Source organism: Rhinoderma darwinii, chromosome 1 (genome assembly GCF_050947455.1).
Source record: "Rhinoderma darwinii isolate aRhiDar2 chromosome 1, aRhiDar2.hap1, whole genome shotgun sequence".
Lineage (NCBI taxonomy): Eukaryota > Metazoa > Chordata > Amphibia > Anura > Rhinodermatidae > Rhinoderma > Rhinoderma darwinii.
Window position 1 is genome coordinate 611,951,904 of NC_134687.1, and position 72,089 is coordinate 612,023,992.

The following is a 72,089-nucleotide window of genomic DNA, read 5'->3' on the forward strand; positions in this document are numbered from 1 at the left end:
TTATAAATTAAAATAAATAAATTATATATATATATATATATGAAAAAAATTCTTCAATAAATCATTCTAAGAAAAATGTAAAAAAAAACTAAAATAGATTTGTTTAAAAAAATTAAAAAAAAGTCACTGATGAGCACAATGTTCTCTCCATGTCAGAAGCAGCTAAAGCAGATCTAGACTACGAGAACCCCGCAAAGAGACGATTCTTAACCCCATGTTACAGGAAGATAAGGTGCATCTGGTTGTGGGAGGGTAGTGCTATACCCGAACACAGGCCGTGGACGAGAGTGGCGCGGTTTCTGGGAGAAAGGAAAAAAAAGACAAACCTGTTTTTGTTATCCTGGACAACCACTTTAACTGGTTGCCGACACAGGACGAGTATGCTCGTCCTGAGCAGCGAGCACTTCGCGCATTAGGACGAGCATACTCGTCCTGTGTGACAGCGTCCCTGCGCGCGACAGAGCGGGGCAACGGCTGTAATACACAGCCACAGCCCCGCTCTGACAACTGAGAGAAAAGAAACATCTTCTCTCCGCTGTTAACCCTTTGAACGCCGCGATGACAGCTGATCGCGGCGTTCAAGGAGTGGGGACTGCACATTGATCGCGTCACAGAAAATAACTGTGACGCGATCAAAGCCAACAACTCATATGGCCAGACAGCCCAGGGTCCATTAAAGGACCCCAGGGCTGTCTGAACATATTTCGTGTTGTTAGGGCATACTGAGGTATGCCCTAACAACTGCCTGTGTACGATCAGTAACAGGCTAATGTACTGGCATATAGATCTATGCCAGTACATTACAGTTACAAAATAAAAATCTAAATGATAAATCCCTTTATGGGATTAAAAAAAAAGTTAAATGAATGTAAAAAAAAAAATAATGGTAAATAAATAAAAAGTAAATAAAATACACAGAAATACAAATTTTTTATAATAAATCAACTTTTTAAAATATAAGTCCCAAAACATGAAATAATATAGACATATTTGGTATCGCCACGACCGTAACAACCTGTACAACAAATGTATAACATTATTTATGATGATCGGTGTATGGTGTAACAAAAATAAATATTAAAACTGCTGCACAACTGCTTTTTTTCTGCATTTGAATCTAATTAAAAATTTATAGAAATTACACGATAATGTATTTGTACCAAAAAATGGTACCTACATAAAGTACAACTCGTCCCGCAAAAAACAAAGTCTCATACAACTACGTCGTACAAAAAATAAAAGCGTTATGAGCGTCGGGATGCAAAGAGGGAAATGTAAAAAAAATTGCTCTGTCCTCGAGGCCAAAATTGGCCGTGTCCTTAAGGGGTTAAGGCGAAGGCTACAGGTCAACTTATGCCGTAACGCAGGTCGCAGGACCAACGATCGAGGTGCCTCCCCGCGTACATTGCAGTTAATGAAAGTGAACATGGCCACGTTGTGACCCGCAGGTTGCTGCGACAGACGCCAGAAATTCAAACCTGCTCGTGGCGGCAACCTGCAGGCCGCAACGACACCGCGATCTTTGGTCGTGCAACCTGTGCCAGAGGAGTGTCCTTTCGGTTTCCGCTGGGCCGGCATGCCTTGTTTTTCAGCGTAGCGTGAGGTTTTCTACAACGGGAGCCTAGTGGTGCAGTACCTGTATACAGTGGTATATATCCCAGGGGCTCCTGTCGGAGGTATAATTTGGGAAAGCTTCCTAACTGGGTGTACAGAGCCTCCGCTGGCGTTACTTACCGTTACACTGTTTACATTCTGGAACTTGACATAGCGGAGCTGTGCGATGCCGTCCTCCTTAATATCATCCGCCATCAGCTCAATAGCTTGGGTGGGTTCGCTCCTCATCGCTTCATCGAAATCCATAGAGCGGGGGAGGTTTATGAAGATTTTGACAAACTTTGGACCTTGACCTACAGAGAGAAACAAGTTTATTTTAACCATGTCAGTACTCTGGGTGTTTTACCTCAGAACTGATGGCAAATTTACATTCTCTATTTATCACAATTGGGTTCTAAGTCGCCTGTGTTTGAAAATTTGGTGACACTTTTAAAAAAATGTTGCATTTTTAAAATTGTTGAGATAGGTGTAAAACACTCATAATAAATGGGGCACCTTTCACGACACCTCTTAGTCACGTCATGTACTCCATTAGCATGGCGTCATCCAGGACATCATTCTGGCACAGATTGTAGATAGATAGGTTAGGATTAATGTTACAGCCCCCACCCTATGTACATAGCCATGCATGTACGTTTAGTCTCAATTTACTACAATAAGCTCCCCCTAGTGGTGACTGCAGTCACACACACCTGAACTAGGTCTGCCAAGAAAAGCAGCAATAACCTATAGATCTATAAAGCGATCATGTGATTCGTCATGTGATCACCAGACGTCCGGAAGCCGCGTTGGTGACACAGCGCGCTGTACATAGAAGAGTTGTTTCTACGATCAGAAAAATTTATTAAACTCCTCCAAAAGGGGTTTCTATTAAATAAAAGCTCAATCCCTGCCTAAGTTCTGCAACGTTCTAATATACGGTTTCATTTCTTCACCTTTTTCAAGACCTCTGTTTCCTGTCAGTAAATGTGCTGAGGATGTGTTACAATTATATCCAGTCTGTTATCTGAACTTAATACACGAGTAGCACAAATGTCTCTCCTGTGCCCATTATATCGCTACATTGTTTCAGTGTAAATCAAATGTATCAACCTGGAGGCACAAGATGGTTTCTATTCTCTGACAGCAGGCAGATAGGTTGAAAGTGGTAAGTAATGAACTTTTCTAATTCAAGGTTCTCTTATGTATTAGGAAATAAGGTAATGTTACACCAGTATAAACATATCACGACAGGAACAAGTATATACGACAGAGAAGAACAGTCTCATGGCCCCACAACTCAGGACCGGGGACACACACACACATATATATATATACACACACACAGAAAAAAATAAAACACTATACATAATTGGTATCGCTGCATTCCGTACTATCATATGTTTACCCCACATAGTAAAACGCCTTAAAAAAATTAAAAACCACTGCCAGAATAGCTGGTCCTTAAAGTCTATGTACACCTACGGAAATATTATTCTTTTTTATTTCTTTATTAAATCAATATGTTATTTGTTTCTAAGCAATTTTTGAATGGACTTATTTCAAAAAATGTTTTTACTGTTTACGATACAGCTTCTATTTATCCTGTATACAAAGGAACAGTATCCAGCGCTCTCAGCCGATTGTCAGGTCAGCTGCACTGACGGCTCAGTTAAGAGCGGGTCCTATAAGGATCCGGACTAAATGGTCAATGTAGAGTGTAAGCTCTTATGTGTAGGGTCATCTCTCCTGAGGAGTGTAAGCTCCTATGGGCAGGGACCTCTCTCCTGTAGAGTGTAAGCTCTTATGTGTAGAGTCATCTCTCCTGTAGAGTGTAAGCTCCTATGGGCAGGGACCTCTCTCCTGTAGAGTGTAAGCTGCTATGGGCAGGGTCCTCTCTCCTGTAGAGTGTAAGCTCCTATGGGCAGGGACCTCTCTCCTGTAGAGTGTAAGCTGCTATGGGCAGGGACCTCTCTCCTGTAGAGTGTAAGCTGCTATGGGCAGGGACCTCTCTCCTGTAGAGTGTAAGCTGCTATGGGCAGGGACCTCTCTCCTGTAGAGTGTAAGCTGCTATGGGCAGGGTCCTCTCTCCTGTAGAGTGTAAGCTGCTATGGGCAGGGACCTCTCTCCTGTAGAGTGTAAGCTGCTATGGGCAGGGACCTCTCTCCTGTAGAGTGTAAGCTGCTATGGGCAGGGACCTCTCTCCTGTAGAGTGTAAGCTGCTATGGGCAGGGACCTCTCTCCTACAACTGCTTCCCCAGTTGTAAAATGCTGCAGAATATGTCGGCACTATGTTATGGATTTTGCCCTCTAGTGGTCAATCACAATAATGCGATTGTAAAGCCTTTAGAAAGAAATATTGCTCTAAGTTAATATTCATTTAAGAATAAAACAGAGGACAAAGAGTAAAACCACCAAGGTTAATCACAACTGGGTAAAATACATAAAAACAAGGTACAAATGGAAATAATCAGAATACTTCAGAGTTTACTTCCACTTCGCTTTAACAAAGGAACACAAGGTCTAAGTGCAGTCAGCGTGAGGACGCCAGTATGGCGGTGCTTGGGTAACGAGGGTAGTGATGCGGGAGGAGCAGGCTGGGGAATAGTGAAGAGTTTTCCCCTTTGGTTATGTAATTAAAATGTTAAAGGAATTTGAAAGTAAATGCCATGGTCTGATGAAAGGAAAAAGCACTCACATCTTCAGCGGAATTAATGTGCGCCAAGGGACCGCTACTTGGCCTTTTGTTTACAAATTGGCATTAGAGAAACAAGTAAAGTGGCATCTAAATACAGCATAGGAAGTCTGGGACTTCGGGCGGGCAGAGGTTGTTGAACAGGTTTGTCCCAGGCTTTAGTTATAATTATTTCTATTGAAGCCTAAATAGTAGGAGAGGTTAGCTACTTCCCTCCTCGATGTCAAATAGGAGAAGTTAGCTACTCCATCACGGAGGGTCACAGCAACTAGAAAGCGCATAATGATTTAGGATCACAGGAAAGTTCATGATTTAGTATCACGAGATCACGCTGTGACGGGACTTCCTCCCACAGGTTCTTCATGGAAGACTGAACAGACATCGCCTCCAGCCGCTGCATATTCGGATAAACGTCCTGGCACGGCTGGAGGCGATGTCTGTTGACTCTTCCATGAAGGACCTGTAGGAGGAAGTCCCGTCACAGCGTGATCTCGCGAGATCACGCTGTGCAGTGAAACAAGCTGGGCTGCAATGAAGAGAAGTGTATGACGCTGATTGGTCACTGATTGGTCAGCCTCATACACTTCTCTCCACAACGCACACTTGGTAAAAAGTAAAAACACACCCAGTTGGTCATTAAGAAACTAATTAGAATAAATCTAAAATTGCTCATAACTTGCTCAAAAATGATCGTTTTTCAAAATAAAAACCACTGCTGTTATCTACATTACAGCGCCGATCACATTATGTAGGAGACAGGGCACTTATAATCTGGTGACAGAGCCTCTTTAAGTCACGTTTCCAAATGAAGATAAGAGAGTAGGATAATTTGTGTGTCCTTTAAGTGGTCACTGTAAAATAGACTTCCCTTGGAAAGTGTGTGAGAGCCGGTGGTCTTACTGGGGCAGCAGCAGATTATACAAGGTTAATATGGCAGAGATCAAAGTCTATATACTGCATGTCACTCACCATTATCAGGACCCTGGAGCTTCATGGAGTACAACTTCACAGGCTGGTTGAAAGCGACAGTGATCAGGAGCTGAGAAGACATAGAAGGGCAGAGAAATAAGACCACATTGAAAATGGTTTCATTTTTTTTCCCTAACAAGTATGGAAAGTATATATATATATATGAGGCCCTTTGCACATCACCATTAGGATATTCCCACTCCTGTATGCAAGAAGGATCGGAATAAGGGAGAGGGGAAATATTCCAAAATAAAAAAACTTACAAGCGGATATCCCAATATTGATATACAAGGGCCCAAGGATACCTCAGACAAATAGGAATCAGGGGGGTCCCAGGTGGTGGCGCTTGGAGCTTTTATTCGGGCCGAATGCAGACGTGAGCCCCCTCAGGCAATACAAACCGCAGAGGTTTGTATTGATGCTTTCCTGTCCCATACACTTGTCCCAGCAGAAAGTCCTGATAGGTGCCAAGGAAAACATGTGGGCCCTCTCAGAGCTTCTGACTGGCTAAGAGGGTTTTGTATAAACATCTATGTAAAAAAATACGGCGAGGCGGCTCACCTGTTCATCGCAGTCTGACTCCAGGTATGTTGGGTCTTTCCGTAAACAGTTTTCAAACCCGTGGTCATCGCTTTCATTAAGACATTCACATCCAGCTTTACTTATAAACGGCATCAAATCCATCTACAAGTGGAGCGAGAACAAGGACAATACTACAAGTTATTATCAGAGAAATAGATTAAAAAATGGCCAGATTGGACAAGGGAAGAAACACTTGGAATCAGTAAAGGTCATAATTCTGTTTTATGGCATCTGACAGCTACGCATGAGAAAACAGCAAGGCCCGTTCCTGCTGAACCTCCCATATTATGCAGATTCATCACACAGAGGGATCTATTTCCAGCATCTTTTTTCCTTTAATGTTGATGATTATGGTAACCGTTAATGAAAACCAAAATTTAGTGTCTCAGAGAATTAGAATATTATATAAGCCCAATATCAAAAATGAGTTTTAATACCAAAATGTTGTCCTACTGAAAAGTCTGTCCAGTATATGCCCTCAATACTTGGTCGGGGCTCCTTTTGCATGAATTACTGCATCAATGCGGCGTGGCATGGAGGTGATCAGCCTGTGGCACTGCTGAGGTGTTATCAATGTGGCGTGGCATGGAGGTGATCAGCCTGTGGCACTGCTGAGGTGTTATCAATGCGGCGTGGCATGGAGGCGATCAGCCTGTGGCACTGCTGAGGTGTTATCAATGTGGCGTGGCATGGAGGCGATCAGCCTGTGGCACTGCTGAGGTGTTATCAATGTGGCGTGGCATGGAGGCGATCAGCCTGTGGCACTGCTGTGGTGTTATCAATGCGGCATGGCATGGAGGCGATCAGCCTGTGGCACTGCTGAGGTGTTATCAATGCGGCGTGGCATGGAGGCGATCAGCCTGTGGCACTGCTGAGGTGTAATCAATGCGGCGTGGCATGGAGGCGATCAGCCTGTGGCACTGATGAGGTGTTATGGAAGCCCAGGTTGCTTTGATATCGGCCTTCAGCTCGTCTGCATTGTTGGGTCTGGTGTCTCATCTTCCTCTTGATAATACCCTATAGATTCTCCATGGGGTTTAGGTCAGGCGAGTTTGCTGGCCAATCAGGCGCAGTGACACTGTGGTTATTACACCAGGTATTGGTAGTTTTGGCAGTCTGGTGCCAAGTCCCGCTGGAAAATGAAATCAGCATCACCATAAAACTTGTCAGCAGAGGGAAGCATGAAGAGCTGGGAAATGTCCTGCTAGACGGCTTCCATAACACCTCAGCAGTGCCACAGGCTGATCGCCTCCATGCCACGCCGCATTGATAACACCTCAGCAGTGCCACAGGCTGACCGCCTCCATGCCACATCGCATTGATGCAGTAATTCATGCAGTCAGAGCCCTGACCAAGTATTGAGGGCAGATACTGGACATACATTTCAGTAGGACAACATTTTGGTATTAAAAATAATTTTTGATATTGGGCTTCTATAATATTCTAATTTTCTGAGACACTAAATTTTGGGTTTTCATTAACTGTTCCCATAATCCTCAACATTAAAAGAAAAAAATGCTGGAAATAGATCCCTCTGTGTGTAATGAATATATAGAATGTATGAGAGACACTTTTTGAATTGAATTACTGAAATAAATGAACTTTTTGATGATATTCTAATTCATAGAGAAGGACCAGTATAGCTGCACTACAACCAGAGGGAGTTGGGTGTGATCATCCAGTATCGGAGATACCACCCATTCTGTTTGTTTAACCCTTAGATGCCACAGGGAGTGTGAACGAAGGGAGGAGGCTCCATTTGTCAACCCATGAGCTTCCTTCGCAATGCAATCAATGGGATGCTATGGGAGCCGAGGGCCTAACAAAATCCCTAAAAGTCCATACCTTAGTCAGAGCCTTATATATGTGCCTGTCAGGTATAAAATTAAAGTTAAGTTTAGGAATTTATTTATTTTCTTACACATCGCCACTCTCCCCAAAAAATATTGTTCAACTTTGATTTGATCAGTATTAAGAGTATTTGGAGCTGCCGTCAGTCCAGCTGACTGACGGATTGGGCTTACAGTGGCGCTTGTCTAGACTGGATACAATTTTAACAAACTCTCAGCTGTGATAAGCATTAGGTCAGGACAGCTGGTCAGCTTCAAGAAAGTTACCATTCACTGGCAGCAAGCAGAACATTTTAGAAATTTTCCATATTTCATAAACTTTACTTTTAGTATATATTCAAAGAACTTAGAATTTATTTTATTGGCGATTTGCTTGTTTCATAAAAGTGAGCATCTCATCCTCCCGATACGTACGTAGCCTTTAGGAATATCTGTGTCCTCGTTGTTCCCCGGATCATTTTCTAAGTGCTGTTTGATCTTCTCTTCTAGGCCGGCCGGGTCGGCACCTTGGTACTGGTCAATTTTCACTTTATTTCGAAAGAATAAAAACGTGGGTGTTGCGGATATATTATTGGCTGCAGCTGTACCCTAAAACGGAAACGCAACAAGCAAAAGTAAAAATACCATACCAACCAAAAATCATGTTAGGGTGCTTTCGTTTTTACAAAAAAACATCGTTTTTTTAGCAACAAATGCCACATCCGGCAGTTAGCTGAAAGTCAATGGGGAAATATTAAAATGCATTACAAAGCGTGTTATATTTGGTACAGTGTTTTCTTTTCTGCGCTTTTGGTGCCATTTTTCGTAAATCGCAGCATGATGTTAGTTTAGCGTTTTTCTCCCATAGACTTCCATTGTTTGTTTGTTTTTGGGACTATATTTCTATGAGATGCAGCTTCTCACTGCCTTCTGTGTAAAAACTGACATTGAGAAACCCATCACTAGCACGAGGCAGAGGAGACAGGCTGATGCTGCATCATATAGGAATACATTGAAAGCCGCTCTCCAAACAATGCCATCCTGCATAAATACAGCAGCCAGTCAGAACAAGCAGAGCTGCAGTATAAAGCATAAGAGAGGGGAATACCCGGAGTCTGAACCACTGATGAGATAGGGGGTATATTTCATATCCTGCACAAAGGACTGTGAGTGATCAGGGCAGCAGTTAAATTAAACGGGTTATCTAGTTTAGAAAACCCATTTTCATATACCCTATAAGAGAATTTGGGATTAAAGTGGCTCTGTTACCAGTTTAATCTCTATCGCCTACCTAATCTAATAAACACTTTGATGCAGATAACTCCTATTTTTTGTTTTGTTTGAAAAACTTTTATTTGACAAAGTTTTGATCAATTTTAGATTTATGCAAATTTTTTCTAAATGCCCAACTGGGTGTTTTTTTTCTTCGTTTCACCAAGTGGGCGTTGTAAAGAAAAGTGTATGACGCTGTCCAATCATCGTCATACACTTCTCTTCATTCATGCCCAGCTTTATTCACAGCAAAGCGTGATCTTGCAAGATCACGCTGGGACGTCACTTCCTCCCGCAGCTCCTTCACTAGAGCGATGGGAGAACGACCAGACATCGCCTCCAGCTATGCCAGGACTGCTGCTGAGGAGGAGGATAATCGTCCTGGCACGGCGTGATCTTGCGATTCTAGCGGAGATTACGCTGTGATGTGAATAAAGCTGGGCATGAAGAGAAATGTATGACGATGATTGGTCCGCATCATACACTTTCCAACGCCCACTTGGTGAAACGAAAAAAAAACCGCCCAGTTGGTCATTTAGAAAAAATGTTAAATGTTTTTCCAAAAAAAAAACAATAAAACAGTTATCTACATTAACGCGTTTATTAGATTAGGTAGGAGATAGAGATTAAACTGGTGACAGAGCGGCTTTAATGGGGGGGGGGGGTTCTCTGCTCAGGATCCTAGTTTCTTGGCGAGAGTGGTTACAAGAGTGTCTCTCTCTCTGGAGGACCTGTCCTGTATGACACAGACAACACATTGATATGAATGGACACTGTGTAATGCTTCATTTCCCCTGCGGCGGCGCTGCATGGAAATTGAACACTAAGGCCCCATGCACACGACCGTGTTTGGTCCGCATGTCGGCCACATGTCCCAGCCGAAAACACTGCAGGGAGCCGGGCTCCTAGCATCATAGTTATGTACGACGCTAGGAGTCCCTGCCTGTCCGCAGAACTACTGTCCCGTACTGAAAACATGATTACCGTACGGGACAGTTGTCCCGCAGCGAGGCAGTCACACCTGGATAAGTATAATGCTAGGAGCCCGGCTCCCTGCAGTGCGTTCGGTCCGGGACATGTGGACCGTATATCACGGAACGAACACGCTCGTGTTCATGGGGCCTTCCTGCCAGAATACAGTTGATCACTGGGGGTCCCAGCAGTGAGAACCTTCGTGATCAGCTAATTGTCAAAGGACCCTTCTAACTAGTTAGGATTTCTGAAGTGGAAAACCCCTTGAAGTAAGACTATAGCAGGCCACATAGGGACCATGACACAAATAGTCAGTGGGCAGATTACTTACTTGGCACTGATGTACATCGACTTCCAGAAAGAAGGCTTGTGGATACTTATTACTCAGCGATGTGAACACCGGCGCTATCCTCACACATGGGGCGCACCTGCAAAACAGCAACCGCGATAAATAGAGAGGCAAAAGAGAGGCTATCACTGCGGGGATGGAGTACGAGGACACGGAGGACTGGTGACCGGATCAACCCAATCTGCTTAATAGAGATTAGACTAAAGCAGGCCATCTTATTACTAAGCCCAGATGAGCAGCGCTGATTCATAGACCTACGGTAGATGGGGATTGTAGCACGTCATATATAGGGCATCATACGCACCTACATAAAACAGAAGGATGCAACCTCTTGTGAGACTACAACTCCCAGAATGCACTTCTAGCAGTCTGTAGGGGCATAGATTCATTAGTCCTATATTAAAAGGGGCTGTCACATGAAGACAACCCCTGTCTATACACCCTATTATGCCAAATGGAAATCATGGATGGCTAGGATATGCAATCATTTAAAGTACGGTGGGGACCCCCACCGATCCTGAGGATGAAGGAGCTGCAGCGCGGAGTGTTCCCTTTAAGTTTGCCCTGAACAGCGGTGTTCGCAGGCACATCAGCACGGCCCATTTACCAACCACTGAAGCCCCCACTGATCCTGCACAAATTCCCTAAAGGCACTGTACAGGTGACAAGGACACATCTGTCGACAGGCTTGTAGACTGTTGCCAATGACAACCAAGAAAACTGAATACAGCTCTGGAAACACTATAGACTGAGCGTGTATGTTTGTGTTCATGCCCCCTAGTGTCAGTCACTTGGAATACAAATTATTTTTATTTTTTTTTTAAAAACAAGATCTCTGCCTCTTGTCAGTGAATGGGAACATTCTTGTTTACATACAAAGGCTGAAAAACCTGAATAGGCCTAATATTTTTCACAGCTGAGCATTGTATCCAATATAGACAATCTTGTGAGCTAAACAGGCTGGACTCCCGACTAAGGGACTGTTCACATCAGCATCAGGTTCAGTTGATGGGTTCTGTCAGACCTTTACGTCGGAGGCACCCATCAACGGAACCCCGTGGTGAATCAGTGGTAATGCAAACGGAAGCAATGGCCTTTCCATTGATGGTTTCCTCCGACGGAAAGCTTCAAGGGCCCCCATGAACGGAACCGGACACTGATGTGAACAGGCCCTAATACATTTTACCTGAACTAACACATTGTATCAAAATATCGGGACAGGAGAGAGATTTGCGCAGTCAGTGTTGTATTTAGCTCACAAAGGATTGTCTAGACTGGAAACAGTTGTAACAAAATCTCAGCTGTGAGAAGTATTAGGTCTGTGTTGGTTTTCAGTCTCTGGATGTAAACAAGTGTTTTTATTCAGTGACAGCAAGCATATATGTCTCTTGAAAATGGTTGAAAGGGGTATTCCACCAATATGCACTTTGGTTAGATATAGCATCAACATCTGATTGGCGGTGGTCTGACAAGTGGGATCTATGAGAATAGGGTGAGGTGAATGGGGTGTTCCAGATGCCCAGACCCTTCATTCATAGACATTGGCGGACCCCGAGAGAAGAGACATTGATGGTATATCTATAGAGGCCATCACTGCTCATGCTTAGAAAACCCCTTTCATTAAATGCCATTTGTCGTACAGTGACAGGAAGAAGTCTGGAGGGTCACAACCTTTGGACATGACCTGAAATGACAGCTGTCTTGTATGATCAGGGTACGGTCAGTCATATGGTCACAGCGGCCATGGTCTCTGTCATATACATCTATGCCCAGCATCGACCCCCGGGGAGCTCAGCTCCTCATCCTTACCCTCTCATGGTGAACTTAACCACACTGAGCCTGGAGCCGGCCGAGCTGAGCTCCGGCTGGAATTCCGCATCTCCCCCGATCACCTTCACCCCCACCATTTTCCAGCACAGCTTCCTCTATGTACCGGCACCACAACTCGCTCGTTTCTGCCGTGTCACGCCGGGCCCTGACTGTTCCCTAGATCCACAATGCAACGCGGCGGCATGCCGGACCACGTGACGTCCAGGAGCAGCGGCCGCCATCTTGCTTCCTGGCACACCTGTTACGTCCAGGCTGACTCTAAGTCACGTGATCTGGAGAGATCACCTGACTATTGATCGCGCATCTCTCTCGTTCCTAAAGTTGAGGCTTCGAGAAAATGGCGGGGTGGGACAGTGAGGCGAAATAAACACACCGAGAATTTTCGTGGGTATGTTGTAAAATAGGATTGCATGTTTTATTTTATATATATATATATATTAAGTACAACCTCTGCAACAAAGAAAATTAGGAATATATTTGTACACTGTCCAAAATTTTAATATAGCAATAAAAAATACCACTGTTTATAATTTTGTACAATTCAGCTCATATGTAAATATAATCTAGAGAGACAGCGGTAACCATTAACACCTTAAGAACGACACCTATTTTAGCGGGTAGTGTTTTTTTTTTGTTTTGTTTTTCATTGGCGCATTCCAAGAGCCATAACTTTTTTTTTTCCGTCGATATTGCTGTTTGAGGGCTTGTTTTTTGCAGGAGGACTCATATTTTTTTAAAGACACCATTTTGTGGTACATAAAATCTATAACTTTTTAGGGGGGTGGAAAGAAAACGCAATTCCGCCATTGACTTTTGGGGTGTGTTTTTACAGGGTTCATGGTGCACTACATGTAAACTTTATTACGATTATGGCGATACCAAATGTATTTATTTTTTGTTTTGTCGTCGCATTCCAAGAGCATAACTTTTTTATTTTTACAACGATGAAGCTGGTTGATGGCTATTGTTTTGCGGCATGAGTTGAAGTTTTTAATAGCACCATTTTGATACATTTTTTTTTCTGTTTTTTTTTTGTGAAGCGGAGTAAACAAAAACAGCATTCACCGTGCGGGTTAAATAATATGACGGGTCGTTATTGTTAATGTGACGGATCCTATCACCAATTAAGAGGAAAGCCTCTAATGAACATCGCTCTTAGCCTGGATTCACACGAGCATGTTCGGTCCGTAAAGAACGGAACGTATTTCGGCCGTAAGTCCCGGACCGAACTCAGTACAGGGAGCCGGGCTCCTAGCATCATACTTATGTACGACGCTAGGAGTCCCTGCCTCTCCGTGGAACTACTGTCCCGTACTGAAAACATGATTACAGTACGGGACAGTTGTCCCGCAACGAGGCAGGGACTCCTAGCGTCGTACATAAGTATGATGCTAGGAGCCCGGCTCCCTGCTGTGTGTTCGGTCCGGGACTTGCCGGCAAAATACGTTCCGTTCTTTACGGACCGAACATGCTCGTGTGAGACTGCAAGGACATTCACCACCTTAAAACCAACTTGCCATGGTCCTATTACCCTTTGTAGAAAATATATATGGAAGGAAAACCTCCAGCTCACCTTCAGCAGAATTCAGCTGCGCCCGGGTCCTCGTGTCGGCACACGGTGTATGGAAGTAGGCAATAGTATAAGGCGGATTCCAGCGCAAAAATAATTCCTGGAAGGTAGGTAGTTTAAAATGGAAGCATGTTCCAATTTTATTATAGAGATAGTAAAACAGGGAGACAATATCCCACGGAGAAAGGTGGATGTAAGATAGTGCACGCTGCCAACGCGTTTCAGACGGCTTTCGCGTCCTTAACCCCTTAATGACCAGCCTATTTTAGACCTTAATGACCAAGCCATTTTTTAAGTTTTTCCATCGTCGCATTCCAAGAGCTATAACCTTTTTATTTTTGCGTAGACATAGCTGTATAAGGTCTTGTTTTTTGCGGGACAAGTTGTACTTTTTAATAGCACCATTTTGGGGGACTTATTATTTATTGATTAAAGAGGTTCTGTCACCAGGTTTTGCAACCCCTATCAAAGCTTTTAAAAAAAACATTATAAAAAAATGCTTGAAATTCATGGCGTTATTTACAAGAATTTAAAAACGCATAAACAAATAGTGTGTGTGAGGGAGACCTTTAAGGGGTTTTCCAGAAGCAATTAACTAATTTCTATTTCACTGCACATATAAAAATAATGTCATTTGTAATATACTTACATTTTGATTTCATCTTCTAACACCCGATTCTAGCGCTGGTCACGTGATGCTTCTCCAGTAGCAAAATCTTTACTTCTGGCGCTAGCCCGTCCATGATCTGAGTTTCGTTTTCCGGCTGGTTCAATGTACGGGTACGTCATTCCTGACGTCACTGTACACTGAGGGAAGTGGTGGACCGGATACTCCCTTTCTTCTGATAGTTTCCGGTCTGCTACTAGGGGAGAGAAACACTGCTGTTTACCACGCATGCCCACTACTGCGCTATTATGGCTTGTCTGTAATTTTCTTCCCCCTAGCTTCGGACCGGAAACTATCAGAAGAAATTAGATGTCTGGAGTCAGTGGCTCTTACAAGGACTACGGCGCTGGGGTTAGGGGATTCCACAGAGTCCCGGAGCAGAGCCTATACTAGCGCTCTGCCCGGGACTCTTCTCTGGGGAAGCCCCTGACAACAGTGTCCATATATGGACAGTGATTTCGATTCCACAGAGTCCCGGAGAAGAGCCTATACTAGCACTCTGCCTGGGACTTCGGCTCTGAGGAAGACCCTGACAACACTGTCCATATATGGACAGTGATGTCGGGGGTTTCCACAGAGTCCCGGAGCAGAGCCTATACCCGCGCTCTGCCCGGGACTCCGCTCTGGGGAAGACCCTGACAACACTGTCCATATATGGACAGTGATGTCAGGGGATTCCAGAGTCCCGGAGCAGAGCCTATACTAACGTTCGGCCCGGGAGAAGAGGAAAGAGTTGTTCCAGCGCTGTATGGAGTAGTTAAAATGGAAGCAGGTTTCCAAGTTTAATGATGTTCAATTAAAATAGTCCAGAGGAATAGTCCTGATGTGAGGGTAAGCGGGCGGTAATGTCCTCAAAAGCCTACGCGTTTCGGATGCTGCTGCATCCTTAGTATGGACAGTGATGTCAGGGGATTCCAGAGTCCCGGAGCAGAGCCTATACTAACGTTCGGCCCGGGACTCCGCTCTGGGGCAGACCCTGACAACACTGTCCATATATGGACAGTGATGTCAGGGGATTCCACAGAGTCACGGAGCAGAGCCTATACTAGTGGCTCTGCTCTGCTGTAGGACTCAGGCTCTGGGGTCAAAGAAGTTGTTTTTTTTACCATTATGTTGTTTGGCACAGCACTGATATGTTGCAGGTTTACTGTTAGCTCTCACTAATCTAATAAGAGCAGTAAAATGGCAACGGAGATTGTTTGTAACTGTGTGTAGTAGGCGTGATGAGTCCCTGCTGCTGGCGCATTGCATGCTGGGACACAAGCGGTGCATTCCAGGAACTGTATGCCCAGAAGAGCAAGACAACGAACACACAGAGGTAAACAAACTCTCAATGTAAACAAAAGAGAATAATCGTAAATTAAAAAATAAAAATGTAGATAACGATATTCAGGGGGCATTAATAGATAAATGTAAAAGCGTTGCAGTGATTTTAAAAAAAAAAAAAAAAACACTGGAAAACGCCTTTTAAGAGGTTTTCCAACCCCTGAAAATAGCCCCTAACAGGGTACAAACTAGTCAAAGTAAAAACAACAAGCAATAATAGGTTGGATTCGCACAGTGTTTTTCATGGCGTTTTTTGCAGCCTTTTTTGATACGTTTATCTAGTGTGGCTAGATGTTACATTAAAGTCTATAGTAAAATATAAAGTGCACTACACACAACTGCGTTTTGGTTTGTAGAGTTTTTATGCAATTTTGTGGTCAGTGACGTATATCTTCTAATGCAGCATGATCTGGGCATGGCATTTGTCTATAGGACTTCAAAAGGGCTGGAGGAAACACATGTACAAAATGACAACGTGCGATCAGTTTATTGTCAGGGGACATTCTAACAAAAAAAGTTTGTCAAAGGTGGACAACCCCTTGGATGACATATCTCCACCATCAGAAAAAGGACTGTATAGAATCCAAATATATTAATTCAAAAAGAGCGCACGTTTGATACAAGGCACCTACAGTAGAAGATCATATTTATCCCACACAGAAAGGCAGAAAAGAGACACGAAATATTAACACTATGCCGCTCTAGGCGTCTCATATCCACTTTATTATTATTTATGACAATTTGTATATGAAACCATCATCCCCTTCAGCGCCTTACATAGTAAAACATATATAATAAGCTCATGAGATCACAATATAGACTAGATATAATTGGTCTTATGTATAAAAAGTACAGTAGACAAGAACTGGATGTGTTGCCCATAGCAACCAATCAGATCACTGCTTTAATTTTTAGACCAGCTTTGAAAAAAATATAAGCTGATTTCTTATTGGTTGCTATAGGCAACACCTCCTTTTACATGTTTTATACTGTACATTAGCTGAGAGAGCCCTGCCCATAGGAGCTTACAAAACCGTATACACAGACCACGTACAGCCGCACACAGTCCCTATTTGTCCTTATTTTGGAGCTGTAGATACAGAGTGGGCCGTGGTACGGTTCCACCGTAATGAACCATATTTTCTTATGCTTCTAGTTGGAGCATGGCAACTTTTTTTTTTTACTGGTTCTATATAAGCCCATAGCAGTCAGAGGTCAACGTATTACAGATCCATGCAATAAACCGTCATATGGTTGTGTGGATGAGTCCTTAGACTAAAATCACACATGCTGTTTTCTATACCGTTTTTGGTGCAGTTTTTTTTAGCCAAAGCCAGGAGTGTATCCAATTGAAAATAAAAGGATAAAGGAAAGACTGCTATATCTTCTCTCTTTTGTATCCACTCTTGTGTTTGGCTGAAAAAATGGCATCGAAAACTGCATGTGTGATTCCAAGAGAACCCCTTTTTGAAATGAAGTCGACCTGGCGATTAGCTGATTGCCGTAGGTCCGGCTTCTGAAACCACCGGCCATCCGCTGTTATCAGCAAGGAAGCTGCGGCCACTATACATTTTCACTTTAGTGGCCACTGCAGGTCAAATTTAGTATTACATGGCCCAATTCAAAGGAATGGTTGTCCCTGTTATACATGGATGGATTGGGTCCGCTACACTGATACTTTAAGCTGTGGCTGACAGAGGGGAGTTCTGAGCGGGGGGACCCTGCCCAATTATTTCCATAAGTTATAATAGGGCATATAGAAAGGGGTTGTCTTAGTGAGACAATCCCTTTAGGTTTCTATTGCATTACTACAGTTCAATTTACTGTCAATAAAACAGGGAAGCCCTATCTATGGGGCCCTTTAAATTCTAGTTATACCCTTGATCACATTTCTGTCCAATTGGAGCATTTCCATCTGTGATAGCAAGTCCTTTGTTCCCAAGATTACATTTGATAAATACATTTAGTCCATTATTCGTAGTCCAACATCTTAAATACTATTTATTCACTTCCATAGGATTCACTTTTCACAGGTCGAATTTCTCAGGTTCCATTGCCACATTTCCAAAATATGAAAACATTATCAGTCTATGAAGGCCCCAATGTGACCACTCAGCCATTGGGAAAAATCCTTGCAATGAAATGACTGGCTCTTCCTGGAATTATCATAAAACGGGCCAAGTCATTGGTGCTTTAGATATAAGCGCTTGATTCCATCTTATATCAGTACTTAACCAATCATGTACTGGTAAGGGACTCGGCGATAGACAACAAGGCCTAAGGCAGATTCACTGCTTGATCGTCCTTAAACTTTGGAATCTTCTTAAATTCTTCCTGTTTCTTTAAGAATAACTGTGCGAGGATGTGGTCGGCTGTTGCGTGAAAATAATCGTCCATATCTAGTGTTTCCAGCTGACAAAATACATGAAGACATTTATTAGGTCATTCATAGGTGGCAGCAGAAAATCATAAAAACACATAGGAAAATTATATTTTCGCACCTGGTTTCCGGTACTAAAGCCCAGAATCATAAATAAATCCTCATCACATGTGCTTTTGATGTAATGCTGAGTTCCAATTGGAAAGAAAAACACATCGCCAATACCAACCGCGAAGTCCGGGACAGGTCTGTCTCCAATTATTCCAATCTGAGAAATAAAATACATCCCTGAGTTTATGCACTGATAATATACAGGCAAATCACTAAAGTAGACCTCCAGTTATTGCTATAATCTAGGAACCATGTGACAGCAAGGTGTAGTACAACCTCCCTATTTCTCTGATGTAGGCACAGATAGTACTGCTCCCTGTCCCTCCATGTGAGTGATTCAAGCTCAGATAGTACTGCCTCCTTGCCTCTTCCTGTAAATGACATAGACACAGATAGCACTGCCTGCCAATCTTTCTGTGATATAAGCACAAATAGTACGGTCTTCCAGTAAGTGATATAAGCACAGATAGTACTGCCTCTTTGTCTGTCCCTTTTAATGATGTAGTCACAGATACCGCCTCCCTTACCGTCCTGGTAAATGATGTAAGATCAGGTAGTAATGCCACCCTGTAACTCTAGTTACAACATAGTGCTACCTACCTGACTCTTCCTGTAGGCACAAACAGTACTGCCTCCTTTCCTTCTAAATGATGTAAGCATAGATAGCACTACCTTTCTGTCTCTCTCTGTAATTTATGTAGGTACATATACTGTAATACTGCATAAATGTCTCTCCTTGTAAATAATGTATGCACAGATGGTACTGCTTTCCTGTTTCACAGTCTGTAAATGATGTAGGCACAGATAGTATTGCCTCCCTATCCTTCCCTGAAATTATGTACACACAGGTAGTACTTCCTCCCTGTCTCTCCCTGTAAATAATGTAAGCACAGATAATACTGCCTCCCTGTCTCTCCCTGTAAATTATGCAAACACAGATAGTACTGCCTCCCTGTCTCTTCCTGTAAATAATGCAGGTACAGATAGCACTGACTTACTGTCTCTCCTGGTAAAGGGTGCAGGCACATAAAGTACTGTCTCCGTGTACTTCCCTGTAAATTATATAGACACAGATAGCACTGCCTCCCTGTCTCTTCCTATAAATACAGCAGGTACAGATAGTACTGCCTCCCTGTCTCTCCCTGTAAATAATTCACGCACAGATAGTACTGTCCCCCTGTCCTTCCCTGTTAATGATGTAGACACAGATAGCACTGCCTCCCTGTATCTCTCTGTAAATTGTGTCGCCACAGATAGTACTACCTCCCTGTCTCTTCTGGTAAATAATGTGGGTAGAGTTAGTACTGCTTTCCTATCTCTCTCTCTAAAGTATGAATTCACAGATAGCACTGCCTCCCTGTCTCTCCCTGTAAATGATGTAGGCACAGATAGCAGGGGCGTAGCTAGGGGGGGGTAAGCGGGGCATGTGCCCCGGGCGCAGTTCAGAGGGGGGCGCCAGCGCCACCTCCTCCTGCACTATAATTGTACCTGTGTCGCAAGGACACAGGTACAATTAGAAGCAATTAATTCAGCGCCTCTCCACGGCCATTCAGCGCCTCTCCACGAATGAAGCGACTGGTACCTTTTGTACCGGTGACGCCTCCGTCGATGAAAGGCGCTGACTGACTGGCAGGGAAAGTCATCCTGCCCAGCCAATCAGCGCCTTTCATAGACGCCGCGTTCAACCCCCTGGAGACCTGCGCAGAAGAGAGCAGGTCTCCATGGCTGCCGGACGGCGTGGGAGCGGGAATAAGGTGAGTTTGAAATGTTTTTTGTTTTTTTTTGTTTTTTTAAAATTGTAATAGACGTGTGGCTGTATCGGCGGGGGGGGGGGACTATATCTACAGGTGGGCTATATACAGGGGGGCTATATACAGGGGGACTATATCTACAGGGGGGCTATATACAGGGGGGCTATATACAGGGGGACTATATATACAGGGCTGGGCTATATACAGGGGGACTATATCTACAGGGGGCTATATACAGGGGGCTATATACAGGGGGACTATATCTACAGGGGGGCTATATACAGGGGGCTATATACAGGGGGACTATATCTACAGGGCTGGGCTATATACAGGGGGACTATATCTACAGGGGGGCTATATACAGGGGGACTATATCTACAGGGGGCTATATACAGGGGGACTATATCTACAGGGCTGGGCTATATACAGGGGGACTATATCTACAGGGGGCTATATACAGGGGGACTATATCTACAGGGGGGCTATATACAGGGGGACTATATCTACAGGGCTGGGCTATATACAGGGGGACTATATCTACAGAGGGGCTATATACAGGGGGACTATATCTACAGGGGGCTATATACAGGGGGACTATATCTACAGGGCTGGGCTATATACAGGGGGACTATATCTACAGGGGGCTATATACAGGGGGACTATATCTACAGGGGGGCTATATACAGGGGGACTATATCTACAGGGCTGGGCTATATACAGGGGGACTATATCTACAGGGGGGCTATATACAGGGGGACTATATCTACAGGGCTGGGCTATATACAGGGGGACTATATCTACAGGGCTGGGCTATATACAGGGGGACTATATCTGCAGGGCTGGGCTATATACAGGGGGACTATATCTACAGGGGGGCTATATACAGGGGGGCTATATACAGGGGGACTATATCTACAGGGCTGGGCTATATACAGGGGGACTATATCTACAGGGGGGCTATATACAGGGGGACTATATCTACAGGGCTGGGCTATATACAGGGGGACTATATCTGCAGGGCTGGGCTATATACAGGGGGACTATATCTACAGGGGGGCTATATACAGGGGGACTATATCTACAGGGGGGCTATATACAGGGGGGCTATATACAGGGGGACTATATCTACAGGGATGGGCTATATACAGGGGGACTATATCTACAGGGGGGCTATATACAGGGGGACTATATCTACAGGGCTGGGCTATATACAGGGGGACTATATCTACAGGGGGGCTATATACAGGGGGACTATATCTACAGGGGGGCTATATACAGGGGGCTATATACAGGGGGACTATATCTACAGGGGGGCTATATACAGGGGGACTATATCTACAGGGGGGGCTATATACAGGGGGGCTATATACAGGGGGACTATATCTACAGGGCTGGGCTATATACAGGGGGACTATATCTACAGGGGGGCTATATACAGGGGGGCTATATACAGGGGGACTATATCTACAGGGGGGCTATATACAGGGGGCTATATACAGGGGGGCTATATACAGGGGAACTATATCTACAGGGGGCTATATATAGGGGGGCTATATCTACAGGGCTGGGCTATATCTACAGGGGGGCTATATACAGGGGGGCTATATACAGGGGGCTATATACAGGGGGACTATATCTACAGGGGGGCTATATACAGGGGGACTATATCTACAGGGGGCTATATACAGGGCTGGACTATATACAGGGGGACTATATCTACAGGGCTGGGCTATATACAGGGGGACTATATCTACAGGGGGGCTATATACAGGGGGGCTATATACAGGGGGACTATATCTACAGGGCTGGGCTATATACAGGGGGACTATATCTACAGGGCTGGGCTATATACAGGGGGACTATATCTGCAGGGCTGGGCTATCTACAGGGGGACTATATCTACAGGGGGGCTATATACAGGGGGGCTATATCTACAGGGCTGGGCTATATACAGGGGGACTATATCTACAGGGGGGCTATATACAGGGGGACTATATCTACAGGGCTGGGCTATATACAGGGGGACTATATCTGCAGGGCTGGGCTATATACAGGGGGACTATATCTACAGGGGGGCTATATACAGGGGGGCTATATACAGGGGGACTATATCTACAGGGGGGCTATATACAGGGGGGGCTATATCTACAGGGGGGCTATATACAGGGGGACTATATCTACAGGGCTGGGCTATATACAGGGGGACTATATCTACAGGGGGGCTATATACAGGGGGACTATATCTACAGGGGGCTATATGCAGGGGGGCTATATACAGGGGGACTATATCTACAGGGCTGGGCTATATACAGGGGGACTATATCTACAGGGGGCTATATACAGGGGGACTATATCTACAGGGCTGGGCTATATACAGGGGGACTATATCTACAGGGCTGGGCTATATACAGGGGGACTATCTGCAGGGCTGGGCTATATACAGGGGGACTATATCTACAGGGGGGCTATATACAGGGGGGCTATATACAGGGGGACTATATCTACAGGGCTGGGCTATATACAGGGGGACTATATCTACAGGGGGGCTATATACAGGGGGACTATATCTACAGGGCTGGGCTATATACAGGGGGACTATATCTACAGGGGGCTATATACAGGGGGGCTATATACAGGGGGACTATATCTACAGGGCTGGGCTATATACAGGGGGACTATATCTGCAGGGCTGGGCTATATACAGGGGGACTATATCTACAGGGGGGCTATATACAGGGGGGCTATATACAGGGGGACTATATCTACAGGGCTGGGCTATATACAGGGGGACTATATCTACAGGGGGCTATATACAGGGCTGGGCTATATACAGGGGGGCTATATACAGGGGGACTATATCTACAGGGCTGGGCTATATACAGGGGGACAATATCTACAGGGTTGGGCTATATACAGGGGGACTATATCTGCAGGGGGGCTATATACAGGGGGACTATATCTACAGTGCTAGGCTATATACAGGGGGACTAAATCTGCAGGGCTGGGCTATATACAGGGGGACTATATCTACAGGGGGGCTATATACAGGGGGGCTATATACAGGGGGACTATATCTACAGGGCTGGGCTATATACAGGGGGACTATATCTACAGGGGGGCTGTATACAGGGGGACTATATCTACAGGGCTGGGCTATATACAGGGGGACTATATCTACAGGGGGGCTATATACAGGGGGACTATATCTGCAGGGCTGGGCTATATACAGGGGGACTATATCTACAGGGGGGCTATATACAGGGGGGCTATATACAGGGGGACTATATCTACAGGGCTGGGCTATATACAGGGGGACTATATCTACAGGGGGGCTATATACAGGGGGGCTATATACAGGGGGACTATATCTACAGGGCTGGGCTATATACAGGGGGACTATATCTACAGGGGGGCTATATACAGGGGGCTATATACAGGGGGACTATATCTACAGGGCTGGGCTATATACAGGGGGACTATATCTGCAGGGCTGGGCTATATACAGGGGGAATAATCTACAGGGGGGCTATATACAGGGGGGGCTATATACAGGGGGACTATATCTACAGGGCTGGGCTATATACAGGGGGACTATATCTACAGGGCTGGGCTATATACAGGGGGACTATATCTACAGGGGGGCTATATACAGGGGGGCTATATACAGGGGGACTATATCTACAGGGCTGGGCTATATACAGGGGGACTATATCTACAGGGGGGCTATATACAGGGGGGCTATATACAGGGGGACTATATCTACAGGGCTGGGCTATATACAGGGGGACTATATCTACAGGGCTGGGCTATATACAGGGGGACTATATCTGCTGGGCTATATACAGGGGGACTATATCTACAGGGGGGCTATATACAGGGGGACTATATCTACAGGGCTGGGCTATATACAGGGGGACTATATCTACAGGGGGGCTATATACAGGGGGACTATATCTACAGGGCTGGGCTATATACAGGGGGACTATATCTACAGGGCTGGGCTATATACAGGGGGAATAATCTACAGGGGGGCTATATACAGGGGGGGCTATATACAGGGGGACTATATCTACAGGGCTGGGCTATATACAGGGGGACTATATCTACAGGGCTGGGCTATATACAGGGGGACTATTTCTACAGGGGGGCTATATACAGGGGGACTATATCTACAGGGCTGGGCTATATACAGGGGGACTATATCTGCTGGGCTATATACAGGGGGACTATATCTACAGGGGGGCTATATACAGGGGGACTATATCTACAGGGCTGGGCTATATACAGGGGGACTATATCTACAGGGGGCTATATACAGGGGGGCTATATACAGGGGGACTATATCTACAGGGCTGGGCTATATACAGGGGGACTATGTCTGCAGGGCTGGGCTATATACAGGGGGACTATATCTACAGGGGGGCTATATACAGGGGGACTATATCTACAGGGCTGGGCCATATACAGGGGGACTATATCTACAGGGCTGGGCTATATACAAGGGGACTATATCTGCAGGGCTGGGCTATATACAGGGGGACTATATCTACAGGGGGGCTATATACAGGGGGGCTATATACAGGGGGACTATATCTACAGGGCTGGGCTATATACAAGGGGACTATATCTGCAGGGCTGGGCTATATACAGGGGGACTATATCTACAGGGGGGCTATATACAGGGGGGCTATATCTACAGGGCTGGGCTATATACAGGGGGACTATATCTACAGGGGGCTATATACAGGGGGGCTATATACAGGGGGACTATATCTACAGGGCTGGGCTATATACAGGGGGACTATATCTACAAGGCTGGGCTATATACAGGGGGACTATATCTGCAGGGCTGGGCTATATACAGGGGGACTATATCTACAGGGGGGCTATATAGAGGGGGGCTATATACAGGGGGACTATATCTACAGGGCTGGGCTATATACAGGGGGACTATATCTACAGGGGGGCTATATACAGGGGGACTATATCTAAAGGGCTGGGCTATATACAGGGGGACTATATCTACAGGGCTGGGCTATATACAGGGGGGCTATATCTACAGGGGGGCTATATACAGGAGGGCTATATACAGGGGGACTATATCTACAGGGCTGGGCTATATACAGGGGGACTATATCTACAGGGGGCTATATACAGGGGGGCTATATACAGGGGGACTAGATCTACAGGGCTGGGCTATATACAGGGGGACTATATCTACAGGGCTGGGCTATATACAGGGGGACTATATCTACAGGGGGGCTATATACAGGGGGGCTATATACAGGGGGACTATATCTACAGGGCTGGGCTATATACAGGGGGACTATATCTACAGGGCTGGGCTATCTACAGGGGGACTATATCTACATGGGGGCTATATACAGGGGCCTATATACAGGGGGACTATATCTACAGGGCTGGGCTATATACAGGGGGACTATATCTACAGGGGGGCTATATACAGGAGGACTATATCTACAGGGCTGGGCTATATACAGGGGGACTATATCTACAGGGCTGGGCTATATACAGGGGGACTATATCTACAGGGGGGCTATATACAGGGGGACTATACAGGGCTGGGCTATATACAGGGGACTATATCTACAGGGCTGGGCTAGATACAGGGGGACTATATCTACAGGGGGGCTATATACAGGGGGGCTATATACAGGGGGGCTATATACAGGGGGACTATATCTACAGGGCTGGGCTATATACAGGGGGACTATATCTACAGGGGGGCTATATACAGGGGGGCTATATACAGGGGGACTATATCTACAGGGCTGGGCTATATACAGGGGGACTATATCTACAGGGGGGCTATATACAGGGGGGCTATATACAGGGGGACTATATCTACAGGGCTGGGCTATATACAGGGGGACTATATCTACAGGGGGGCTATATACAGGGGGACTATATCTACAGGGCTGGGCTATATACAGGGGGACTATATCTACAGGGCTGGGCTATATACAGGGGGACTATATCTACAGGGCTGGGCTATATACAGGGGGACTATATCTACAGGGGGCTATATACAGGGGGCTATATACAGGGGGACTATATCTACAGGGCTGGGCTATATACAGGGGGACTATATCTACAGGGGGGCTATATACAGGGGGGCTATATACAGGGGGACTATATCTACAGGGCTGGGCTATATACAGGGGGACTATATCTACAGGGCTGGGCTATATACAGGGGGACTATATCTACAGGGGGGCTATATACAGGGGGGCTAAATACAGGGGGACTATATCTACAGGGCTGGGCTATATACAGGGGGACTATATCTACGGGCTGGGCTGTATACAGGGGGACTATATCTACAGGGCTGGGCTATATACAGGGGGACTATATCTACAGGGGGCTTTATACAGGGGGACTATATCTACAGGGGGGCTATATACAGGGGGACTATATCTACAGGGCTGGGCTATATACAGGGGGACTATATCTACGGGCTGGGCTATATACAGGGGGACTATATTTACAGGGCTGGGCTATATACAGGGGGACTATATCTACAGGGCTGGGCTATATACAGGGGGACTCTTACTACAGGGGGGCTATATACAGGGGGACTATATCTACAGGGCTGGGCTCTATACAGGGGGACTATATATACAGGGGGACTATATCTACAGGGGGCTATATACAGGGGGCTATATACAGGGGGACTATATCTACAGGGCTAGGCTATATACAGGGGGACTATATCTACAGGGGGGCTATATACAGTGGGACTATATCTACAGGGCTGGGCTATATACAGGGGGACTATATCTACAGGGGGGCTATATACAGGGGGACTATATCTACAGGGCTGGGCTATATACAGGGGGACTATATCTACAGGGGGGCTATATACAGGGGGGCTATATACAGGGGGACTATATCTACAGGGCTGGGCTATATACAGGGGGACTATATCTACAGGGGGGCTATATACAGGGGGACTATATCTACAGGGCTGGGCTATATACAGGGGGACTATATCTACAGGGCTGGGCTATATACAGGGGGACTATATCTACAGGGCTGGGCTATATACAGGGGGACTATATCTACAGGGGGGCTATATACAGGGGGACTATATCTACAGGGCTGGGCTATATACAGGGGGACTATATACAGGGGGACTATATCTACAGGGCTGGGTTATATACAGGGGGACTATATCTACAGGGCTGGGCTATATACAGGGGGACTATAGCTACAGGGGGGCTATATACAGGGGGGCTAAATACAGGGGGACTATATCTACAGGGCTGGGCTATATACAGGGGGACTATATCTACGGGCTGGGCTATATACAGGGGGGCTATATACAGGGGGACTATATGTACAGGGCTGGGCTATATACAGGGGGACTATATCTACAGGGGGGCTATATACAGGGGGACTATATCTACAGGGCTGGGCTATATACAGGGGGACTATATCTACGGGCTGGGCTATATACAGGGGGACTATATCTACAGGGCTGGGCTATATACAGGGGGACTATATCTACAGGGGGGCTATATACAGGGGGACTATATCTACAGGGGAGCTATATACAGGGGGACTATATCTACAGGGCTGGGCTATATACATGGGGACTATATCTACGGGCTGGGCTATATACAGGGAGACTATATCTACAGGGCTGGGCTATATACAGGGGGACTATATCTACAGGGGGGCTATATACAGGGGGGCTATATACAGGGGGACTATATCTACAGGGCTGGGCTATATACAGGGGGACTATATCTACAGGGCTGGGCTATATACAGGGGGACTATATCTACAGGGCTGGGCTATATACAGGGGGACTATATCTACAGGGGGGCTATATACTGGAGTGGGCTGTCTATAGAGCACCATATACAGGGGTGGGCTATATAGTATATAGCCCCATGTAGATATAGCCCACCCCTGTATATGGTGCTCCATAGATAGCCCACCCCAGTATATAGCCCCCCTGTAGATATAGTCGCCCTGTAGATATAGGCCAGCCCTGTAGATATAGCCCCCCTGTGTATAGCCCAGCCCTGTAGATATGATCCCCCTGTAGATATGGTCCCCCTGTAGATATGGTCCCCCTGTAGATATAGTCCCCCTGTAGATATAGTCCCCCTGTAGATATAGCCCACCCCTGTATATAGTCCCCCTGTAGATATAGCCCACCCCTGTATATAGTATCCCACAAATAGCTCCCCCTATAGTGCTCCACAGAAAGCCCACCCCTGTATATAGCCCCCTTGTACATATAGTCCACCCCTGTATATAATGCTCCACAGATAGCCCACCCCTGTATATAGCCCCCTTGTACATATAGTCCACCCCTGTATATAGTGCTCCACAGATAGCCCACCCTTGTATATAGTATATACAGGGGTGGGCTATCTGTGGAGCACTATATACAGGGGTGGACTATCTAGTGGAGCACTATATACAGGGGTGGACTATATGTACAAGGGGGGGCTATATACAGGGGTGGGCTATCTGTGAAACACTATATACAGGGGTGGACTATATGTGGAGCACTATATACAGGGGTGGGCTATATATACAGGGGGGCTACATACATGGTTGGGCTATCTGTTGAGCTCTATATACAGGGGTGGGCTATATCTACAGGGGGCTATATACAGGGGTGGGCTATCTGTAGAGCACTATAGGGGGAGTTATTTGTGGGACAATATATACAGGGGTGGTCTATATGGGGGCACTATCTACAGGGGCTCTATGGCAGGCACTATCTACAGGGGGCACAGTGTGTGTGTGTGTGGGACACGGTGTATGGTGCTATTATAATTAGAGGTGCAGTGTATGGCGCTATTATATTTAGGGGCGTAGTGTGTGGTATAATGAGAACTTTATATTTATTTATAGGTGCAGAAATGTTGGAAAAGTGAGAAGCTGAAGACATGTGAGCGGCAAACTGCAGAAATGGACCGGGAGAATTCATCATAGAGGTCTGGACCAAATGGAGAAAAAGAACTAGAATCTGAGACGTCACCGGTGAGTCACTTAATGTAAATGTTTATTCTGCCTCTAATCAGCACTGTGGTCACTGTATGATCTGCAGCGAGATGATTATGATAGGATTTATTTTTTGTGAAACGGCATCTCCCAGCATATCCTTATCATTGTTCAGGCTATGCTGGGAGCTGTAGTTTTACGCCGTACAAACCTATACGGCAGGGGTTGCACAAAATTGAGCTGTATTTGTTTTGGTGCTGTATATATGTAGTGAGCTTGGTTCTGTGGCTGTATATATGTACCGAGCTTGGTTCTGGTGTTGTGTATAGAACCATATTGCTTGTGAAATGTACAGATAATTTTATGCTCGCGTTACATAAAAAGAAATGACACGTCGATTGGTAGAGAAAAAAAACACGGCGAGGGGGAAGGAGATGTCGGGAAAGAGGTTGGGGGGGGGCGCCAAACTGAATCTTTGCCCCGGGTGCTGGAGAACCTAGCTATGCCTCTGCAGATAGCACTGCCTCCCTGTCTCTCCTTGTAAAATTAAGTAGGTAGAGATGATACTGCTTCCCTTTCCCTCACTGTACATTATATATTTACAGATCGTAGGTTTGGTAAATAGTCAAAATACAGTATCTTCTGCATGCAATGCGGGTTCATTGCAGCCTTTTCATCACACCCATGGTTAGACCATCCTAACTCCAGGACAGTAGTGTAAATAACGATTCCCCATTTCCAGCACAGAGTATACATATATACATACACATATATGTGTGTGCGTGCGTGTGTGGGTGTGTGCGTGTGTGCGTGCGTGCGTGCGTGTGTGTGTGTGTGTGCGTGTGTGTGTCTTCTAGTGGATGAGCAGTATAAACAAAGCTAAAAAAACCAATGCATTTCATGTCAAAACGCTTGTGCTGATAAATCAGTCGTGTTGGCCACTGTTCTGATCTTCGTCAGTTTTTAGAAAACACTCATAATGTTTTTGGATAGACACTTACTTGGCCACATCCGCTGATGACGTATCCCATCTCATGTGCATTGAAGTGAAAATGTGGCTGTCTCAGACCATTCGATTTTATTAGAAGGGTACCAAGAGTAAGGGTGTCAGCGTGCTGAAAGAGAATAAGACAAAATTCTCAAAAATCCTCCAGGAATTGGCTGAGGTTGGTATGTCCCAACTCTGTGTGACTTGTTGTGGTACCAACTCAACAATATGGAAAAAATTATTTGGGACGTGTTTAAGTCCATAATAAGGCACATGAAGAAGAATTGCCCAACTTTACCACCAATTTAATAGATTCCTCACAAAGATGTTAAGGGGGTCTTTTGCACCATCTTAAAAGCTCCCCACCCCTAGAGGGCCAACCATGGGGTCAAAATAAAGCTTGTGCTGTTTGTAATTCAAACATAAGTCAGGCACACTAAAAGGCTTTTACTACCTAGCAGGCCATTACAAGGCAACGGTCCTGTCTGAGCCCTGGAAGCCAGTCACAACAGTGCTCCTGTGATACCCCCATGGGTGCGGCTTGTCTAACCCCCAGTTAGCCGTTATCACTAAGAAAAACCTCTTCTGGCCAGACATTTTAAATGAATTGCTGTGTATGTAATGCATGAATGGGTCGGATCCACCAAAGCAGGAGCCGCTCTTACAGAGGGGAATACCGAGCGGGAGACCCCTTCACTTGAATAAGCCTCAGATGCAGTGAGCTGCAGTACCAGGCACAGCCACTATCAAATGTATGGCGCTGTGCATGGTAGACAATGAAGGGGATGCAGCGCTCCCTTTAATCACCTGATCGGCAGGATTGTCGTGAATCGGACCTGAACTGATTAGATATTGATGGTCCATCCCAAGGGATTCTTTTATAAAAAATAAGAAAAGATCTCACCCTTGCACAGTCAGTACCGGAGGCCTTGCAGAACTGAGGTCCAGGTTACATAACAGGAAAAGACTGATATCTTCTTTGACTGATTTGATTGAATAAAGTAAAGCACTTACTGAATTGACGGATTCACTGTAGATTTTCTGAGTATCATTAAGGCCGACTCCATTTTTCCGGTAGCGAGCCCACTGTATGATTCCTCCAGGGAAGACAAACTCTCTAGACCCTAAAATGTACCATACATGTATGCATCAGTTAATCTGCAAGAAATGGTTCCTTTATTGTATTGCACTGAGAAAAGATAATGTAGTAGATTTATCTAGGACAGCGTCAGCACCCGGCTTACCCGGACAAGTGCCAAAGCCCACTACCCTTTCCGGGGGCCCACTCGGCCGCCGGGTGCTGCCGCTGTCGTTATGGCTCCTCCAGGAGTGGAATCCCTGGCCAGAGCATTGCCAACACTATTGCTGGGGATTCTGCTTCTAGAGGGAGCCCCTCTCTAGGAGCTAGTGGCGTAACTACTGATGTAGCAGCCATAGCAGCTGCTACGGGGCTCGCCACATTGGGGGCCTGTGTCGCGCGCTGTCACGCCCCCCCCCCCCCCCCGATGCCCGGTGGCGCCTCTAGCAGCCGCTATGGCTGCTATAGCCATAGCAACACCACATTCAATAGTATCTGCGTCCTTAGGACGCAGATAGTGTTGAACACTATGGCAGAGCAGGGCGGTATCTCCCTACTTTGCTATTTACTAGGCCACATTCGACCTGCAGCCTATCAGGTGCAGGAACGGGATCCCTGCGGAGGCTGGCGTGATGAGGTCACTGGATCACGCCGGCCTATGCAAGGATTCTGTCGGCTCCATTCGTCACGGAAACTGGGCCTAGGTAAGTATGAAGTTTTTTGTTTTATTTGTTTTGGGGCGCTATATGTCGCTATCTACAGGAGGAGGAGTCGCTATATGGCGATATATACAGAAGGGGGACGCTATATAGCACTATCTATGGGAGGGGGTCTCTATATGGTGCTATCTACAGGAGGAGGCTGTATGGCGCTATCTACAGGGGGAGCTGTATGGCGCTATCTACAGGGGGTCTATATGGCGCTATCTACAGGGGAGCTCTATGGCGCTATCTACGGGGGGCTGTATGGCACTATCTACAAGGAGGCTGTAAGGCGCTATCTACAGGGGCAGCTGTATGGCGCTATCTACAGGGGGGGTTGTATGGTGCTATCTACTGGGGGAGCTGTATAGCTCTGTCTACAGGGGGCGTGTGGCGCTAGCTACAGGAGGGGCCATATGGATCCATCTATAGGGGGCTGTATGGCGATATCAACAGGGGGGGCTGTATGGCACTATCTACAAGGGGAGGTGGGGGCACTATCTACAGGGGGGGCTGTATGGCACTATCTACAGTGGGCACTAGATTTATGAGGTACAAAATGGGGGCCTAACTTCTATATGGGGGTATAAACAGAAACTAACGTCTATACGGGGGCACAAAATGAAGTTTTCTGCATTTTTTCTGCTTATGATTTATGCAGCAAGTGGATGAGATTTGTTCAAATCTCATCCACTCTGCTGCTACTGTATTATGCTGCGGATTTTCGGAAAATCCGCAGTATTTATGCTACGTGTGAACCAGGCCTAACAATGATGCATGGTCCTATACACGGTCCAGCTTCCTGCCCATCTGCTCCTCCTTAAGCCCCCCGTGAATAATGGACACCCCCTACACATCCAGGAACTACGTGTGCTTTTTATGGTGTTTTTTCAAAATAGAGAATGGCCGGAGCTGAGCCTCGGGCTTAGGAGTAGGCCACATGACCAGGGAAACAGGAAGGGGAGGAGTTTGAGACACGAGGCCGGATAGACGGTGCTCTGGGTTGAGCGCCAGTCTGTCCGAAAACACAGTGAGGAGCAGTTGTTCCACCCACCTTCCCCTTTTTGTTTTGTTGGTTATGTTGTTAGGTGTTCATGTTGTATGTCCAGTCGTCATGGCAGCGTATGGCGGGTTTTGGGGGTTCCTTGGAGTTGGTTAAAATTGGTGGAGGAGGTATTCATACTGATGATGGTCCCTCCCAAATTACACATGGTGGGGGATCTGGCTTATATGGGCTCCTGCTGGGTGGGGTCCCGGGGAGCAAAATGGAAATGCTTCAGCCATCTGCGGTTCGCACGCTGCCCCTGAGCCTGTAGTAGGACGGCTGGGGGTAAAATACAGATATGGGCAGAATGGTGCCAGATCCTTCTTATTAGCTCCAAGGACCTTCCCAATTTTTCGTATGGGGATGTATGATTTTTCATGTGAATGATGTTTGTATGGGGGGTTTGCGTGAAAAGGTTATTAAGTTATGGTTATTTATTTGGTATTTTTTACTGGTATTTATTATTGTGTTGTTTTTCTGTTTTTGTTAATAAAATGGCTGCTGTAGCGAATTCACACCAGCTCTAAGTCTCAGCGTCGCCATTGGTGGGGTAGCTTAAGGGAGTCGGGATTGTCACACGCAGTTAATGGTTAAGGGGTACAGAACCGCACTCTGTTTATCCCACGGTCATGTGTTTTAGTACCTGTGTTTTTACATGTGTTTTTTTTTGTGTGTGTGCCATTTTTCACATTGCAAATCATGTGATTCAAAGATTCCGCTTTGGGTTTTTTTGGCATATCAGGCAAACAAAAACAAATAATGTAGGTCTGTGAGTGAAATACGCTACTAACTGCCTGAAAAAAAAAACTCCAAACCAAACCCCATGCTGGGATTGCAAAATGAAATAGGACAAAAAAAAATGCCACAAAAAAAGTTTCCCTATATATTTTTTTTAGCTAACATCTGGTGGCAGCGTTCTTCACAGAAAAAAATGCGTCAAAAAGTGGCAGGAAAAAATGGCACAAAAAATGTGCCATTTTTTCTAAAAACACTGTGTGTGAAGGCAACCTACACACTGGTTAAACTTTTTATTCAGGAGTCTGGAAAAACTTGGTGACAGCCCCAATGGAAGTTGTAACGGTGGCCATGCTGGTAGTCACCCAGCTTTCCAAGAAACAGATATTACAGAATAGAAAGTTGCGGAGACTTTTACATAAGTCAGCTTACTCTGCTGTATGACCAAGGATGTCCAGCAGAAGGTAAAGTAAGGAGAAGAAGTCTTATCAGGTCTCACATTTGGGGTGAAGAGGGACGTTTTCTCTACCACTGCCGCCTGCATAGTGTGTGTCAGCGTTTTTATGAAAACTGAGGCAATCTTACTTCAAATAACCCAACATCTGCTTATTTTCATCTTTAAAAAAAATGGCGACATTCACATTTTCCAAGAAATGTATCACCAGCTCAGGAAAGAAAATATTACAACACGTCACCCCGACCTCAATCAGCCCCAGGACAAGTACATGTGTAATACATAACCTTGGATGCTCTTCTCTTAGGTTAAGTGCAAGTACAATTCACAGGGAAAAAAAAATCCCCTTAAAAAGTGAATTAATCCCTAGTCCCGAGCAATATGAAATTTTTACCTTTCAAATCGTAAAAATACTTCCAGACGGCAGAGTCATTCGATTGGACATAGCTGGCATTTTGGATCAGATCCACCAAGTTTTTGGGAAAATTTATCGCTTGATCTTCTTTTGGTTTCTTAAAGGTTCTGATAAAGTCTATGCCACCTACTGGCTAAAAAGGTTGAAAAAAAAATCAGTGCACTTCATTTGTTGTCAACTAGGGAAAGTCAATTCAAAGTAAGTAAGGCTTCGTTCACATCTGTGCAAGGGTTCTGTCGTCTTGACGGAATCAATAGCGTAGTCGACTACGCTATTGATTCCGTCAAAACAACGGAACCCCTGCACAACTGAGACAAACGGAAACTATTGGCACCCGATCCGTCACCATTGAAATCAATGGTGATGGAAATGGAAACCTTTGGTTTCCGTTTGTGTCAGTAAGGGTCCCGTTCCGAAGGAAAGCTCCGACGGAAAGGGACCCTAGCGCAGATGTGAACGAAGCCTAAGCTGGATATGTGGCACAAAGGTTGGCACTAAGAATATATTGTCTTCTGCCCCATGGATAACTTGTAGAAGGCATGTATTTTATATGCCCTCGTGTCTTTTTACATATAAAATAGGAATTATACCGTAAAATTCCTTTAATCCAACATCCAATACTTATGAACTTCCGATATTCCATGATTCAGTAAGTAATTACTATAATTTTTCTTCAGTCATCCTTCTCTTCACGTCTTAGATCTGCTACATTATGGTTAGTGACTCCAGCTTAGCTACATTGCCCAGTGTAGTGTAATGGAGTCTTATTCCTATTTACACAGGCTCGGGATGTTGTTCCCTCTCTGTATCTGTCTCACTGCCATGCTTTATACTGCAGCGTTAATTTTTCTTTTCAATTCTTTATCTGAACAGAATTAAACAGAATTAAAGCAGTTCTCCAAGACAATAATTTTGATTGTCTATTCCGAGTTCGATCAGTGCGCCGTGGCGCTCTTGCGAGTGTTCCCGTCATTGTTTACATAGGCAGAGCAGCTCATCCGTAGGATAATCTGTCAAGGTTATAGTCCTAAAGGACCCAGTTAACATAAACATCATCGTAGTAATACTAAAGTACTAGAGTCCAGGTAATGAGTCCAAAAATGAACCAGGTCTTAGCGGGATGCCACCTTAAAGGAACAGTGTCATGATCATTTTTTTTTAAATTAATTTATATGTTTTTATTTAATAAAATATTATATTGCCTTTATACATTTTTTTCACACACAATGTTTTTTTTTATTAACACTTTCTTACTTTACTGGGGACTGCCATGTTTTATTTAATCTGTGTATGTGTTTCTTAACGACACATACAGTGAAGGAAATAAGTATTTGATCCCTTGCTGATTTTGTAAGTTTGCCCACTGTCAAAGTCATGAACAGTCTAGAATTTTTAGGCTAGGTTAATTTTACCAGTGAGAGATAGATTATATATAAAAAAAAACACAGAAAATCACATTGTCAAAATGATATATATTTATTTGCATTGTGCACAGAGAAATAAGTATTTGATCCCCTACCAACCATTAAGAGTTCAGCCTCCTCCAGACCAGTTACACGCTCCAAATCAACTTGGTGCCTACATTAAAGACAGCTGTCTTAAATGGTCACCTGTATAAAAGACTCCTGTCCACAGACTCAATTAATCAGTCTGACTCTAACCTCTACAACATGGGCAAGACCAAAGAGCTTTCTAAGGATGTCAGGGACAAGATCATAGATCTGCACAAGGCTGGAATGGGCTACAAAACAATAAGTAAGACGCTGGGTGAGAAGGAGACAACTGTTGGTGCAATAGTAAGAAAATGGAAGACATACAAAATGACTGTCAATCGACATCGATCTGGGGCTCCATGCAAAATCTCACCTCGTGGGGTATCCTTGATCCTGAGGAAGATGAGAGCTCAGCCGAAAACTACACAGTGGGAACTTGTTAATGATCTCAAGGCAGCTGGGACCACAGTCACCAAGAAAACCATTGGTAACACATTACGCCGTAATGGATTCAAATCCTGCAGTTCCCGCAAGGTCCCCCTGCTCAAGAAGGCACATGTACAGGCCCGTCTGAAGTTTGCAAATGATTCTGAGAGTGATTGGGAGGAGGGGCTGTGGTCAGATGAAACTAAAATTGAGCTCTTTGGCATTAACTCAACTCGCCGTGTTTGGAGGAAGAGAAATTCTGCCTATGACCCAAAGAGCACCGTCCCCACTGTCAAGCATGGAGGTGGAAACATTATGTTTTGGGGGTGTTTCTCTGCTAAGGGCACAGGACTACTTCACTGCATCAATGGGAGAATGGATGGAGCCATGTACCGTCAAATCCTGAGTGACAACCTCCTTCCCTCCACCAGGACATTAAAAATGGCTCGTGGCTGGGTCTTCCAGCACGACAATGACCCGCAACATACAGCCAAGGCAACAAAGGAGTGGCTCAAAAAGAAGCACATTAAGGTCATGGAGTGGCCTAGCCAGTCTCCAGACCTTAACCCCATCGAAAACTTATGGAGGGAGCTTAAGATCCGAGTTGCCAAGCGACAGCCTCGAAATCTTAATGATTTAGAGATGATCTGCAAAGAGGAGTGGGCCAAAACTCCATCTAACATGTGTGCAAACCTCATCATGAACTACAAAAAACATCTGACTGCTGTGCTTGCCAACAAGGGTTTTGCCACCAATTATTAAGTCTTGTTTGCCAAAGGGATCAAATACTTATTTCTCTGTGCACAATGCAAATAAATATATATAATTTGGACTATGTGATTTTCAGTTTTTTTTTAAATCTAATCTATCTCTCACTGGTAAAATTAACCTAGCCTAAAAATTCTAGACTGTTCATGTCTTTGACAGTGGGCAAACTTACAAAATCAGCAAGGGATCAAATACTTATTTCCTTCACTGTACACAGATGGAATACGGCAGATACAGTGCATAGGACACAATGAACGGCTCTCGTTCATTGTATACTCTGCTTTTGCTATCTTGCTTTGTACTGCGCAAGCGCAGTTCAGAGCGACCCAGCATAGAAAAGGGGGAAAGCCGGCACCATTATGAAGACCTGCCGAATTGCAGGTAAGGTGTGTCTCTGTCTGTCTCTCTCTCACAGCCCCCAACCTCGCCCCCCCCCCACCTCGCGACCCCCCCTTGCGGCCCCCATGCACACCTGCTGTAACTGTATGTTTGTGCATGTGTGTGTGTGTGTGTGTATAACAAAGCTCTGTGTGTGTAGCAGAGCTGTGTGTGTGTAGCAGAGCTGTGTGTGTGTAGTAGAGCTGTATGTGTGTTTGTAGAAGAGCTGTGTGTGTAGCAGAGCTGTGTGTGTAGCAGAGCTGTGTGTGTAGCAGAGCTGGGTGTGTGTGTTGCAGACCTGTGTGTGTAACAGAGCTGTGTGTGTGTGTGTAGCAGAGCTGTGTGTGTAGCAGAGCTTGTGTGTGGCAGAGCTGTATGTGTGTAGCAGAGCTGTGTGTGTGTATAGCAGAGCTGTGTGTGTAGCAGAGCGGTGTGTGTGTGTGTGTGTGTGTGTGTGTAGCAGAGCTGTGTGTGCGTATAGCAAAGCTGTGTGTGTGTGTGTGTGTAGCAGAGCTGTGTGTTTGTAGTAGAGCTGTGTGTGTGTGTGTGTGTGTGTAGCAGAAATGTGTATGTGTAGCAGAGATGTGTGTGTGTGTAGCGGAAATGTGTGTGTGTGTAGCAGAGCTGTGTGTGTGTGTGTAGCAGAGTTGTGTGTGTGCGCAGCAGTCCTGTGTGTAGTGTGCACAGAAGAGTTGTGTCCTATTTTTGTGCAGCGGAGTATGCACGGGTGCCGCTGATCGTTCATAGCCGCTTATCAGATGTTTTGAAGAATCAGCGGCGAGGGGTACGGTATGGGTACATAGCAGTCTTTATGGATCCGTACAACACAGATCTGTAATATGGCTGCTCCATATTAACGGTCTCAAATGTACAACTGACCTTTAACGACCTTGCAGCGATGTCTTCTGGTGTCATGTAAAATGCGTCATCCACATCCAAAGTGCTGAGCTCGTCGTGTGTAGTGAAGAAGAGGATGAAAAGGCAGTCTTCATTGCCCACATTCTTAACCCAGTGTAGGGTGTTCTTCGGGAAGAAGATGACCTGGCCAGCGGTGACATTGTAGGTGGTGACATTAATGCCCCCGTCATCTACTACACCAATCCATGCCTTGCCCTACAATGTGCATAAACCCATGACATATCTCAACAAAATGAACATACTAATTAGTTGGCATAATCATGGAACGGAATTCATTTCACTTACCTGTACCAGGAAGCCATGTTCGTTGGCATTGAAATGCCAGTGTGGGACTCTCAGCCCTTTACTAACAATCCTTAATGTCCCCACGGTCATTTTAGATTGATGTTGATTGATGCTTGCACCAAACTGCATCTCCTCCTCATCTGAATAATCTTTGGGGCTGTTTCTGTATCGTGCCCACTGTATAGCGCCTCCTTCAAACGTAAACACCTTGAAAACGAGTGACACAGTTTACATATTAACAATTTCCGCGCTGAATATTATATGATCTATAATTTTGCAAGTACTTGAAGGACAAACAGTCAAGAAAGAAAATTTTCAGACACCAGCCCTATAGTCCTGCAGGTTGGCCCGATGACACTTGGTATGAACATAGTCATCTCCACAAACACCACAACATTAGCAAAAAAGAGGGCAACTGGCAGGAGAGTCGCATAACCCATCGTTCCTAGGTCTAAAAATGGGGAATGTAGCCTTCATGTCTTTATGGACACACTTGGTTTGCATGTTCACACTATGTTCATTTATGTACCATGTAAGCCCATGAAGATGTTAATGGTCCTAAGAAAAGGAGGGTGGGCGGTCAAGACAGGTTGGCCTATATTACTTCCTCATGGTAGGTGTGAGCCTTTCTAGGAAATGTTGGTCCTATCACCTTTGCCATGGGAGTGGGTGAACTAGCCCAAGCATCATGTGAGCCTCTGCTGTAAAAGAAGGTAAAGGTGAGAAGGTAAATAAGCACCAGGCCCGCCTGTCCCAGGATTTAGGGTGGCCTAAATAGCAGCACTATAAAGAAGCCCTATTTAGACACAGTATTTGCTATGTAGTCCCCCTCTTCTCTTCAACATGAGCATACTCCACTACTGCATATAATGTACCTAAAGAAAATCTGAAGGCTGTGGTGAAGGTACATCAACCTTCTTAGGTCCTTCAATCAATCAATTTCTTTAAACAGCACCACCAAAATATACTAAAACCTTAAAACAAGTAAGAACTCTTACGTTCATAAAATAAAAAACATATAAATAATACATAAAAAAATAGAATATATGGAAACCATAGTTTCCAACTCTTTGGCCTTGACCCAATCTCCATATTTCATTTGTTCTGTGACTGATCCATACTTTGTTACAGATATAAATATGAATTAATTAGGGGCGTACATCAAGCGAGGAGACCCCATAAAAATGGGTCCCTTTCTGTTACTAGTTCAACACATGTCGCAACCCCCAATACAGAATGGCACACTTCTTGTTGACCTCCGACACTCCTTCCAATCTTGTGTAGGATAGAAGAGTGGCAAGACCCTTTAAACATTTTCTCCCTTGACAATAAGCATATCACAAAATGTCCTCTTGCTGGGACCCCCAGTAATCCGCTGTATTCAGTGTGGAAACCTGCCAGTAAGTGTTATATTTCCCTGCCGCGCCACCATAGGGGGAATTAAGCATTACACAGTGCCCATTCATATCAATGTGTTGTCTGTGTAATACAGCACAGGACAGGTCCTCCAGAGCAAGAGGCGCTCTTTGTAACCGCTCTCCACTCTGGCCTAGATGATGAGAATTCTGAACAGAGGACTCCCCCCCCCCCCTTCTATTAACTCAGAATTCCCTAATAAAATATATAAAAATGGGTTTTCTAAACTGTACAAGCACTTTAATGACTATATATATTTTTTCTACTTCATCAATGTAACTAGAACCTTAAAACCCAACCACAGTCCATAAAAGCTGACATGTGTAGTATATTTCCATGAAGCGTGTAGATTTTTGCAGTCTGCCTTGATGAAACTGGAAAAACATAGGTTCATGTGTAATGTAATTAAACTGAGAGAACTGTTTTTGTAAGTTAGTGAAATAACATTACACAGGTCTGTGTGAGGGCAACATACGTCCAAAAAGAATATAGTGTTTCGCTTAGGTTATGACATAACATTTCACAAGGCTAGTCCTGTAAAGACCTGTGAGATAGATAGATAGATAGAGAGAGAGAGAGAGATAGATAGATAGATAGATAGATAGATAGATAGATAGATAGATAGATAGATAGATAGATAGATAGATAGATAGATAGATAGATAGATAGATAGATAGATAGATAGATAGATAGATAGATAGATATGATCCAAAAAGATGTCAGCCGCACAGCCTCAGTAGTGTGTGGGTGCAAGCCCACCTGGGTCACGACCCTAAGACCCAAAACAAGTAGATCCAAAGAGTACAGGAGTATTTTGACCAAAAGCATTTTACCGTGCCAATCAGGCATGCCATAAGTGTCACACTGGTGGATATCTGGCAGCTGGGACCCCAATAGATTTCAAGAATCCTACTACATCTTCCACATGTAAGCAAAAATATGTGTGAGTTTGGTCTCAAAAACAAACCTTCAACTATTCTTTGGAAGAGGTCTAAAGACACGTATATATTTGTAATTTTCTTATCTCAGACATAAATACTAGGGGACAATATTACATGAAGTCAATAAGCTTCTCAGTACATTCTTGAAGTATGGGTAGAACCTGGAAGAAAGCCAAGTAAACATACAAATCAGGGGTCTACAAAATGGAAAGTGAGCCTCATAACAAAAATGTAATGGAGCCCTTCCCCCCTCCTATGATGCCTTTTTGCTGTGGGCCAACAAGACAACAGCTTGTTTGCTCTTCTCTATTCCCAACCCTAGGAGAGCAGGGCTGATCACCCGCTTTGTTGTTACAGTGCTTGTGGAGAGAGGGATTCTTTCCCACGTGGAAGATGGATGGAGCCAACCTCCCAGAGGTCCTACAGAAGCTGCAAGGTCTATCTATACAGTGAAGGAAATAAGTATTTGATCCCTTGCTGATTTTGTAAGTTTGCCCACTGTCAAAGACATGAACAGTCTAGAATTTTTAGGCTAGGTTAATTTTACCAGTGAGAGATAGATTATATTTAAAAAAACAAAACAGAAAATCACATAGTCAAAATGATATATATTTATTTGCATTGTCCACAGAGAAATAAGTATTTGATCCCCTACCAACCATTAAGAGTTCAGCCTCCTCCAGACCAGTTACACGCTCCAAATCAACTTGGTGCCTGCATTAAAGACAGCTCTTACATGGTCACCTGTATAAAAGACTCCTGTCCACAGACTCAATGAATCAGTCTGACTCTAACCTCTACAACAGGGGTCTCAAACTCGGCCGGGTAAGTGGGCCGCATATAGAAAAAATGGGAAGTTGACGGGCCGCATTACTTTCAAATTTGATGCAATACAAAATTATTGTTAATCAATTAGTTATTTGAACTACTATAACACTACATTACTAGAATAATAGCGCTAGGTTTAAAATGTGAGATTTCTCCACGTGCTTATTTCAACAATCTACAGCCCTCTGTAGATAAGGCCACAGTGCCCTCTGTAGATAAGGCCACAGTGCCCTCTGTAGATAAGGCCACAGTGCCCTCTGTAGATAAGGCCACAGTGCCCTCTGTAGATAAGGCCACAGTGCCCTCTGTAGATAAGGCCACAGTGCCCTCTGTAGATAAGGCCACAGTGCCCTCTGTAGATAAGGTCACAGTGCCCTCTGTAGATAAGGCCACAGTGCCCTCTGTAGATAAGGCCACAGTGCCCTCTGTAGATAAGGCCACAGTGCCCTCTGTAGATAATGCAACACACCCCTAGATAATGCCAGTGTCCTCTTCAGATACTGCCACACACCCACTTGTAGATAATGCCACAGTGCCCTCTGTAGAGGCTGCCACAGTGCCCTCTGTAGAGGCTGCCACAGTGCCCTCTGTAGAGGCTGCCACAGTGCCCTCTGTAGAGGCTGCCCCAGTGCCCTCTGTAGAGGCTGCCCCAGTGATGTCAGGGGCTTGCCCAGAGCTGGAGTCCCGGAGCAGAGCCGCTTCTGGCACTCTGCCTGGGATTCCAGCTCTGCTCCTGACATCACTGTCCATATATGGACAGAGATGTCAGGGGCAACCCCAGAGCTGTTGTCCCAGGCAGAGCGCTAGTAGGCTCTTCCTGGGACTCCAGCTGTGCTCCTGACATCACTGGGACTCCTGCTCTGGGGAAGCCCCTGACATCATTGTCGATGTATGGACAGCGATGTCAGAGGCTTCCCCAGAGTCCAGGAGCAGAGCCGACACCAGCACTCTGCTCCGCACTGGGCAAGACCCTGACACACTGTCCATATATGGGCAGCGATGTCAGGGAATTCCACAGAGTCCCGGAGCAGAGCCGACACCAGCGCTCTGCTCGGGACTCCGGTTCTGGGGAAGCCCCAGACATCGCTGTTCATATGTGGACAGCGATGTCAGGGAATTCCACAGAGTCCCGGAGCAGAGCCGACACCAGCGCTCTGCTCCGCACTGGGCAAGACCCTGACACACTGTACATATATGGGCAGCGATGTCAGGGAATTCCACAGAGTCCCGGAGCAGAGCCGACACCAGCGCTCTGCTCGGGACTCCGGCTCTGGGCAAGACCCAGACATCGCTGTTCATATGTGGACAGCGATGTCAGGGAATTCCACAGAGTCCCGGAGCAGAGCCGACACCAGCGCTCTGCTCGGGACTCCGGCTCTGGGGAAGCCCCAGACATCACTGTTCATATGTGGACAGCGATGTCAGGGAATTCCACAGAGTCCCGGAGCAGAGCCGACACCAGCGCTCTGCTCGGGACTCCGGCTCTGGGGAAGCCCCAGACATCGCTGTTCATATGTGGACAGCGATGTCAGGGAATTCCACAGAGTCCAGGAGGAGAGCCGACACCAGCGCTCTGCTCCGCTCTGGGCAAGACCCTGACACACTGTCCATATATGGGCAGCGATGTCAGGGAATTCCACAGAGTCCCGGAGCAGAGCCGACAGCAGCGCTCTGCTCGGGACTCCGGCTCTGGGGAAGCCCCAGACATCGCTGTTCATATGTGGACAGCGATGTCAGGGAATTCCACAGAGTCCCGGAGCAGAGCCGACACCAGCGCTCTGCTCGGGACTCCGGCTCTGGGGAAGCCCAGACATCGCTGTTCATATGTGGACAGTGATGTCAGGGAATTCTACAGAGTCCCGGAGCAGAGCCGACACCAGCGCTCTGCTCGGGACTCCGGCTCTGGGGAAGCCCCAGACATCGCTGTTCATATGTGGACAGCGATGTCAGGGAATTCCACAGAGTCCCGGAGCAGAGCCGACACCAGCGCTCTGCTCCGCTCTGGGCAAGACCCTGACACACTGTCCATATATGGGCAGCGATGTCAGGGAATTCCACAGAGTCCCGGAGCAGAGCCGACACCAGCGCTCTGCTCGGGACTCCGGTTCTGGGGAAGCCCCAGACATCGCTGTTCATATGTGGACAGCGATGTCAGGGAGTTCCAGAGTCTCGGAGCAGAGCCGATACTAGCGGCTCTGTGTCCCGCGGGCCGCAGATGACAGCCCCAGGGGCCGCATGCGGCCCGCGGGCCGCGTGCTTGAGACCCCTGCTCTACAACATGGGCAAGACCAAAGAGCTTTCTAAGGATGTCAGGGACAAGATCATAGACCTGCACAAGGCTGGAATGGGCTACAAAACCATAAGTAAGACGCTGGGTGAGAAGGAGACAACTGTTGGTGCAATAGTAAGAAAATGGAAGACATACAAAATGACTGTCAATCGACATCGATCTGGGGCTCCATGCAAAATCTCACCTCGTGGGGTATCCTTGATCCTGAGGAAGGTGAGAGCTCAGCTGAAAACTACACGGGGGGAACTTGTTAATGATCTCAAGGCAGCTAGGACCACAGTCACCAAGAAAACCATTGGTAACACATTACGCCGTGATGGATTATATCCTGCAGTGCCCGCAAGGTCCCCCTGCTCAAGAAGGCACATGTACAGGCCCGTCTGAAGTTTGCAAATGAACATCTGGATGATTCTGAGAGTGATTGGGAGAAGGGTCTGTGGTCAGATGAGACTAAAATTGAGCTCTTTGGCATTAACTCAACTCGCGGTGTTTGGAGGAAGAGAAATGCTGCATATGACCCAAAGAACACCGTCCCCACTGTCAAGCATGGAGGTGGAAACATTATGTTTTGGGGGTGTTTCTCTGCTAAGGGCACAGGACTACTTCACCGCATCAATGGGAGAATGGATGGAGCCATGTACCGTCAAATCCTGAGTGACAACCTCCTTCCCTCCACCAGGACATTAAAAATGGCTCGTGGCTGGGTCTTCCAGCACGACAATGACACGAAACATACAGCCAAGGCAACAAAGGAGTGGCTCAAAAAGAAGCACATTAAGTTCATGGAGTGGCCTAGCCAGTCTCCAGACCTTAATCCCATCGAAAACTTATGGAGGGAGCTGAAGATCCGAGTTGCCAAGCGACAGCCTCGAAATCTTAATGATTTACAGATGATCTGCAAAGAGGAGTGGGCCAAAATTCCATCTAACATGTGTGCAAACCTCATCATCAACTACAAAAAACGTCTGACTGCTGTGTTTGCCAACAAGGGTTTTGCCACCAAGTATTAAGTCTTGTTTGCCAAAGGGATCAAATACATATTTCTCTGTGCACAATGCAAATAAATATATATAATTTGGACTATGTGATTTTCTGTTTTTTTTTTTATATAATCTATCTCTCACTGGTAAAATTAACCTAGCCTAAAAATTCTAGACTGTTCATGTCTTTGACAGTGGGCAAACTTACAAAATCAGCAAGGGATCAAATACTTATTTCCTTCACTGTATCTTACATAGATCCTTGATATAAACTCCATGCACTTGTCCAGGTCTGATTCAACCCTATATCTCCAATGCTTCCATGCATCAGCACAACCCCTTGGTCACCATGACTTCCAAAAATGGTTTTTATTAGACATTGTTGCCCAAAAATGAACTTTGACTTGATTCCCACCACTTGGAACCTTACCTTAGATTTACTGAGGTGACTCATGAAATTATATCGGGGCTTAGTATTGGTGTTGTTGGCGTTCTGTGCAGGGTCTTTAGCCATCTCTGGGACAACAGGATTCATTGTCTGCTGAGATGTCCTCTGGTCGAAATAACCCAGATAAACCAGACTTAGAATCAACACACCGATGGTAGTAGTTATTAGACAAGCCAGAAAGGAAACCAAGAAAATTTTCATTATAGAGCAAGATTTCTTCTCATCCTGCAAGAGGAACACAGATACATACATGATAATGGCACAGAGTCATTTATAGCTGTATCTTGAACCCTCCACTGATGCTTTGAATGAAGGGATCCGGGCATTCGGTACAAGGTATGGCTCCTTCAGCTTTGACTCTCTTAACGACTTCATTATATTGAAGATCTGAGTATGGAAAACCCATATCAATGGAGCTATGCCTTAAATGTAAGAACCCCTTCGCTCAGAACATTGTTCGGGGTCTTATTTCCTATGCGACCATTAGGGTCTTTCTCTGATATGCCTGGCATGATGGACAATAATAAAAGAAACTGCATAGATTCCTTTGTTCAAGTAAGAAGATGACACTGACTTCAATATTTAACGACTTTTTGATTGTAGGGGAAATTACCTTTCATTATAGCTATACATAAATCAGTAGTACATGTGAATACATGATTCTTTATAATATATCTTATTAGGGGAAAAGTGGCAACTTCCGCACCTTGAGTATTCTGTACTTCTCTTTCCCTACCTGTAAATGTTTTAAAACCTCCTCAGCCACCACAAAATCTATCTAGTGTAAAATAGTAGTTAGAAGACAGAGGGGAGAGGAGGGAGATGGAACTGCAGTATCTCACTCAAGTGACAGCATGAGTCAGGCAGGGGAGGGGGAGAAATCTGAATGACTTAGAGTGTACAGCATAGCTCTTATATCCAGGGACCTACATATTATAACATATGTGAAACTAGTGCAGATGCCCTTAAAAGCAGCTTCCTGCTGTCTATTATATTGCATGTGAGGGACTAAGCTAATGAACTTCATGGCTTACAATTACTAGTGGATTGTGAGAGAGACATAAAGGGGTTCTCTATCATGGGCACTGAGAGGAGGGGACATATATATTTTTCTTGCACATGGTCCCTTTCTTGTCTGTGTCTGCCCTTACTTGCATCACACCAGGATACGCCCGCATGTTTTGTAGGGTAACTAAACTTTTAAAAAAGTTTTGATATGTTATAGTAACATGTCAGAAGTTTTGATCGGTGGGGATCCAAGCACTGAGACCCCCACCGATCGCTAAAACAAAGCGGCAGAAGCACTCAGGTGAGCACTGTGTCGCTTTGTTTCTGTTCGGCTTTCCTCTGAACGATATACGGGCCCATAAACTTTCTATTGAACCCATACACCAATTGGTTGGCTTTCTGAGGAAAGCCGATCAGAAAGGAAGCAACACTGTGCTCACCCGAGCGCTTCGGCAGCTTCATTTTAGTGATCAGTGGAGGTCTCAGAGCTCGGACCCCATCAATCAAAACTTCTGATATGTCACTATGACACGTCAAAAGTTTTTTAAAAGTTTAGATACCCTTTAACCTCTTCACGCGCTGCTCCGCAACTGTACGTCCTGCAGAGGGCTTGCTTCCTGCATCAGGACGTACAGTTGCGGAGTAGTTCCCGGAGCACACTGTCCTAACGGACAGTGTCCGGGAACCGGGAGGTCAGCTGTCCCCGACAGCTAACAGTCCAGTCTTGCCGGTCAGCGGACCATCGCCGCTGATTTCAGCAATTAACCCCATAAATGCGGCGACAGATTGTGTTCGCCACATTTAAGGGGTTTGAAGCACATCGAAGTGGTTGTGGGGGCTGCCGATGCTTGTCGGGGCAATCGGAGGCCAGACAATGACCTCCGGGTTGCCATGTACGGAAGCCTCGGAGGAACAGCCTCCGGCCGGTCCTCCAAGACTTCCTGTCAGTGTGACTGTCACGTCACAATGATAGTTGGAATACATTACACTAGGTAGTGTAATGTACTCTAGCAGCGATCAAAGCTGCAAGTCTAAATGTCCCCTAGTGGGACAAGGGAAAAAAGTACTAAAAATGTTTTAAAAAAAGTGTAAAAATAAAAGTTAGATGTTATATAAACAAACACTGCTATTTTTCCCTACAATAAGACTTTCATTATAGGAAGAAAATGAACACGTTAAAAAAGTACACATATCTGGTATCACCGCGTTAGTAACGACCCCAACTATAAAACTGTAATGTTATTTTTTCCGCACGATGAACACCTCAAAAAAAATCAATAAGAAACTACACCAGAATCGCTATTTTTTGGTCCCCACCCCGCCCAAAATAGAGAATATAAAGTGATCAAAAAGTTGCGTGTACCTGAAAATAATACCGATAAAAACTACAACCCGTCCCGCAAAAAACAAGCCCTTGCACAGCTTTTTTAACTGAAAAATAAAAAATTTATGGCTCTCAGAATATGGTGACACAGAAAATAAATTATTTTATAAAAGAGTGATTTTATTGCGCAAACACTGAAAAACATAAAAAACTATATACATATGGTATCGCCGTAATCGTACCGACCCGCAGAATAAAATATAATGGTCATTTATAGTGCATGGTGAACGCCGCAAAAAAGAAACGAAAAAACATTGTCAGAATTGCTGGTTTTTGGTCACCCGGCTTGCAAAAAAATTAAATAAAAAGTCGCATGTACCCCAAAATGGTACCAATGAAAAGTACAGATTGTCCCGCAACAAATAAGCCCTCACACGGCTCCGGTGGAGAAGAAATAAAGAAGTTCTGGCTCTCAGAATATGGCGAAGCAAAATGTGCAGAGTGTCCCAAAATCAGACAAGGGCGGGCGCCATTTATCAGTGCGAAACCGGCCACACATCTATGAATTATTATTTATTTACGCCATTATTATACCCTCTTATTATGCCCTGATGTTCTCCGCACAGATTACATATACCCTGATGTACCCCGCACAGTTTACAAATGCCCCCACATTATAAACTGAAATACCAGCAAAACCCCAAACAGAAAAACTACCAAGCAAAATCAGAGCTCCAAAAGCAAAATGGCGCTCCCTCCCTTCTGAGCCCTGCAGCGTGCCCAAACAGCAGTTTGCGCCCACATATATGGCATCGTCATACCCGAGAGAACCCGCTTAATGCTTTATGAGGTATTTGTCTTCTGTGGCACAAACTGGGCACAACATATTATGCACTAAAATGGCATATCAGTGGAAAATTGCAATATTCACACCATCCGCTGTGCATTAACCCCTTTGCGCACTATGACAGATGTGTATTACATCTGAGACCCAGGACTAACAAACAGGAACAGCGATCGTGCGGTTACAGAAGCCTGTAAAAATAACAATATACTGCAATACATTAGTATTGCAGTATATTGTACCAGCAATCCAATGATTGCTGGTTCAAGTCCCCTAAGGGGACTAATAAAATGTGTAGACGTATTAAAGTTATTAATAGCGAGAAAGAAAAAAGTTTAAAGTTAAAAAAAAAAACTTTTCCCATTTTTCTTCTAAAGTAATGTAAATCAACAAACAAAATTGGTATCGCTATGTCCGTAAAAGGCCGAACTATTACAATAAACCATTATTTAACTCGCACGGTGAACACCGTAAAAAACTTAAATAATTTAACCTGCCAAAATCGCTGTAGTTTTCGTTTTTACCGCACGGCAAAAGCTGTAAAAATGAAAACTCCAAAAAAATCGAATTTCCTATATTACTATATTTTCTTATTTTTTTTTCAGTTTCCCAGTACATTTTATGCCACTTTAAATGGTATCAATAGAAACTACAATTCCTCCCGCAAGAAATAAGCCGTCACAACACTCTACTGACGTAAAAATTAAAAAGTTATGGCTCTTGGAAGGCGGGGAGTGAAAAACAAAAATAAGAAAGCAAAAAATGGATCAGTCCTGAAAGGGTTAATTCATTTCTAATGAAAAAAAAAACGGATGACTACATGTGGGGTATTTCCGTACCCGGGAGAATTTGCTTTACAAAAATTGTTTGTTTTTTTCTCCTTTGTCCCTTGTGAAAATGAGAAAATTCAACATTTTAGTGGAAAAGAATTGTGATATAAATTTTCTCGGCCTAATTCTAATAAATTCTGCAAAAGACCTGTGGGGTCTAAATGCTCATTATACCCCTAGAAAAATTCCTTGAGGGGTATTTCCAAAAAGGGGTAACTTGGGGGGTGTCCACTGTTTTGGTCTCTCCAGGGCGTTGCAAACGCGGCATGGCACCGAAGAACAATCCAGCAAAATCTGTGCTCCAAAATCCAAATGGCGCTCCTTCCCTTCCGAGCGCTGCCATGGGTCCAATCAGCAGTTTATTACCACATATGGGGTATTGCCGTAATCAGGAGAAAATGCTTTACAAATGTTGTGGTTCTTTTTTTCCTTTATTCCTTGTAAAAATTAAAAATTTCTATGTTTTTTCAGAAAAAAAGTCGATTTTCATTTTTACAGACTAATTCCAATATATTTAGCGAAAAACCTGTGTGGTCAAAATGCTAACTATACACCTAGATAAATTCCTTGAGGGGTGTAGTTTCCAAAATGGGGTAACTTTTGGGGTGTTTCCGCTGTTTGGCACCACAAGACCTCTTCAAACCTGACATGGTGCCGAAAATATATTCTAAAAAAAAGGAGGCCCAAAATCCACTAGGTGCTCTTTTGCTTCTGAGGCCTGTGTTTCAGTCCATTATCACACTAGGGCCACATGTGGGATATTTCTAAAAACTGCAGAATCTGGGCAATAAATATTGAGTGCATTTCTCTGGTAAAACCTTCTGTGTTACAAAAAAAAATGTATTAGAAATGAATTTCGGCAAAAAAAATAAAATTTGTAAATTTCACCTCTACTTTGCTTTAATTCCTGTGAAACGCCTAATGTTTTTTTTACAGTTTGTGAATGCTGATTCGAATACCTTGAGGGGTGCAGTTTTCAAAATAGGGTGACTTCTGGGGATTTTCTAATATATAAGGCCCTCAAAGCCACTAAAGAACTGAACTGGTCCCTGAAAAAATGGCCCCTTGAAATTTTCTTTAAAATATGAGAAATTGCTGCTAAAGTTCTAAGCCTTGTAACGTCCTAGAAAAATAAAAGGACGTTCAAAAAATTATGCAAACATAAAGTAAACATATGGGAAATGTTAACTAGTAACTATTTTTTATGTGGTATTACTATCTGTTTTACAAGCAGATACGTTTAAATTTAGAAAAATGCAAATTTTTGCAATTTTTTTTCGAAATTGTAGTGTTTTTCAGAAATAAATACCAAAATTGTCGACAAATTTTTTTCACTAACATAAACTACAACATGTCACGAGAAAACAATCTCAGAATCGCTTGGATAGGTAAAAGCATTCCAATATTATTACCACATAATGTAACACGTCAGATGTTAAAAAATCGGCTGTGTCCTGAAGGCCAAAACAGGCTGGGTCCTGAGGGGGTTAATGATACCCCCAAAAATGAGACCCACACTCTGTCTATATAATACGCTGTCATTCTGAGTGCTACATTCTTAGCAGCTAATTCTGGCAGTTTGTATGTTAATTAAGGAGCATCACTATTTTGAGCTTGTTATTAGGATTATTATTTAGGACAATAAACAAAAGAAATAATAGAAGAGTAGAGAAAAATTTTCATCAAAAAGTGAATTAGATTTACCCACGTCAGGACTGTTACACAGGAGTTAAAGAGACCTCACATCTTCAACAATAGAGAAGAAAATTACAGTTCAATATCTTCTGGCACGCTCTAGTATTGTTTCTTTACATAGAAAACTTCCATGACGTCAATGAAATGGGTCAGAGCAGTCACATTGGAGAGAGTCCAGGGGTTTAGACCCCCACCTATTAGAGAGGTGGCGATGTATATGGAGTTTCCACTTCTCTCTCGTTCTGAATATTGGTGGGGTCCATCATGGGTCATTTCTCCTTAGTATGGAGCACAGGTCCTCCATTTGCCCACCTGAATCGGAACTGCATACTGTTGTGTGCAGATTGGGCTTAGTAGTTATTCCATTGGGCTAGTGAGAAGTAACAGTGTAGGGAAAGGGAGATTGGTGGTTCATATTAAAGAAAAGGCAAAATTGACTTTGATATTTCTGAGTATATTAGAAAAATATAACTTTCATTGATGCTGGTGCTCTCGTAAAAAAGTCTACTGGAGGTACTCTACACTGTATATTAGTTATGAGATGTAGCAGTGCTAAGTTTGTCAGCTGGCATCTTATACGGTATGTGACTTTCCATAGAACTGTAGGTAAACATATGTATTCATCCGACAGTAACTCCTTAATTAAGCACAAAGCCCAACAGAAATAGTGCAATGAAAAACTCTGCTATAGGAGTAGATTGATGGTATATTTAATATTAGAGATAGATAGATAGATAGATAGATAGATAGATAGATAGATAGATAGATAGATAGATAGATAGATAGATAGATAGATAGATAGATAGATAGATAGATAGATAGATAGATAGATAGATAGATAGATAGATAGATAGATAGGGGATAGATAGATAGATAGATAGATAGATAGATAGATAGATAGATAGATAGATAGATAGATAGATAGATAGATAGATAGATAGATAGATAGATAGATAGGGGATAGATAGATAGATAGATAGATAGATAGATAGATAGATAGATAGATAGATAGATAGATAGATAGATAGATAGATAGATAGATAGATAGATAGATAGATAGATAGATAGATAGATAGATAGAGATGTGTTTGGTACTTACATGTCTACATTCCTGATAATCTCTCTGGTGATTTTTATTGGAGCGAGATCTTTCCAGTCCATCTTCTTGCAGCTCAAACCCAGGGTTGTTCATGTTGGACCTGCAGAGTTGTCAGGGTGCACTATTGTCTGATATGTAATGTGCTCAGGGGCCACCTATGTACAGGTTTGGTTCCTCTAGAATATTGCACTCCTTTTTATAGCTGTTTCACAAGGAAACAAGTGGTGTTTTTATGTTATATGTAATGCAGGTATGCCTGAGACAGCCAATGAGAGCCCTGGATATATCTCCAAAAGACTGGGAGTATTGTAAGGTGTGCGGAGAGTCAGATCCATCACTGCAGTTCCTCAATAAAGAGACTGTGACTCATGATCTGACACAACACTGACATCAGCAACAGGAAAAGTTAAGAAATTAAATTGTCTTTACTCTTTATGAGATATCAGGAGCATTGTGTACATGCAATGGTCAGATGGGGGATGAGAATAATATTCCAATGTCTCTGTCTATATGAGAGACTTGTTCTAAAGGGAAGAATCCTGATATGAACTTCTATGGAAAATTCTACTTCAATATATACAGGCACACGTGTTTCAAATGCAAAAGAGGATAAGTTAGATCCTATAAAATTAGCATTATTACATCCTGTCTATTTCTTGAAAAAAATAAAGATATTCTATCTATCTATCTATCATCTATCTATCTATCTATCTATCTATCTATCTATCTATCTATCTATCTATCTATCTATCTATCTATCTATCTCATATCTATCATCTATCTATCTATCTATCTATCTATCTATCTATCTATCTATCTATCTATCTATCTATCTATCTATCTATCTATCTATCTATCTATCTATCTATCTATCTATCTCATGTCTGTCTCATATCTATCTATCTCATATCTATCTATTTATCTATCTATCTATCTATCTATCTATCTATCTATCTATCTATCTATCTATCTATCTCATATCTATCTATCTATCTCTCTATCTATCTCTCTATCTATCTCATATCTATCTATCTATCTATCTATCTATTTATCTATCTATCTCTCTATCTGTCTATCTCATATCTATCTATCTATCTATCTATCTATCTATCTATCTATCTATCTATCTATCATCTATCTATCTATCTATCTATCTATCTATCTATCTCATATCTATCTATCTATCTATCTATCTATCTATCTATCTATCTATCTATCTATCTATCTATCTCATATCTATCTATCTATCTCATATCTATCTATCTATCTGTCTATCTATCTGTCTATCTATCTATCTATCTATCTATCTATCTATCTATCTATCTATCTATCTATCTAATATCTATCTATCTATCTATCTATCTATCTATCTATCTATCTATCTATCTATCTATCTATCTATCTATCTATCTATCTATCTTCTATCTATCTATCTAATATCTATATATCTAATATCTATCTATCTATCTATCTATCTATCTATCTATCTATCTATCTATCTATCTATCTATCTATCTATCTATCTATCTATCTATCTATCTATCTATCTAATATCTATCTATCTATCTATCTATCTATCTATCTATCTATCTATCTATCTATCTATCTATCTATCTATCTATCTATCTATCTATCTATCTATCTATCTAATTTCTATCTATCTCTCTCTCTATCTATCTATCTATCTATCTATCTATCTATCTATCTATCTATCTATCTATCTATCTATCTATCATCTATCTATCTATAAATCGAAAAATGAGCAGCAACTCCAAGGTTCAAGTGAAAAAATGGGTACTCTATTGCCCGTGTGTCGTTTCAGCTCCGTCCACTGGAGCCTTTCTCAAGCAAATGACTAGTGTGAGTTCACACCATATAACAGGTTTCAAACATAAGTGCTGTTTAACAGTAATCAATGAAAAATGCAGACGTTTGTACATAATGGACTGTGCAAATTACAATACATATACGTGATTATTGATACAGAAGCTGGATACATATGTAAAAGTTTGTATTTGTATATACAGACAAATAAAATATAAAAATCATCACAACAAGGTGATTAGTGTAAAGGTGCAGTGAGTTAAAATCTATCTATTCACCTCTGAGCATACCGTGGGTGTAGCCGAAAGCGGCGTCCGGGCAGCGCAAGTGCGCATGTCCGGAAATAAATCCAATTCAGGGTAACAGAACGGAACGGCGCATGCGCCGTAAGGGAATGAGGACATAGAGGCCATTTTGGATTATGGAAAGCATGCCTAAGTTGCTCGTACGCGCATGCGTGGAATAGTAGCGCTCGGTCATCCTGATACTAATATCTATATAGATTCAAGTTATAGTATAGTATGGAATAATATCTGTTAGACTAAAGGGAACAACATGCAAGGATGTATCCATACATTTATGCACTAGTAGTATGAGCGTATCTCTACACTCGTAATAGTCAGGTAGCCGTGTGACCTCATACACTTTGGAGGGTTTTGGGAGAGGAGAAAGGATAAAGTGGCCATCAAGGATGGTCATAATCCAAGCTCCAAAATACGGAGTACCAGCGACCAGAGCGTGCGTTAGCTTGCTCTTCGACTGGTGGGACATCCATATAACTCCCTACGGGAACCTGCATTTGATGTCCATTATATGTCACAACTTTGAAATGTCATATGCCACCCTTGTCCCCTCGCTATACACATTTGTGTGGTCCCCACCACACTACCCGTAGGGAGTTATATGGATGTCCCACCAGCCGAAGAGCAAGCTAACGCACGCTCTGGTCGCTGGTACTCCGTATTTTGGAGCTTGGATTATGACCATCCTTGATGGCCACTTTATCCTTTCTCCTCTCCCAAAACCCTCCTAAGTGTATGAGGTCACACGGCTACCTGACTATTACGAGTGTAGAGATACGCTCATACTACTAGTGCATAAATGTATGGATACATCCTTGCATGTTGTTCCCTTTAGTCTAACAGATACTATTCCATACTATACTATAACTTGAATCTACAGGGTGGGCCATTTATATGGATACACCTAAATAAAATGGGAATAGTTGGTGATATTAACTTCCTGTTTGTGGCACATTAGTATATGGGAGGGGGAAACTTTTCAAGCTGGGTGTTGACCATGGCGGCCATTTTGAAGTCGGCCATTTTGTATCCAACTTTAGTTTTTTCAATGGGAAGAGGGTCATGTGACACATCAAACTTATCGAGAATTTCACAAGAAAAACAATGGTGTGCTTGGTTTTAACGTTACTTTATTCTTTCATTAGTTATTTACAAGTTTCTGACCACTTATAAAATGTGTTCAAAGTGCTGCCCATTGTGTTGGATTGTCAATGCAACCCTCTTCTCCCACTCTTCACACACTGATAGCAACACCGCAGAAGAAATGCTAGCACAGGCTTCCAGTATCCCTAGTTTCAGTTGCTGCACATCTCGTATCTTCACAGCATAGACAATTGCCTTCAGATGACCCCAAAGATAAAAGTCTAAGGGGGTCAGATTGGGAGGCATTTCTTCTGCGGTGTTGCTATCAGTGTGATTCCTCCATGGGTTTCGTTTTTACGGCCTTCACCGTGCGGTAAAATTATCCACTTAACGTTATCCTGCTGGTCAATACGATTACGGCGATACCAAAATTATATGTTTTTTTTTATATTTGACTACTTTTACAAAGAAAAAACTATTTGTCAAAAAAAATGTGTTTTGTGTTGTCACATTCTGAGAGCCATAACTTTTTTTTTCATTTTTTTTGTCGATTGAGCGCTGCGAGGGCTTATTTTTTGCAGGACGAGCTGTAATTCTATTAGTACTATGGTACGTACGACATTTTTCGATCTATTTTTTTTACGGCGTTCACCGAGCGTTTTAAATAATGTTTTATTGTAGCTCGGATGTTTAGGGGATGCTGTGATACCAATTTTGTTTATATTTTACATTACACTACAGGAAAAATGGGAAAAGAGTTTTACTTTTAATATTTTTGTATTTTTTTTTTTCACTAGTGAAAACTTCTTTTTTACACTTTTTATTAGTCCCCCTAGGGGATTTGAACCAGCGATTGTTAAATTGCCAAACAACCATCGGCACCCGGCTATCACAACTTTGGGGGGGCAAATGGGCTGTCGGAGGCGGCCGCCCCCCTCTTTCTAACGACTTAGATGCCACGGTCGCTATTGACCGCGGCATCTAAGTGGTTAAAGAGCCAGAAAGTGCACGTTTGTTGTTCCTGCCCGTTAGAGCAAGGTGTCAGCTGTAATACACATCTGACACAAGCAGCGTATAGAGCGGGCTCAGCGTGTGAGCCCACTCCATACTTCAGCCCACACACTATGGCCTGCAGTTTCGTAATTGTGCATTTACGGGTTAGTCCACACTTGGCTTTATTGCAGTCCAAAAATAAACAACAGCTTATCCAGCATACAAGACTTGTAGCATATATACAAAACAAGCACCTTGCCCATCCCAGCACTAAATAAACAGCAGGTTTCCTCACCTATGGTAAACCATGAGTGGAATATTCCTTGGATCAGGTTTTTCACACTATCCTTGTGTGGATTCCCAGGCTCTGACCCTCTTCGCAGAGTTTTTATGGCTCAGTAATGAGCCCAGTAACTTCACCTGTATTGAGGTAAACCCTGTACTGGAACATGGAGGGAATAGCAAGTCCCTCTCTCAATCCTACTTGCCATTCCATAGAAATCCAGGCCCGGAAAACGAAGTTTTGATGAGGAACCCAACTTTCCTGGGTTCCTTATCTCACCCATCTAATCTGCCAGGCAGGGGCGTAGCTAAAGGCTCATGGGCCCGGGTGCAAGAATTCAGCATGGGCCCCCCTACCCCTCCCCAACACCACCATCATCAGACCCCTGCGCGCGCCTATGCCCAGACGCCTTGCCCAACAGCCCCCATAGTATAATGCCCCCACATAGTATAATGCTCCCATAGCTGCCCCCACACAGTATAATGCCCCACAACGTATAATCCCCCCCATAACAGACCCATACCGTATAATGCTCCCTATATCAGCCCCCACAGTATAATGCCCCACATAGCTGCCCCCATACATTATAGTGCCCCCCATATCAGCCCCCATACAGTATAATGCCCCATATCAGCTCCCCATAAAGTATAATGCCCCCATGTCAGCTCCCCATACAGTAAAATGCCCCATATCAGCTCCCCATACAGTACAATACCCCCCATATGAGCTCCCCATACAGTATAATGCCCCCCATATGAGCTCCCCATACAGTATAATGCCCCCCATATGAGCTACCCATACAGTATAATGCCCCCATATGAGCTACCCATACAGTATAATGCCCCCCATATCAGCCCCCCATACAGTATAATTCCCCCATATCAGCCCCCATGCAGTATAATGCCCTCCCATATTATCAGCCCCCATGCCATATCAGCCCTCCATGCAGTATAATGCCCCCCCTCGCAATATAAGCCCCCCATACAGTATAATGCCCCCATATGTGCATAATAGAAAAATAGCATAATTACTTACCTATCCCCGTTCCCACGTCGGGTGGAGGATCCTTCGCCCCCTCTGGTGTGTGCTATGAGTGACTCAGCGCAGGCAGGCGCGATGATGTCGCTATATCCCGCCTGCCTGCGTCAAGCCGCTCAGGGCACAGTGAATGCTGTTATCAAGGAGACGTCAGCTCCTTGCTCCAGCATTGAATGGAATCGGGACCTCGGTGAGTGACTCGCGACCCCCCGGCGGTCTTCACACGAATCCGCAGGGTGACGCGACCCACAGTGTGTAATGTATTGTTATCTATTGTGCAGTTTGCGGTGGAGAGAGGAGGGGGGGGCTCTAATTTAATTGGCCCCCAGTCTCCACCGCAAACAGCACAATACAACACAATACATTACAAGGCAACACAATACATTACATTACATTACATTACATTACAAGACAACACAATACATTACAATACAGACTCTGCAGCTCACCTGGAATCCTCCGCACCGGCTCTTCCACTGCACTGGCTGGAAGACGTGTCACGCGAAACACGGTCACATGGTACACTAAGTGTACCATGTGACCGTAACCAGGAAGTGCCTGCTCCACGGCACAGAAAATTAATTTTTAACAAGCATGCTCTATGGCAACGGTGGCCCGGTCGCAACTGCGACCGCTGTGACCCCTATAGCTACGCCACTGCTGCCAGGTGAGAAATACATCTTCTCCTGTACTATCCCAGCTGCAAGCCTACATAACCCCCCCTCCTCTTCTCCAGACCGGAGGGCTGGGCACTTGTTGCCATAAAGCAGTTTATTTTCGAGAGCGCATCAGCGTAAGCTTGTAGTTTACCCGGTCTGTGTTCCAGAACAAAATAAAAATGTATGGACAAGAACCACCTAGTAACTCTTACATTTCTATCCTTGTTTTGCTTCATCAATGCCAGGACGGCAAGGTCTCTTCCTAACAGCTTAGATGCCGCGGTCGGTAGTCGTCTAAACTTTCTACCAAGGAAGTAATTCTTCAGTGACTCAAGTGCCCACAAGAATTCTTGTTCCACAATTGCATCATTTTTTTCAGCAGGAATCAACTTCCTGCTCAAGTACATGACCGTTGTTCCTCCCCATTCACGACTTGTGATAGTCCTGTGCGCAAACCTGCATCAGAAGCATACGTCTGCACCAGATACTCCTTCCTAAAATCACAGGTAAAGAGCACTGGCTGTTGTAAAATAACAAGCTATTCAAACTCACCTTAATCCCGTTCCCACGCCGTCCAGCAGCAATGGAGACCTGCTCTCTTCTGTGCAGGTCTCCTGGGGTTGAACGAAGCGTCTATGAAAGGCGCTGATTGGCTGGGCAGAATGACTTTCCCTGTCATTCAGCGCCTTTCAACGACGCAAGCGCCGCAAAGTATCGCGCCACTTTACTCGTACAAAGGTGCTGAATGGCCGGGCACGTAACGTACCCGGCCATTGATTGCTTCTAATTGTACCTGTGTCCTATAGACGCAGGTACAATTATAGTGCAGGAGGGGGTGGCACTGGTGCCCCCTATAAGTTGCGCCCGGGGCACATGCCCCGCCTGCCCCCCCCCCCTAGCTACGCCCCTGGTGATGTGTCTGATCGCAGGGAACCCCATAGATCACTAAACGGGTGTCCCAAACCCCTCGTTCCTCCTCATTGTACCCCCACAGTGAAGAGGACCTTGAATCGAGCAGAGGATGAGCATGCACCGTGCCCCCGATTCAATGTCTATGGGGCTAACAGAAACAGCCAATCGCTGTACTCAGCTGTTTCCATCAGTCCTATAGACAATGAACGGTGTGTCGCCGCACATGCTCGTACGCCACTTCATTCAAATTCCTCCCTAATGCAATTGTGCTGTGAACGGAAACAGGGGGTTCTGGACCCCCGTTCTTGAGATCGGTAGGTCCTAGCGGTGGGGAACCCAGCTATCAGACATTAATCCACTATCGTGTGGATAGATGATAAAAGTTAATAGTGGGACAAGGGTTATTCCCACCACAGAATGTGATGGTATATCGCTAGGATATTCCATTACTTTCTGATCGGTGGGGGGCTGACTGCCTCCTGACAATGGTTCAGCACGTACCGTGCATGGAACTGCAACGCATCTCCAATTAAGTGAAAATGAACAATGCCCCTTTACGGAAGATACGAGAAATTCCCTAAAGGTTAGAAAAATATTGTCATGAATATTTTATGATTCCATTATCAGTAATTGCTAAGACATAGAGATGGTAACGTATAGGTGAGACGTGTAGATAGTGGTGATATAGGAAGAATTCATAGTCCAAAGGTTTCTTGTCATTAATGGAAGAAAATCTAAGTTGCAAAAGTTTATAGCAGGAAATTGTAAGGGGACAGGGAGTAATAATAAAGTATTGAGCAAGCAGCTATTGTGATGGCTGACTGCATTTCCCTCAATGTATAGTAAAAACAGAGCAGCGAGGCTCTACCCATAACTGAAGATTAGAAATAGTGATATTCATTGAACTTAATAACATAGGTTATTAAGGGGAGTATCATAGGTTAAAAAAATTGACAGCCAGTGATTAAAAGCTATGTAAACCTTTGAAAGACAATTTTTTTTTCTTAATAAAAACGCCAGTCAGAGTGTTTATTGCAACTTTTTAAATAGTTTTTATTAAAAATCATTTTTACTTTTCCAGATACAGCTGCTCTGTATTCTCTAAATCTGGCTCCCGTCAGGTCCAAGGGACTGACGGGTTCAGTGACAGCAGTGACACGCAGGATCCACCTGTAATCTATCACATCTAAGTTCATAACTTAAGTGTGATAGATTACAGGTGGATCCTGCGTGTCAGAGATATGCAAGAACCGCTCACACTGAACACGTCAGTTCCGTGGGACTGACAGATTCAGATCATAGCGAACAATACAGCTGCTCTGTATAGTGAATACAGATCAGCTGTATCTATAAAAGCAAAAATAATTTTTAATAAAAACTATTTAGAAAGTTGCTCTAATCACACTGACTAACCTTTTTATTAAAAAAATATTAATAATAAAAAGTGCCATTCAAAGGTGTACATTGCCTTTAACCCCTTCCCGATGCAGCCACTTTTGACCTTCCTTTCAAATCTGACGTGTCACTTTATGTGGTAATAACTTTGGAATTCTTTTACCTATAAAAGTGATTGTGAGATTGTTTTCGCGTGACACAATGGACTTTAGGATAGTGATAAAATTTGGTCAATACATTCAGTATTTAATTGTGAATAACACCAAAATGTAGCGAAAAATTGCAAAAATTTGCATTTTTATAAATTTAAATGTATCTGTTTATAAGACAGTCAGTTATACCACACAAAATAGTTGCTAGTTAACATTTCCCATATGTCTACTTTATGTTGGCATTGTTTTTTGAATATCCTTTTATTTTTCTAGGACGTTACAAGGCTTATAAGTTTAGCAGAAATGTCTCACATTTTCAAGAAAATTTCAAAAGGCTATTTTTTCAGGGACCAGTTTAGTTCTGAAGTGGCTTTGAGGGGCCCATACTTTACAAACCTCCATAAATCACCCCATTTTAAAAACTGCCCCCCTCAAAATTATTCAAAACAGCATTTAGAAAGTTTCTTAACGCTTTAGGTGTTTCACAGGAATTAAAGCAAAGTGGAGGTGAAATTTACACATTTGTTTGCAGAAATTCATGTTTAATCAATTTTTTTTCTGTAACAAAGAAGGTTTTACCAGAGTAATACAACTAAAAATGTATTACCCAGATTCCGCAGTTTTTAGAAATATCCCACATGTGGCCCTAGTTTGCTACTGGACTGAAGCACAGGCCTCAGAAATAAAGGAGCACCTAGTGGATTTTGGGGCCTCCTTTCTATTACATAGTTGCCAATATTTTAAGTTTTTTTCCAGGGACACTTAGGGTGTGGCGTCTTTGGTGGATGTGTCTTATGGGGCGTGGCTTATCTGGTGGGTGGGTGTTTCTTTCCAGAATTTCTGCATACAAATAAACGAAAAAAATGTCTGCACTAGTTTGGCTGACTACTACTATGGTGGCCAGTATGTCTTTGGTTATCTGGTTGCTTACAAGCAGGCGTTGTCTCACTTTATCACTAGGGCTAGGCGATATGTAGTGACCAATACTGGTAGTGTAAAAACCAGCATAGATAGTGCCACACTCAGTGCCACTTGTAGATAGACAGTGACTTCAGGGGCTCCTCCAGCAGAAGAATCCACTGCGAAAGCGTCAGAAATGCTCTGGCTGGGGATTCTACTCCTAGAGCGAGACTCAATAGACCTATCTACAGGGAGGGAGGGTGTAGCGCTGTCAACTGGATGGGGTGTGTGAGGCGCTATCTACTGGGGGGTGCACTATCAACAGGGGCTGTGTGACTGCATAAAGGAGCACCGGTCCTCCTTCAGACTGCTCTCTCCTCTCCCGAGGGAGCTATAATGCCCCGCGAGCCCTTGACGTCACTGCCCTTATATGGACAGTGACATCAGGGGCTCCGTCTATGACCGGAATCCCCGGCCAGGGTATCGGCAATGCTTTGACAGAGGATTCCCATGCTCCAGGATGAGTGAATGGCAGAGCAGGAAGAGTTGGTTTCCTCCTCTGCCATAGGATTCAATTGTATCTGCGTCCTGTGAACGCAGATACAATTGAATGTAGCAGTTGCCGGGACAAGTCCCGGGACAGTAATATGCCGGGTTGTCTCTGTAAATTCGGGACACTGTTGGCAAGCAGTGGCGGATTATCATATGGGCGATTCGGGCGGCCGCCCGGGGCCCGAGGCTCCCAGGGGGCCCATGGCAGCCCGAACCGCACATCATTTTACAAACCTATTCAGCGAGCTAGCGCTGCTACAAGCCGAAGATGAGGAGGGGAGGAGCAGAGAATTGGCCGGGATCCAGCGGTAGGACACGCCTCCCTGACAAGTGCGGGCGCCGCCATTGAGTAACAGAACAGCGACGAACGGCTGTTCTGTTACTCCAAAGCTGCAAGAAGAGCCGGGCGGGCGGTCACCGGCGCTGAGGTTAGTTGGCTTATCCTCCTGCCCAACTGGTTCCCGACCGCTGGCTGTATTTTTACGGCCAGCGGTCAGGGACGGGTCCTTAAAACCCGAGCCATAGACTTTCTACGGCTCGGGTTTTAACTTGCTGCCCGCGCGATCGGGCAGCTGAATGTCGGGTCTCCGGCTGTCAGTGACTGCCGGGGACCCTGAGGAGAAGACAGAAGCAGCTATTCTGCTTCTGTCTTCTCCGATGTCTTACACAGCGTTCAATGAACGCTGTGTATAGGAATAGAGACAGCAGCAGCGGCGCTGTCTCTATTCCTCCCGGTGATCATGTGACTGGTCACATGATCGCCGGGTGCCGTTAGTGGCAGACTGTTGCTGGGTCTAACTAGACCCAGCACAGCCCTATTAGTGACAATCGTCACTATGAGAGGGCTGATTTCCCCTGTAACTGGGGCTGCTGTGCAGCTCCAGTTACAGTGGAAAAACATGGTGTAAAAGAAAGAAAAAGTATATATAAAGTTCCCCAAAGGTCTTTTTTGACCTTTGAGGATCAGACCACAGTACTAAAAAAATAATAAAGTAAAGTGCAAAAAAAAATTAAATAATAAATACACATAAAATACCCACCCCAAAAAAAACGTTCCCCCCGCCAATCATTGTTGTAACGCTAGCGCTGACCCAATTACCCTAATATAGACATGTAATATATAAAAATTTCCGGTAGACAATGACGATCACAAATAAAAGGTCTATTTTAGGGTAAAACTATGTTATTACCAAAAAAAATAGCTGAAACGTAAAAAAGCTTCTTTTTTTACTATTATTTTCAAACTTTATGAATAAAAATTCTAAAATAGCAAAAAAGGTGTGCATAAAAACGATAAAAAACGAAACCTGCATTGTCTACGGAAAAAACGTTGCAAAAATCCCGTCGTTTTAATTTATTTTTTATAAAAATGTGTGTTTGGTGCAACTTTGTAATTACGTTTTATTAAAAAATATTTTCACTTTTTGAGATACAGCTGCTTTGTATCCTGTATCCGTCAGGTCAGCAGGACTGACGGGATCAGTGAAACGGGCCCTGCGCTAAATTATAATCTTAGATGTGATAGATTTGAGGTGGATCCTGCGTGTCACTGATCCTGTCAGTCCTGCTGACCTGACGGATACAGGATACAAAGCAGCTGTATCTCAAAAAGTGAAAATATTTTTTAATAAAATCAATCACACACATACTAATATATATATATATCCAAAAAGAAAATTCAGCAGCACTCCAATGATCAAGGTGAAAAAAAGGTGAAATTTATTGAGCCAACATGGCAATGCAACGTTTCCGTCCCACCTTGGGACCTTTCTCAAGCATAGTGATACATACAAGTTCAGTGATTTATATAGTGTGTATACAATCAGTGTCATCAATCTCATTAGAATAATGAGGTTGATATATACATCTCAAAATAACGTGATACAGCAAAGAAAGAGTATCGAAGCGACATCAATCGATACAAATAGTGAAAACAATACGTTGATGTTAAAAACAACATAAAACATACATTTCTCATGCAAGAAAATATAACATTCTTTAAATCGCAATATTCACCAGCTGGGTGAGATTCAGAGACTGCACGACCACTTAACCAATCAGAACGCAGGTATTGTTGTAAGACGTATAACACTTGTCATTCACAGGCAGTATCTGTCCAGCTCCACTGCGCATGCGTCGGATCAGTCCGGACCGGATATGACGTCTCGCTATAGTAACTAGGATACCGATCGTTAGTAAACAAAGTCCTCATAATATTCAATTATATGTGGTCGATCCGTATAACCCGGAAATGACACATCGCTTCAAGAATTTAGACATATCGATCCTCCGAAAAGGCCATTACATACAGTACAGATAGAAAATATGAATTAACTAAAAAGATCTTTTGCTCATCTTGTCTTTACACAGCACCAACAGGGTAAATATACCCAAGTATTATACCTGCATGGGAATAGGCAGTTTACCGCACATCATAATTAGGGTGACAGAAGCTCATTCATAGTAATATATAAATAAACAAGTAGAATCCACACGAGGAAGACGGGATCCCGACCACATTCCGTGGGCGGCGGTCTCCGTCAATCAGGTTCGTGGAAAGAAACGCACACAACATCGTGTACGCGGTCCCAACCATATCACCTATAACCCGTGTAACGGACTCACTATATTTAAAATAATAAACATAAATATAAAAAAGAGGGAAAAGATGTGCCGTAAATATCACCCAGCCATGGGAAAGGAAGAAACTAATAAAAAATCAAATATGCTCTAGGTTGAAATGTTCTCTTGCTCAATGTGTCTGTTTCTCAGCATATTTGATTTTTTATTAGTTTCTTCCTTTCCCATGGCTGGGTGATATTTACGGCACATCTTTTCCCTCTTTTTTATATTTATGTTTATTATTTTAAATATAGTGAGTCCGTTACACGGGTTATAGGTGATATGGTTGGGACCGCGTACACGATGTTGTGTGCGTTTCTTTCCACGAACCTGATTGACGGAGACCGCCGCCCACGGAATGTGGTCGGGATCCCGTCTTCCTCGTGTGGATTCTACTTGTTTATTTATATATTACTATGAATGAGCTTCTGTCACCCTAATTATGATGTGCGGTAAACTGCCTATTCCCATGCAGGTATAATACTTGGGTATATTTACCCTGTTGGTGCTGTGTAAAGACAAGATGAGCAAAAGATCTTTTTAGTTAATTCATATTTTCTATCTGTACTGTATGTAATGGCCTTTTCGGAGGATCGATATGTCTAAATTCTTGAAGCGATGTGTCATTTCCGGGTTATACGGATCGACCACATATAATTGAATATTATGAGGACTTTGTTTACTAACGATCGGTATCCTAGTTACTATAGCGAGACGTCATATCCGGTCCGGACTGATCCGACGCATGCGCAGTGGAGCTGGACAGATACTGGCTGTGAATGACAAGTGTTATACGTCTTACAACAATACCTGCGTTCTGATTGGTTAAGTGGTCGTGCAGTCTCTGAATCTCACCCAGCTGGTGAATATTGCGATTTAAAGAATGTTATATTTTCTTGCATGAGAAATGTATGTTTTATGTTGTTTTTAACATCAACGTATTGTTTTCACTATTTGTATCGATTGATGTCGCTTCGATACTCTTTCTTTGCTGTATCACGTTATTTTGAGATGTATATATCAACCTCATTATTCTAATGAGATTGATGACACTGATTGTATACACACTATATAAATCACTGAACTTGTATGTATCACTATGCTTGAGAAAGGTCCCAAGGTGGGACGGAAACGTTGCATTGCCATGTTGGCTCAATAAATTTCACCTTTTTTTCACCTTGATCATTGGAGTGCTGCTGAATTTTCTTTTTGGATATACGTATGGTCTTTGGATCGGGACTATCAGCTGGCACCCTTCATTACTGGAACCTATATACTGAATTAGAGTGCTGCCGTTTTTTCTACTGGTGTATATATATATATATATATATATATATATATATATATATATAAAATTATGATATAAAGTTTTTAAATGTGCACATAACCTTGTGGCACTATATACAAGGGGGGCGCTGTGTGCCACTATATACAAGGGGGAGCGCTGTGTGCCACTATATACAAGGGGAGTGCTGTGTGGCACTATATACAAGGGGGGCGCTGTGTGGCACTATATACAAGGGGGAGCGCTGTGTGGCACTATATACAAGGGGAGTGCTGTGTGGCACTATATACAAGGGGGGCGCTGTGTGGCACTATATACAAGGGGGAGCGCTGTGTGGCACTATATACAAGGGGGGGCTGTGTAGTGCTATCCACAGTGGTATGTGTGTGGCGCTCTTTATAGGGGGGGCTTTTTGGTGCTATTTACAAGAGGGGGCGGGCTGTGTGGCGCTCTACAGGGGGCTGTATGGCACTATCTATATGGGGCTGTGTGTAACGCTCTCTACGGGGGGGATGTGATATATAGAGGGGGCTGTGTATGGCGATATCTATGGGGGTGTGTAATATCTACAGGGGCTGTGTGTGGCACTATGTACAGGGGGCTGTGTGTATGTGGCGTTTTACAGTGTGTGGTATTATATTCAGGCACGCAGTGTTTGGTGCTATTATATTTAGGGGCACAGTATGTGGCACCATGATAACTTTATTTTCGTTTATAGGTGTGGAAATGTTGGAAAAGTGAGGAGACGTCTGAGTGGCAAATTCTGCAGAAATGAGTCATGGCCGGGAGAAGTCGTCGTGAGCGCTGGACCGGATGGAGAAGAAAAGAGGAAGAAAACTACTAGAATCTGAGACGTCGTCACCTGTGAGTCACTAGATTTATAGAGAATCTGTCACCTCTCCTGACATGTTTATTATAGGAATCCTTGTATTTCACAAAAAGTCTTTCTGCAGTCCAGGACTGATAGACAATTCCCCTTGTCAGGAGGTTGTGTCCCTGCACAGTGTGATACTCTCAGTATGTATGGACACAGCCCTGTGACAAGGGAAATCGTAAGGCTGGGTTCACACGAGCACATTAACGTCCGTAATGGACGGACGTATTTCGGCCGGAAGTCCCGGACCAAACTCAGTGCAGGGAGCCGGGCTCCTAGCATCATAGTAATGTACGATGCTAGGAGTCCCTGCCTCTCTGCAGGACAACTGTCCCGTACTGTAATCATGTTTTCAGTACGGGGCAGTAGTTCCACGGAGAGGCAGGGACTCCTAGCATCGTACATTACTATGATGCTAGGAGCCCGGCTCCCTGCACTGAGTTCGGTCCGGGACTTCCGGCCGAAATACGTCCGTCCATTACGGACGTTAATGTGCTTGTGTGAACCCAGCCTTACACTGTTAATGCTTGCCCAAAAAGGTAGTGTTAAAAATAGTTACGGCGCGGCAGGGCGGCGGTGAGGAAGGGGGGCCCAAGTTTGGGTAACAGCCCAGGGCCCATGGTCTACTTAATCCGCCACTGTTGGCAAGTATGCTATTAGATTATATTTTAGGCACCATGTCAGGTTTGAAGAGGTCTTGTGGTGCCAAAACAAAGGAAACACCCCAGAAAATACCCCATTTTGGAAACTACACCCCACAAGTAATTCATCTAGGGGTATAGTGAGCATTTTGACCCCACAGTGTTTCATAGATTTTATTACACTTGGGCTGTAAAAATGAAAAAATGTATATTTAAAAAAAAAAAAGAATTTTTGAATTTCCACAAGGATTAAAGGAAATAAGGCACCCCTACATTTGTAAAATAATTTCTCCCGAGTACGGCAATACCCCATATGTGGTTATAAACAGCTGTTTGGACACAGGGCAGGCCTTAGAAGGGCAGGAGGGCCTTTTGGCTTTTGGAGCTCAAATTTTGCTGGAATGATTTGTAGAGGACATGTCACATTTGCAAAGCCACTGAGGGACGAAAACATTGGAAATCCCCACAAGTGACCCCATTTGTGAAACGACACCCCTCAATAAATTTGCCTAGGGGTCTAGTGAGCATTTTGACCCCACAGGTTTTCTGCAGAAATTACTGTAAGTAGACCGTGAAAATTAAAATCTAAATTTTTTCCAATAAAAAGTTGGTTTAACTATTTTTTAAAAATTTTCCCAAGGACTAAAGGAGAAAAAGCACGCCAGCATTTGTAAATCAATTTCTCCCGAGTACAGTAATGCCCCATATGTGGTTATAAACTGCTGTTCGGGCACACGGTAGGGCTCAGAAAGGAAGAAGCGCCATTTGGCTTTCGGAATGGTTTCTATGTCACATTTGCTGAGCCCCTGTAGTACTAGTACAGTGGAAACACCCCAAAAGGGAGTCCATTTGGGAGACTAAACCCCTTGAGGAGTCATCTAGGGGTATAATGAGACTTTTGACTCCAAAGGTTTTTTGCTGAAATAATTAGAATTTAATAGAACCTATCCATAGGGTATATACAATGCATCATTTTACATAATCATTTCCCCACGTAACACGACTGTGCTCCTTATAAATATTATACCAAAAAAGAGTACATGGAGTCTTTAAGTCAAGAGATAAAACATATACTTTATTTAGCAAGATCTAAAATGTTAATACATAAACTGTTTTAAAATGAACCTAGTCTAAAAATTCTAGACTGTTCATGTCTTTGACAGTGGGCAAATTTACAAAATCAGCAAGGGATCAAATACTTATTTCCTGCACTGTATGTTTGTGTAGTAGTCTACCTTTATGATATCTTGATTTTTTTTCTCCAGATCCTGTGACTCATCAGAGACATGTCCTTCAAGTTTTGCTGCGGTTAAGGGAGAATAGTCTGTACGCTAAGTTGGAAAAGTGAGTGTTTGAAAAAGATGCTCTACCTGGGCTATATTGTCTCAAATCGAGTTCTCGAGATAGATCCTGAAAAGGTAAAGTCTGTTCTGGAATGGCCACGCCCTCAAGGCTTGAGGGCCATACAGCGCTTTCTGGGATTCACCAATTTCTACAGACAGTTTATTCCAAACTTCTCCTCACTGACTTCTCCTATCTCTAACCTCACTAAGAAGGGCATGAGCACCAAGGTGTTTTCTCCTGAGGCAGAGTCCGCATTCAATAGCCTGAAGAGTGCGTTCACGTCAGCCTCTATCCTTCATAATCCAGATGTCTCTCTACAGTTCTCGTTGGAGGGTGCCGTCATACAAATTTGATCCCAGGTTCCTCGGTCCCTTCGAGATCCTGCAGCTGATCAACCCTGTCGTCTACAAGCTTCGGCTGCCTCCTACCCTCAAGATCCCCAACTCCTTCCATGCTTCTCTCCTGAAGCCAGTGGTTCTGAACCTCTTTACCAAGACTCCAAGCCCTGCGGTTGCCTCCAGCGGCCCTTCAGACACCTTCGAGGTTAAGCAGATCTTGGACATTAAAAAAGTAAGAGGAAGAACATTTTATTTAGTAGATTGGAAGGGGTTTGGTCCAGAAGAGAGGTCCTGGGAGCCAGAGGAGAATCTCAACGTTCCTACCCTCATTAAGAGGTTTCTCTCTCGTTCTGGTCCCAAGAGGAGGGTGCATAAGAGGGGGGATACTGTAACGTACGTGGTTGCTGACCAAAAACTCCTTCCATCCAGTCGACGCCCTTCTCTCAAGAGATGTTTGCACATACGGCCGTCCTGCTCCACAGTGAACACCAGGGTGCGGTCACGAGCTCAGTCCAGACTTGAGAAGCCAGAGCGCAAGCATGTTTGTGATTGAGCTAATTGGTCCAGAGTACCCTGGGCTATAAGAAGGTTCCAGCCCATCCTCCCACGCCTGAGCATTGTTGTGTATTCCTAGTCTGTCTTGCATATGGCCCCCTAGTGTTTCCTGCTCCCAGTGTTCCTGTTCCTGTATCCTATACTTGTATTCTGATCTAGTGCCGTGCTGACCTGTAGTCGTGCTGTGCTTTATACCACGCCTGTCCTGCTTCTCAACGCCTGACGTCCACCTGCTGCCAAGTTCCTGCCAAGCCTCCTTGCTACTGTCCTAGCTGCCACAGGTACCCTATACGAACTATAGACTTTTACCTGCGTCCTGTTGGCCATCTGCCTTACAGCCAAGATGGTACGGCCCAGTGGGTCCACGAACCCTACGTAACACCTGTGTACATATCAGCCAGTGTACATATCCTCCAGTATACTTATCATCCAGTGTAAATATCAGCCAGTATACATATCACCCAGTGTACATATCATCCAGTGTACATAACATCAATTATACATATCACCCAATGTACAAATCACCCAGTGTACAAATCACCCTGTGTACACATCATCCAGTGTACACATCATCCAGTGTACACATCATGCAGTATACACATCATACATAATACATATCACCCAGTATAAATATCACCCAGTATACTTATCATCCAGTGTACATATCAGCCAGTATAATTATCATCCAGTGTACATATCAGCCAGTATACATATCACCCAATGTACATATTATCCAGTATACTTATCATTCAGTGTACTTATCAGCCAGTATACTTATCATCCTGTGTACATATCAGCCAGTGTACATATCAGCAAGTGTACATATCATCCTGTATACTTATCATCCAGTGTACATATCAGGCAGTATACATATCAGCCAGTGTACATATCAGCCAGTGTACATATCAGCCAGTGTACACATCATTCAGTGTACATATCATCCAGTATACATATCATACATTATACATGTCATCCAGAAGACATATCATCCAGTATACAGGGTGGGCCATTTATATGGATACACCTAAATAAAATGGGAATGGTTGGTGATATTAACTTCCTGTTTGTGGCACATTAGAATATGGGAGGGGGGAAACTTTTCAAGCTGGGTGTTGACCATGGCGGCCATTTTGAAGTCGGCCATTTTGTATCCAACTTTAGTTTTTTCAATGGGAAGAGGGTCATGTGACACATCAAACTTATCGAGAATTTCACAAGAAAAACAATGGTGTGCTTGGTTTTAACGTTACTTTATTCTTTCATGAGTTATTTACAAGCTTATCTTTGTTTACAGCCATTGACAAGTCGCATTCCTGGATGAACAGTTTCCTGGAAAGTGGATTGGTCGTCGTGGGCCAGTTGAATGGCCCCCTAGGTCTCCCGATCTGACCCCCTTAGACTTTTATCTTTGGGGTGATCTGAAGGCAATTGTCTATGCTGTGAAGATACGAGATGTGCAGCAACTGAAACTACGGATACTGGAAGCCTGTGCTAGCATTTCTTCTGCGGTGTTGCTATCAGTGTGTGAAGAGTGGGAGAAGAGGGTTGCATTGACAATACAACACAATGGGCAGCACTTTGAACACATTTTATAAGTGGTCAGAAACTTGTAAATAACTCATGAAAGAATAAAGTAACGTTATAACCAAGCACACCATTGTTTTTCTTGTGAAATTCTCGATAAGTTTGATGTGTCACATGACCCTCTTCCCATTGAAAAAACTAAAGTTGGATACAAAATGGCCGACTTCAAAATGGCCCTTGAGAAAGCTTCAGGCAAAACGCGCGTCGGGGCGCTCTTCTATACTTCTGGGTCACACTCAACCTCCCATACATGGGTAAGTGCATCTTTCGGACCTAACTTGGCTTCATGCCGTTCTTCCAAGGCACTAGTCACTTAGATTAGTTACAGACCTTTTTGAATTAGGCATTTTTGTCCATCCTTGCACTGTTTGCACTTTAAAATTACCCCTATTTGATGCACCCTGTGTTGGAGCTACATTGAGCTACAATAACTGTGCATACCATTCAGTGTACTGTATATACTGCTATCAATGTACATATCT

The 72,089-nt window shown here is 44.1% G+C and overlaps 2 protein-coding genes across 2 annotated transcripts in view; both read right to left on the reverse strand.

Annotated features, from left to right (window-relative positions):
* The window catches only part of TXNL1 (thioredoxin like 1), a 14,603-nt gene extending 2,299 nt beyond the window's left edge, over nucleotides 1-12,304 (reverse strand). Inside the window, exons 1-6 of the mRNA XM_075854981.1 lie at nucleotides 12,071-12,304; nucleotides 10,244-10,340; nucleotides 8,104-8,277; nucleotides 5,819-5,941; nucleotides 5,258-5,327; nucleotides 1,735-1,907 (exon numbers count right to left, since the gene is read on the reverse strand). Coding sequence (XP_075711096.1) covers nucleotides 1,735-1,907; nucleotides 5,258-5,327; nucleotides 5,819-5,941; nucleotides 8,104-8,277; nucleotides 10,244-10,340; nucleotides 12,071-12,168 — 735 coding nt within the window. The 5' untranslated portion in view covers nucleotides 12,169-12,304. The remainder of the gene's footprint in view (nucleotides 1-1,734; nucleotides 1,908-5,257; nucleotides 5,328-5,818; nucleotides 5,942-8,103; nucleotides 8,278-10,243; nucleotides 10,341-12,070) is intronic.
* Nucleotides 12,305-17,931: 5,627 nt separating this feature from the next.
* On the reverse strand, nucleotides 17,932-52,364 carry LOC142747485 (uncharacterized). Its single transcript, XM_075854982.1, has 9 exons — nucleotides 52,272-52,364; nucleotides 45,454-45,696; nucleotides 38,569-38,775; nucleotides 38,245-38,478; nucleotides 34,280-34,433; nucleotides 30,887-30,996; nucleotides 29,886-29,999; nucleotides 18,156-18,302; nucleotides 17,932-18,066 (listed from the first exon to the last, which is right to left on the reverse strand). Exons 1-9 carry the CDS (start codon nucleotides 52,362-52,364, stop codon nucleotides 17,932-17,934), a joined length of 1,437 nt encoding a protein of 478 aa, XP_075711097.1.
* Between the last annotated feature and the right edge of the window lie 19,725 nt (nucleotides 52,365-72,089).

What these genes read in the sequence shown, in the direction of transcription:
- LOC142747485 (XM_075854982.1), bottom strand. Translation starts at nt 52,364, where the DNA reads ATGAACAACCCTGGGTTTGAGCTGCAAGAAGATGGACTGGAAAGATCT. An exon ending in ATTATCAGGAATGTAGACAT is followed by an intron (nt 45,697 to 52,271) that starts GTAAGTACCAAA and finishes TTCCTCTTGCAG; the next exon opens with GATGAGAAGAAATCTTGCTC. An exon ending in AACATGGCTTCCTGGTACAG is followed by an intron (nt 38,479 to 38,568) that starts GTAAGTGAAATG and finishes TGCACATTGTAG; the next exon opens with GGCAAGGCATGGATTGGTGT.